Source organism: Zingiber officinale, chromosome 8B (assembly GCF_018446385.1).
Source record: "Zingiber officinale cultivar Zhangliang chromosome 8B, Zo_v1.1, whole genome shotgun sequence".
In the NCBI taxonomy this organism is placed as follows: domain Eukaryota; kingdom Viridiplantae; phylum Streptophyta; class Magnoliopsida; order Zingiberales; family Zingiberaceae; genus Zingiber; species Zingiber officinale.
The window spans coordinates 44,577,169-44,649,257 of record NC_056001.1 but is presented as its reverse complement, the minus strand read 5'-3'; the positions used below and the strand labels follow the sequence as shown (position 1 = coordinate 44,649,257).

General features: G+C 40.4%; 1 protein-coding gene across 2 annotated transcripts; it reads right to left on the bottom strand.

The window, feature by feature from the left end:
• Positions 1–34,447: 34,447 nt before the first annotated feature.
• Positions 34,448–47,666, bottom strand: LOC122015199 (alpha-1,3-mannosyl-glycoprotein 2-beta-N-acetylglucosaminyltransferase-like). Of its 2 annotated transcripts, XM_042571962.1 has the most exons (18): positions 47,402–47,664; positions 46,546–46,596; positions 46,151–46,238; positions 45,632–45,694; positions 41,607–41,641; positions 41,448–41,524; positions 41,296–41,341; positions 41,150–41,212; positions 38,088–38,154; positions 37,946–38,014; positions 37,784–37,853; positions 37,630–37,691; positions 37,400–37,490; positions 37,221–37,314; positions 35,903–35,965; positions 35,779–35,817; positions 35,452–35,622; positions 34,448–34,764 (listed from the first exon to the last, which is right to left on the bottom strand). In XM_042571962.1, the coding sequence occupies exons 1-18, from the start codon at positions 47,468–47,470 to the stop codon at positions 34,654–34,656; spliced, it is 1,329 nt and encodes a 442-aa protein (XP_042427896.1). In that variant the 5' UTR covers positions 47,471–47,664; the 3' UTR covers positions 34,448–34,653. The 2 variants fall into 2 exon arrangements, with proteins under 2 accessions (XP_042427896.1, XP_042427897.1); XM_042571963.1 differs by lacking the exon at positions 46,546–46,596 and having other exon boundaries at positions 47,402–47,666.
• Positions 47,667–72,089: the final 24,423 nt, after the last annotated feature.

The following is a 72,089-nucleotide window of genomic DNA, read 5'->3' as shown; positions in this document are numbered from 1 at the left end:
TTGAACTTGCACTAGTGGCAAGTCACTAAGAAGAACAAGACGAAGCAAGCTCATCCGAAATGAGTATCTAGAGCATCAAAGAAGGGGGAACAATATCAGAAGGAAGCAGCACTTCAGGGGGAGCATCAGAGATCGACAAGGTAAATCAGGTACGGTCTTTACCTCCTGACTAATTATTTAAATTTATTAAAATTTTATCAAAAAATTCTTGTCAATTAGAAAATAATAGTAAAAAATTATTAAAATAAAAAAATGAATTAACAGGAATTCTAGCTACATCTTGTCGATTAGAAGATTTTGACAAAATAAAATTAGAAAATGAAAAATTACAAGAACAAATAGAGAAGTTAAATACTGCATGTTTGATTTCAAATTTTAAAAATGATCAAAGACTAAATTGGTACTTTAGATATCACAATGGTCAAATCAAAAACTTATCACGAAACTATATTCTAAGAAAATTTTTGATTAATCTAGTAGGAAAGAATCTATTTTGGGTTCAAAATAATGCTTAGGTTAAATTTTTATGCATGCCTTATTTTTTGAAGTTTTTTTTGCTTACAAATTCCTTTGCATAATTTCTATTAGAAATTAATTAGAATTTAATTTTTCTAGGAAAAAAATTTTCATCACTTATCAATATAAAAAATTTCAAACTTTTTTACAGTTATATTATTTTTCTATAAATTTTTCAACAAAATTCTTATTTTTTTAATATTTCGCTAAGTTAATTTCTGCAAATATATCTTTCTGTGAAACATTATCATTTTCTCTATCGATAATTTTTTTAAAAAAAAATTTTAACCGTGGGTGAATTTTCTATGAATTATTTATCTAAATATCAATTTATAATATTAAAAATTCTTGAAAAGTTTTTTTTTTTAAATTTATTTTCTCTGCAAAGGTACCTGCTATAATACATACTTAAAAAAAATTTCAATTTTTTTTTCAAACTTAAAAACTATTTTTAAGAATTTCTTCTGAAAATTCAACTTATGTAGAAGAAAATTTATTACTGCTTAAATTTAATTTAATTTTTCTTGAAAATTTTATTTCAGTTTTGGATATTTAAGTTTAATTGTTAGAAAAATTCTCAGAATTTATGAATATTTAAAAATTATTTTAATTTTTTTAAAAATAGTTGATAAATTACAAAAAAAATCTAGATTTTTGAAATTTAAAACTTCCTGATCTTTTCTGGATGATAGTCAATGTTTTTTTAAAACCTTTAGACTCTATTTTACATTTATTTCAAGTTATTTTCATGAAACCCCCCTATTTTTAATGTGATCAAAAGGGGAGAAGTAGAGATTTAGTCCAGGGGAGAGTACATTTTTATTTTTTTGCATATTTCTCTTAAATGCAAAATATGTATTTGCTAGGTTTCTATTATTTATTTTTGGCTAACCCTAACTTAACTTGGATTACTCATATCAAAAAGAGGGAGATTGTAAGTACCCCGTGATATTTTTGATGTGATCAACCAAGTTAAGTTAGGAGCCCTATTATAGTTTGATCTTTGTGTCTAAGTGTGCAGGAGCTTAGGAGCACAGGAAGTTGAGCAAAAGACGCAGTTAGCGAGAAGGACAACACGGGAGAGAGTCGACGAGCTCATTGTGTTCGAGGGATGAGGCGCTGCGGAAGAGTATGCTGGCGGACGAGAAGGAAGTGTGTGGCGATTCCTAGGGACGAGAAGTCGAAGTGGAAGGTTGCTCAAAAAGGCTGGAAAATGAGTTCGGGTGAGCCCTCTTTCGGATAGCTGAAATCATCCAAGCGAGCAGAACCTGAGTGAGAGCCCAAACCAAAAAGTCAATAGGGAAGTTGACTTCAATCCGGGAACCCTCGGGCTGCCTCACCCAACGGGGGTCGTATCGTCACCGTTCAAGGCGCCCAGACCAGAAAGTTTATGAAACTTAACATGTGACGATTCGTTGTGACCTGGATAAAATTTTATCCATGTCCATGGGCCTGGAACCCTTCCAGGCGACCCGATCAGGGTTATAAATATAGCCCTAATCCCAGAAGCTAAGTACAACACTTGTAAACGTTCTACCTTTTGTTTAGCTATGTATTCTAGTACTTTAACTACTGTAAGAGGCTTCTCCGCCTGAAGAAAATTTGATAGTGAGCTTTACTTGCCTTGGATTAGCAATCCTCTGATTACAAACCAAGTAAACGATCTGCCTCTTCCTTCTTGATTATTAATTAGTTTCTTTTTATGCAAGTGTTTCTTAATAAAAGCTTATAAAGATCGAGAAAGGGTGTTCATTTTTTTTATGCATGGCAATTCACCCACTCTTACCGGCCTCCAAGGGACCAACACATTGATGGAGACATCAGCAGGCAAGTGGTCGCCCTCCTGTTGGATGGTGCCGGCTATACCAAGCTTGAAAAGCCACAGAATCTAATCAGAGAAGAGATGGTTGAAGCCCTCCGAACGGAGATATTTAACTCAGAAGTCCTCGAGCCAAGCAAGCTCGTCCTCTTGAAACTTAGCCATCTGAGCCTTGGACGCTTCCATTTCGGCCTTGAGAGACTTTAGTTCAGTGTCGTGATCGGCGATTTTCTATTGCTTCGTCAATCGGCTTGATTGTTCTTGCTCCAGAGCTGCCTCTGTTTCCTTGAGTTTTTTCTCCAAGCCCCGAGCCTCCAGGTTTTTCTTCTCCGGGTCCTCTATTGCTCGTAATTTTCGAGTGTTTGCTTATTTGACCTTGGAGTCAAAATCCTTGGCTTGCTTGTTGAGCCGCTCGAGCTGCTGAGTCTTCTCCTGGCTCTTTTTTTTCCTGCTGATAATGCCTGCTCGAAGCCCACCAACTGTTCAGATGATTTTTCTAACTCCTCCTTTAGCTGAGCCACCTCAACGGTGAGCGTTTCGACAGCAGCTCGGGACGCGCTCGTTCTGTCGGTCGAAGCCCCAGTACTGTAAAAAGTATGAGTAAGAGCGGCACAGCAAAGGCAAATAACAACTCTTGGGAAATGCACCATGGTGGATTTCTGAATGAAGTCGTCAGACAGCTCCCCGGGCAGAATGGTCATCACCCTACTCTGGGCGTCTGCCCAGGTTTGAGCCAAAGGACCCTGAATGTGGATCATATGCTCGAGTGATCGGGCGTGTCAACATTGGGGGAGTGTCAGGTGTTAGTGGGTAAGCAGATCAGAGCGGAGATGTGTCTACGACCGATCGAATTGGAGGGCTCTAAAGTCGCATGGCCCTTGGACTTGGACTTCGAGGGACGAATGGAGGAGATTGGGGTCTCTAGATTAGCCGACGGTGGAAAAAAGGAAATTGGTTGTGCCAAAAGTGTGTCGATCGACAGCTCGAGCACTGATGGAGTCCAATCGGATGAAGCAGGTGTGGGCAACATTGTTGCCCTCTCGAGACCGGCAGAAGACGAACTCTCACCCCACTCAGACGGAGGTCGAAAAGTATGCACTTCTACGGGCACTGATGTTGAGGCTCCTGAACGAGGGGTTCCTTCCAAGCAGAGTCTTTACCTCCGCTGGCGTTGAAGCAATGGCTCGCCAAAACCCGCCGAGTTGGTCGGCAGCGACTCAGATGGTACGACCACTGGGACTATGGTGGGCCGCTTAGAAGGAAGCTTGCCAGTGGTGGTGGCTACACTACTCCCAGACACTCAACTCGCCTAACCAGTCTTATCAGCTGAACTTTTGACCGGTATAAGCCTGTGGTTCTCCAGCTCAGCAGCTCCGCGAGCGTTGATCTCAGCGGCGGAGAGTCTGCTCTTGCCACTCAACAAGGACTTCAACATGACTTCGGCTGCAAAAATGAAAATGAAATCAGTTAGATTCTAAGGCGGCATAGGAAGAAATAGTTTACCTAATGAGCTGAGCAGCCGTGAGCGGAGGGGAATTAGTCAAAAAAATATATATAGAATGTCTTCGTGCAGCAGCTTATGTATGTGATACTTCTAATTGGCGATATGAGCGGCCACCTCGAGGTAGGTCGGCTCCCAGCGATACTTGCACAAAGCAAGAGGCTTCATCAACTCCATTTGCCAATCGGTCGAGAATGATGACCGCTCGGGAAGCGAACAAAAAAAGTAATGGCCCTTCAAGTGTTTGTTAGAAGAAGACATTTTATCAAAGAATGCAGAACTCACTCGGGCCTGTAAGAGAAAGGTTCCCGCCTTGGAGAGTTTAGGATAGTAAAAATAATGGAAAATGTGAGGGACGAGCGGGATGCCATACAGGCTGAATAAGATTACCACCCCACACAGAAGCTTAAAGGAGTTATACACTAACTGGGATAAAGGAATATAAAAGTAATTACAGACTGCCGAGAAGGGGTGGATCAAGAAGCGCAGGCCGACCAAAAATTGACCTTTAAAAAAAGTAAGGCAACCGTCCGACGGTGTATGTGGGTGTGCGTATGCAGTGGGAATGATTATTTGGTAGCCATCGGGAATATTGTAAGATATTTGCATCTGCATTATTTAATCGTCGTTAAAGTCGAACTTGGTGAATGTATACCACAAGTCCACGATAGGCAGAGGGGGAGGATAAGAGGCAGCCATGGAGAAGCAATGAAAAGTAGAGGCAGAACGTCGACGAAAATCAAGAAGCGGACGAACAAAGGGAGAGAGAGCTTATGGAGAAATACCACCTGCAACGAACAACGAAGGAGAAACTCAGCAAGGAGTGTGCGCGAGGAAGATGCGGTGAAGTAGGAGAATGATAGCGAATAAGGATTTATAAACCCTAAGGAAGCTGCTCTGGGCCCTCCGATCGAGAGGTACTAAAAACAAAGCCAAGATCTAGCCATTGAATTCAAAATGATGCTTATCACATCAATCGTGGATATTCGCCTGTCACATCAAACATGCGGCAGCGGCAGAGAGTGAGACATGTGGCGCCTGGTGACTGGGAGGCATTAATGAGATTTGATTAAGGGGAATGGGCAGCGTGCTCAGCAATAATGACTAGAGATTTACACAGTCTTCAAGAAATTAAGGTGACGTCGACAACCATTAAAAGGCACTCACTAAGTGTTGCCCACGAGCATTCCGAATGGATGGCACAGATTGAGTAATAACCGAGCGGTGACTCTAAACCCATGGCCATAAGTGATAGCCGAGCGGTGACTCTAAACCCAGGTCAATAAGTAATAGCCGAGCGGTGGCTCTAAATATTAGAGTGTATACTAAAAACCTAGCTTTTTGTAAACATTTACTTTGAAATAAAGAATCACATTGGTCAAATGTCTACATTTATATGCTAAGTGTAGTTGTTCGATTAATTTATATTGTAGACAACATGGTGTGTGGTGTCACACACAGAAGATCATGTTATCAGTTCCTTATAAATTATAAATAGTAGCTCACGACTAAGATGGATAGGAACAAATCATTGGAATAGTCGTAGTATAATTTGGTATTAGTTTATCTTGACTATAAAATTACACTAGTACACTCTGAGTGTATTGAGCAGGATCATTTAAGGTAGTTTCTTTTTATACTGACTGCATAAAAGAACAAGACCTTTGTTATTATGGAAGTGTGTGCTCTTAATCTTGATATAATAACAAGCGCATATATTTAGTATTTATTTCTTTAATTTATCAGTGGATGAGATTTAGTTCGATAAATCAATAGGTCCGATAAGTTGGGAAATAATATTATTTATAGTGTGTGTTGTTGATTATAGAAGGAAACTGTGTCCTACAATCTAGGTTGATGATGTCCCCAAGAGAAGCTCATAAGGATTGTCATGTAAACCCTGCAGGTGGACTTAGTCCGACATGACAATAAGGTTGAGTGGTACTACTCTTGGAGTTAGATATTAATTAAGTGAGTTATCAGTAACTCATTTAATTAGTGGGCATTCGATATCTTAAACACAGAGAGATTAACACACTCATGATAAGAAGGAGCCCATATAGTAATATGGGATTGGTGCGGTAGTTCAATAATAACTCTTTAGTGGTGATACGGTTAGTGATAGAGGGGCCCAAGAGGAAAGGATTAGAAAAGTCCAAGCTATGTGGCGGTCAAAAGTCACGAGGAGGTGGCGGTCAATAGTCATGGCGACTTGGCAGTCAAAAAGGCAGGCTGACAGGGCAGTTAGGGCTCAGCATAGGCAGAAGCGGGTCAGAAGCGGCAGAGCTGATCAGAAGTAGCCCGAGCTATAGACCTGCGGTTGAGGGCCAGGAAGTACAAAGTGCAGGATGCAAGTCGGGATCTGCAGAGCTAAGGCCAAGAACTGGAAGTATAGGCCAATGGGTCGGAAGCGGCAGAGCTGATCAGAAGTAGCCCGACCTACAGACCTGCGGTTGAGGGCCAGGAAGTACAAAGCGCAGGATGCAAGTCGGGATCGGCAGAGCTAAGGCCAAGAACTGGAAGTATAGGCCAATGGGTCGGAAGCGGCAGAGCTGATCAGAAGCAGCCCGAGCTACAGACCTGCGGTTGAGGGCCAGGAAGTACAAAGCGCAGGATGCAAGTCGGGATCGGCAGAGCTAAGGCCAAGAACTGGAAGTATAGGCCAATGGGTCGGAAGCGGCAGAGCTGATCAGAAGTAGCCCGAGCTACAAAGCGCAGGATGCAGGTTGAAGATCAGCGTAGCTATGTCTAGACAGTTAGGGCTGCAGGTCTGCGAGTTGGAGGCCTGGAAATGCGAACCACAGGTGCAGGCTGGTGCGGGGACACAATGGATTGGAGGAGCTAAGTAATACGGGAGCGGGGAATCTCAACGGTCCGTCAGGGGTAATCATTACATACCAACGATACGGGCGAAGGCGAAGGTTCCTGAAACGAAAAGATGCCCTCATAGCCAGTAGTAGCCTGCCAACTGTCCCTCATTACAGGACAAAACCCAAGTGCGAAGGTGGAGGTTCCTAACAGAAAGATGCTTTCACAACAAATAGCAGCGCGACAGGTGTCCAGGACTAGAGGACAAAGCCGGATGTCTAACGTTTTCTGACAGGGGGCGGGTTCTAGCAGGAGGACGCATAAAAGGGGAGAAATCCCTCGTACGCAGACACGCGCACACACTCCCTCGTCACTTTTTTCCACAACTGTTTTCCTTTTCTCCTTCTGTCTGCTTTTTTTTCTGGGGAAAAAGGACCTGACTTGAGCGTCGGAGGGCCTGATCCGGGGACTTTTTCCCTGGGTTTTGATCTCTAACGTGAGGGAGGGGATCGTCTGAGTGTGCGCAGGGTCCTGCAGCCGCATCAGCCACCCGTGGGGAACCTGCACCGCCCGCGACTTTCTGTCAACGCCCAGTCCACCGCGACCGGCCTCCGTCTGACTCAGCTTCCGGACGGGATCAAATTTGGCGTCGTCTGTGGGAACACAAGAACCTGTTCCGAAGCGTGAAGATGGAGGACTCCGGTCGAAGCTCTAGCCGGAGGATCAACGTAACTATGACTGCAGGGGAGTACGAGCTTTTCAAGGAGGTTAGGAAGCAGGCCGCCTCCGAAAGACAAGGCACAGTTTCACGACCTCGCCTAGCCCCTGAGACATCCAAAGAACTAGCTCCCGCTTCCGACAGGAGTTCAAAGAGGAAGCAGCCGGAAGAACTTCCGCGTGCTTCATTCCGAGAGCCCCGCCGCGATTATCATCGGTCCGGACCTCGCGGGCGTAGTCCAAAGAAGGAGGAGCCGCCAGCCTCAGTGGCGGAAAGCTCTCTACACCCGCCTCGGGATTCAGGAAAGGGGAAGGCCGTGATCATGGCTGAAGATCTGCCCGAAGATCCTGACGATAAGGTACCTTTCTCTGCCCAGATCTTGAAAGAAAGCCTGCCGAGGGGTTACCGAGCCCCAAACATTGGAGAATATGATGGGAGCAAGGACCCAGAAGAGCATCTGAGAAAGTTCAAGAACGCGGCTATATTGTATCAATATAGCGATGCCGTCAAATGCCGAGTCTTCCTGCACACTCTGTCTGGATCGGCGCAAAAGTGGTTCGATGGATTGCCCCCAGAATCCATCAGCCGCTTCAGGGACTTCAAAACGGCCTTCCTGCGCCGTTTCGCCAGCAGTCGTAAGTACCAAAAAACCGACCACTGTCTTTTTGCTCTCAAGCAGGAGTCAACTGAGCCCCTGCGAAGCTACATCAATCGATTCAGTCAGGTAGCCAACGACGTCCCCTCTGCCACCTCTGAGATACTGATGAGCGCCTTCTCCCACGGATTGCGAGAAGGGGAATTCTTCAGGGATCTCATCAAAAACCCCGCCCGGAGTTTTGACGATATGGTAGAGAAAGCTTCGTGCTACATCAAAGTGGAAGAAGCGCAGGCCGCCAGGCGGAAAGCCGAGAAGACGGTGGCACCAGGCAACCGACCTGAAAGAAGAGCACCACAGCCAGCCCAACCCTTCCATTCAGCCCGCTCAGGGAGCCAGACCAGGCCCGTGAGTCGCCGCCATACAGCGCCCAGGCCTGGACCAAGGGGAGCACCATATTGCACCTATCATCGGTCCAGACACACGATCTCAAAGAACCGCTTCCACCCGCCCAGATTCCGTGAGAGTCATGAGGAAGGCTTGCCCCCCGGGCGCCCAAATACAGAATGGAGGAAGAACGGCCGCACTGGACGTGTTTCAGCTGCCCGACCTAGCCGGCCCACCTAACCAAGTGGCCCCGGCGAAGACCGAAGAGACGCCGGAGAACTCGATAATCGGGGCAAGAGATTGGTATGATTTCAGGAGGGCCCACCGACGGAGACTTAGGCCGGCACGTAAGCACATAGCCGACTATATGTGGGGCCGTGGGATGCACGAGTAGGCATCCGGCCTTGTCCTCGCCGGGCCCCAAGACTTGAGGGTTTAGAGTCGCCCACGATGATGCCCTCATAATCAGTCGTTAATGCTAATAGCCGAGTGGCTCGGGTCTTTGTGGATACCGGGAGCTCGGTCAACATTTTATTCAGGGCTGCGTTTGAGGAGATGCAGATCGACGCCGCTGAGCTACAACCTGTAACCACTTCCTTGTACGGATTTACAGGTAATGAAGTCAAGCCCATGGGTCAGATCAAGCTGGCCATTTCCATGGGCACTGAGCCATTGGTGCGCACGCGGAGGAGCACTTTCATTGTGGTGGATTCGCCTTCCTCCTACAACGTTATCCTGGGAAGGCCAGCCCTGCATGAGTTCCGGGCTGCCGTTTCCACCTTTCACCAGAAGATCAAGTTCCCGGTCGGCGAGCAGGTCGGGGAGGTCAAGGGGGAGCAGAAAGCGTCTCGTAGCTGCTACATAGACATGGTCCGAGTAGAGGCGCGCAAAAGCCGGAGGACGCAAGATGGGGGAGTACACGCTATCCAAGAGGAACCGTTACCTATTACTGAAGAACCGATCTCTTGGGAGGAGGTCCAGCTACACCCCGACAGATCGGAGAGCATCACTCGCATCGCCAGTGACTTACCTCCGGGGCTTAAAGCGGAGCTGATACAGTGTCTGAGCCGCAACCGAGACGTCTTTGCTTGGTCGCCAGAGGAGTTGCCCGGGGTCAGACCAGAAGTAGCCGAACACAAATTGCATATTATACCCGAGGCTAAGCCAGTCAAGCAGAAGAAGAGAAACTTCCCTGCCGAGCAGAATAAAATTATCCGAGCTGAAGTAGAGCAGCTCCTGAAGGCTGGACACGTCCGAGAGGTGCAATTCCCGTCTTGGCTCTCTAACGTCGTGTTGGTAAAGAAGCCAAACAACAAGTGGAGGGTGTGCATAGACTTTCGCGACCTCAACAAAGCCACTCCCAAAGACTGTTATCCTCTCCCGCGTATCGATCAGGTGGTGGACTCAACGGCTGGTTGTGAAAGGATATGCATGATGGACGCTTATCAGGGGTATCATCAAATACCCTTAGCCCAGGAAGACCAGGAGAAGGTCAGCTTCATAACGGCTGACGACACTTTCTGCTATACCGTCATGCCATTCGGACTCAGGAACGCTGGAGCTACCTACCAAAGGATGATAGACAAAGTCTTTCGGGCTCAGATCGGGCGGAACGTAGAGGTTTATGTTGATGACATCCTGATCAAGTCCCCTCTGGTGTCCAGTCTGATAAAAGATGTAGAAGAAACCTGTGGGACTCTGAGGCAATATGGGGTGAAGCTGAATCCCTTGAAATTCTGTTCGGGGCCAAAGGAGGGAAGTTTCTGTTGGTTGCTACTCGAAAAACCTAGAGGTTCCACTGTACAAAAATTTTGTACAAAGGTCTGAACCTTTTCCTAGCTACCACGTGTTCTTTTAAATTAAATTTTGGATCGCCTGCGGAACTTAACACGTTTGATCCAAAACTTAATCTATTCGTTCTTTTAGGTTTTGACTTGGGTCTCCTGCGGAACTTAACACGTTCGACCCAAATCACCTTAAGTTATTAATTCCATTAAATATTAATTTCCATAATTGGTTCCCAGTACTGACGTGGCAAGGCACATGGCCTTCTTGGATATGGGAGCAACCACCACCGACTAGACAAAACCTTTTATGGAAAGCTAATATTTAATTTCCTAAAATAACTTTAGGTTAACCGAAAAGAACAATCAAATCACAAGGGAAAGAAAAACAAAAGAACACTATATCGAAAACAAATTCGAAACTCTAGAATCGTATGCCTCTTGTATTTAGTATTATTTCCAAAAATAACTAGCATGATGCGGAAAGGAAAAATTACTAGTTATACCTTCTAAAAAAAAACCTCTTGATCTTTTACCGTATTCCTCTTCTAACCTCGGACGTTGTGTGGGCAACGATCTTCCGAGATGAGAACCACCAAGCACCTTCTTCTTCCTTGCAAGTTTCGGCCACCACAATTCTCCAAGAGAAGTAGAGGTTCGGCCACCACCACCAAGCTCCAAGGGATGCAAGAAACAAAACCACCTTTCTCTCCTTCTTCTCCTAGCTAGAACCGGCCACCATCAAGAGCTCCAAGAGAGGTTGCCGCCGGCCATAAGAAGAAGAGAAGAGGAAGAAGCTAGGGCCGGCCACCAAGGAGGAAAAGAGAGGAGAAGAATAATAGAGTTGATCCCCCTTGAAGGCACCTCTACCCCCTCTTTTATAATCCTTGGTATTGACAAATAAGGAAATTTTAATAAAAAATTCCTTAATTCTTTTGTCATAAAAAAGAAAAATTATTTTAATTAAAAAACAATTTTCTTCTTTTAATAATAATGGCCGGCCACTTCTAATTCCCCAAAACAAGGAAAATTTAATTCACACAAGAATTAAAACTTCCTAATTTGTTTCTAGAAATTTATAAAAATTTCTCCAATAATTTTTATCCCTTCATGATTGGTTAATAAAAAGGAAATTTTATAAATTAAAATTCTTCTTCTAAACATGTGGATAATTTCCAAAAGAAAAGTTATCTCTAAAAATTAAAATCTCTTTTCAATCTACAAATAAGGAAAGATATCAAATCTTTTCTTAATCTTTTGTAGAAACTAATAAAAGAGAATATTTAATTTTTAAACTTCTCTTTTAAATTATTATCATGGTCAAAAAGGAAAGTTTTTCTTAAAAATAAAATCTCCTTTCAATCTACAAATAAGGAAAGATTTCAAATCTTTTCTTAATCTTTTGTAGAAAGCTTTAAAAGGAAAGATTTAATTTTTAAACTCTCTTTTAAAACTATGATATCCACATAAGAAATAATTTTAATAAAAAATCCTTTTTAATATGATGTGGCCGGCCACCTAAACTTGGGCTCCAAGCTATTGGCCGGCCACCTTAAGGCCAACCTTTAGGCTTGGCCGGCCCTAAGCTTGAGCTTCAAGCTTAGCTTGGCCGGCCCCTATTGGTTGGGTAAGAAGGTGGGTATGTGGTGGGTATAAATCTCTATATACAAGAGGCTACGATAGGGACCGAGAGGAGGAATTGGTTTTGGTCTTCCGATGAAATTAAGCTTCCCGTGTTCGCCGAACACAAATTAATTCCATCAATAATAATTCATTCCACTAAAGAACTATTATTGAACTACCGCACCAATCCCAAATTACATTTTGGGCTCCTTCTTATTATGAGTGTGTTAGTCTCCCTGTGTTTAAGATGTCAAATGTCCACTAATTAAGCGAGTTACTGACAACTCATTTAATTAATATCTTAGTCCAAGAGTAGTACCACTCAACCTTATCGTCATGTCGGACTAAGTCCACCTGCAGGGTTTAACATGACAATCCTTATGAGCTCCTCTTGAGGACATTCTCAACCTAGATCACTAGGACACAGTTTCCTTCTATAATCAACAACACACACTATAAGTGATATCATTTCCCAACTTATCGGGCTTATTGATTCATCGAACTAAATCTCACACATTGATAAATTAAAGAAATAAATATCAAATATATGTGCTTGTTATTATATTAGGATTAAGAGCACACACTTCCATAATAACTGAGGTATTTGTTTCTTTATAAAGTCAGTATAAAAGAAACGACCTCTAATGGTCCTACTCAATACACTCTAAGTGTACTAGTGTAATTATATAGTTAAGATAAACTAATACCTAATTACACTACGACCTTCCAATGGTTTGTTCCTTTCCATTATGGTCGTGAGTTACTGTTTATAATTTATAAGGTACTGATAACATGATCCTCTGTGTGTGACACCACACACCATGTTATCTACAATATAAATTAATTGAACAACTACATTTATCATAAATGTAGACATTTGACCAATGTGATTCTTATTTCTAGATAAATGTTTATACCAAAAGCTAGGCTTTTAGTATACACTCTAACAATCTCCCACTTATACTAAAAGACTAAGCTGCCATATCTGCTGCCATACATCTGATTCCCAACCCTTCAACATGTCCATCAAAAGCTCTCGCCTTAAGGACCTTAGTGAAAAGATCTATAGGTCATCATCTGATGCATTCTAGGCGGCAACAACTTCTCCTCGTTTATACGATTTCTCGTATTGGGTAGTACTTGCGCTCTATTGTGTTTACTTGCCTTATAGACTCATGGTTTCTTCGAGTTTGTTACTGCACCATTATTATTACAATAAATTGTAATAATCTTTGGACAAACTAGAAATCATATCTAAGTCTATCTTGAGGTAATTAAGTCATTCAGCTTTTATGGTTTCCTCAGAGGCTTGCCATATACTAAGCTTCTATGGTGGAGTCTAGAAAAACACCTATGCTTATCACTCTTCCATAGTTATGTCTTTACCTCCTAAAGTAAACACAAAACCCCGAGGTTGACTTATTATTGTCCCTATCTGATTGGAAGTCAAAATCCATGCAACCCACAGGGACCAAATTAACTGCCTTGTAAGCTAGCATATAATCTCTAGTTCCTCTAAGGTACTTTAATATATGCTTTACTGCAGTCCAATGTCCTTGTCTAGGGTTACTTTGATATCTGCTAACTATGCCCTTGGCAAAATAGATTTCTGATCTCGTGCATAGCATACATTAGGTTGTCTAACTGCCGAAGCATAAAGAATTGCCTACATGTCCTCAATCTCCTTTGATGTCATCGGAGACATCTCTTTAGATAAAGGCACTCCATGCTTAAAAGGTAAGAAACCTTTCTAGGAGTTTTGCATGCTTAAAATGAGCAAGGATTTTTCCGATGTATCAAGCTTGGGATAAATATATTTTTTCTTGCGATCCCTTATTACTTTGATCTCAAGAATATATACATTCTCCCAAGTCCTTTATATCGAATTATTTGGACAACCATACCCTTACTTCTGACAACATTTTGATATTGTTTCCAACTACCAAAAATGTTATCTACGTATAGTATAAGAAATACCACCACGCTTCCATCACACCTTTTGTATACACAAGACTTATCCGGTTACTAAATCCATAGATCTGGATTACTTTGATAAACCAGATGTTCCAAGACCTTGAAGCTTTGCCTCAGTCCATAGACTGATTGAGCTTGCACACAAGATGCTCTTAGCCCTTTGCAATGAACCCTTCTGGCTGCTTTATATGGATGCTTTCTTCAAGACTTCCATTAAGGAATGCTGTCTTGACATCCTCTTGCCAAATAGATAAAAGAATCCGGATAGACTTAAGCATGACTACGAGTGAAAAAGTTTCCTTTTTCATCAAGTCTTGCTTTGAAAGTTACTACCTTCCTGTCTATCCCTCTTTTCCTATTATAGACCTTTTTACACCCAACGGCTTTTACACCATTTGGTGATTCTACAAGCTTCCAGATTTTATTAGAATACATATATTCTAATTCTTTTATTCATTACTCTTTGCCAAGATGCTGCATCTTTATCTTGGAGTGCTTCATCATATGACCGGAGATCAGGTTCATGTCCTCCAGGGATCGAGTCCAAAAACTCTCCCAAAACATGAACCTATTTAGGTTGCATAACAACCCTCCCACTACAACAAGACACTTTCTGTAATTGTGTATCAATTTGTGATACGTGTTGCAGTTTTCTTGTGGTATCTCATCTTGTACAGTTGGTACTAGGTTAGACATGTCCTTTATTATTTCCTTAAGAACAAATTTACTTATGAGCACGTGGTTCATTATATAGTCCTTTTCTAAAAAATCAGTCATTGATGCTAACAATAACCTTCTGATTTTTAAGACTATAAACCTACTTTTGTTTATCTAGGATAACTTACAAACAAGTGAACTCCTTTCCAACTTATCATTGTCTCTCTTTAACATATGTGCTGGATTACCCGAATCCGAATATGCTTCAAAATAGGTTTTCACCTATTCAGCAATTCTATATGAGTAGAGAGTTCTAACTTGGAAGGTACTATGTTCACTTTCGTTTTCAGAGTTTATCCTTAAAACAAATTTGGTAATTTTCTGAATAACTCATCATCTATCTAATTATTTCATAAGAGTCCTTTACCTTCTTTCTACTACACCATTCTGTTGGGGTGTACCAGGTGCAGTTAGTTGAGATTGAATCCCTACTTTTGATAAGTGACTCCTAAATTCTCCCAAGAGGTACTTGCCACTACGATCTTACCATAGTGACATTTACTTTAACATTTCTCCGCATCAGCCTTGTACTCTTTGAACTAATCAAAGTACTTAGTCTTGCGGTACATTAAGTAAATTTATTTGTATCTTGAATAGTTGTCTATAAAATAGACGAAATATTCAATACTACCTCTTGTCTGGATAGTCATAGGATCACACAAATCAGAATGAACCGATTTCAACATATCTTTGACTCCATACCCCTTGGACTTAAAAGCTTCTTGGTTATTTTCCTTCCAAGTAAGACTCGCAGGTTGGAAAGATTTCCACTACCAATGAACCCAAAAGTTCATCAGCTACCAATGAATCCTACTTAAGTATAACCTAGCTTTAGGTGCCAAAGATATAATTGGTTCATTTCCGAAGGTTGCTTTCTCTTAAAATTAGAAGATGTGTTACTAATTTCCATTTGTTGCATCGTGAGAGTTATTGGATTATAAACTATCAACCATCATACCAGAAAAGATAACTTTCCTTTTTTTCTTGATAACAACTTTGTTATCAAAATAGACACAATATCTATAATAGTTTAGAAACTGAAATTAGGTTCTTTCTAAACTTGGTACGTAAAGACAATTACTTAAAATCCATATTTTATTCTTATCAAAGGATAAACATCTCCCACTGCAACAGCTACCACTTTTACAGTAGTGCCCATGTGGACGGTGATTTACCTTTCATTTAGTTGTTGGATTTCCTGGAACCCTGCAATGAATTGCAGACATGATTAATAGCATCTTGTATCTACACTCCAGGTTCTGGTAGATAACACCACTAGGCATGTTTCAACTAATGAATTAAATACACCTAAATTATTCTTAGTTCTAAGAAGACAGTCTACCTTAATATCCAAGTCTTATTTCCAATCATTACAATTGGGACTACTAAGTCTTTTCTATAGTATGACTACTAGGGATTGACAAACATCCTAAGAATCTCAAAAATATTTGGTCAAGATCAACTCCTTAAAATCTCCATGAATTTTGTGTATACAAAATCGAAGAGGAGATTTTATTCATTAATTTTATTTACTTTATAACGAATAAAATTAATAGTTGATCTGTCTTTGATCAAATATTTGGTCAAAACTCTTTGAATTTAAAATAACATTGATTCCTCAAACAATATTATTTAAATTTACCAACACCTCAAACACCGTGAATTTTGCATGCCACGTTAGTGTGGACGTATACAAATTCATCATTTGTAAGAGGAGGGTTTTACCCATTGACTATCTTGTCAATATAACTTTTTGACAAATAAAATTACCTCAAACACCATGAATCTTGTATGCCACGTTAGTGTGGACGTATACAAATTCAAATATTTGTAAGAGGGGTTTATTAATTTTATTATATTGCCAATCTAGTTTTATGACAAATCAATAGTTGATTTCCTTTTGGTCACACAAGTGATAGTAGTGACTCCGTTGGGGAGGATACTATTAAATGTGTCTAAGTGTATACCATTACTTGACACTAAGTCCATTAATAAGATTATGCCCCTTCCGTTGGGGAAGATCACACGCTCTTAATTAACTTCCTATAGTCATCCAAAAATGGAAGTCTATTCTAGTGATCCACAAACAAGCTCATCCGTTATGGAGGAAGGCACTCAGAGCCAACGCGCAAGCTTATTTGCATCACTTACAAACCAGTAATGGAGACCATGGGATTTACTTAAAAATCCCTCTCCCACTTAGTTATTTATAAATGAGGAATTTTAACTATGCTAGCCTACTAAATATGCATACTAACAAGCACACACAACACAGCATAAAAAGCAATAAATAGAAAAACTAATTTTCAACTATTATGGCTTTTATCTATTGTTGTCCTCCGTGTGTCACCAACCCTAGCTGCTGCCATCTTTGGCCAATGCCACCGGGTCTAGTTGTCGCATCCATCTTGCTCTTTGTTCCGCTGCGCCTCTGGTCCTTAAAAGGTTCCATGCCTTGCAAGACTCGATCCGCGACATAAATAGAATTTTACATTTTTCGATCCTATATTCCTCGAAGGAATGTACATGTATCTAGATCAAAAAATAAAATCCTAATAAAACTAAATACAGCTCCTGCTGTATTTTATAATACAATCATGCACACACAATAAAATGCCCTTGACATGTCCAAGGGTCCAACCAGCCAGGTCGCTCTGGCCCTGAGACACTGCCTCCTGGGCCCGCGAAAGCTCCGCCTGCAAAGATTGAAGGTGGGTCTGGCAAGCTTCCCACTGAGCTCGCAGGGTGGTTTCCCGACCCACAGCAGCACTGGACACGGTTTGGGCTTCAGCCAGCCCCATCTGTAGGAGCTCCCGACCTTGCTTCAGCAGAGCCAATTCCCTGGACTGGACAAGCAGCTCTGCCTCTCGGTTTTTCAGTTCAGAGGTCGCCGCTTGACGGCGTTCCACTTCAGAGGCCAGAGAGGACTCACTCGCCTTTAAGGCCGCCTCCAATGCCCGCAGTTTGTTGAATGCGGCGTCAGAAAGGGGCCGGGCGGAGGCCGCTGATTCCCCGGCGGCATGCAGACAGGAGTCCAGGCCTTCCAGGGAGGGCTCAGAAGGAGCTGTGAAAGATGAAGGGGGTTCCAGTTCCCAGAGACGGGCCTTGAGTGCCACATTCTCCCGTTCTAGCTCGGCCGCTCGTTGGACTACGCTCAGACTCGCCGAGCAGGTCTGCAAGTGCCCATAGGAGGGGAAAGGAGGTTATGGAAATACACACGCACACTCAGAAGAAGGAAAGAAGGGAAGAAGGGACTCACCGCGACCAGAGAACAAGCAACCTGATCGAGCTCTTCCAGAGGGTATTCGCTTTCCCAGAACTGCCGATGAGCCGATTGCCAGGAGTTGGCCAAGGCCCCATGGAAGTCGACCCTGCCAAAAAAAGGGGATGAGGTAGCAGCCGGCACGTTCGCCGGGTCAGTCGCCGAAGGAAGCCTCCAGAGGGCCCTCCGGGGAGGGCGGTTCAGAAACAGGCACGACCGAGCTCGTTGGTATCAGAGGGGAGGAGGCTGGAGGAGTCAACGAATCCAGGGGTTGGCCACCAGAAGGTGAAGGCGGGGCAGGTAGCACGCTCTGGAGTGGCGCCGTAGTAAGTCGGTCTGACGGCGGGCTTGCCACCTCCAGGTCATAGGCCTGTTCCTGGCCCAAACTTGTCTCCTGAGCCGAGCTCGTGCCCGAAGACTTGGAGGGGGAAGAAAGAACCACCACGCGTTGGCGCTGTGAAGGTGGAGGAGAAGTGGCGGTGACCGGGGCCGTCCGTTTGCTATTGCGCGTCACACGCAGCCGCAGAGTAGGACGGAGAGGAGGAGCCTGTCTAGTGGGCGAAGAAGCAGTCGCAGGTTGATCGGAGGTGTGGGACAATGCTGGGTCTGCAGCGCTGGGAGAAGGTAGCACTGCGAGCGGCGGGGCAATCACAACATCAGAGGTCGGGGGTACTGGAAGTCGAGGATCGAAGGCAGCAGATGGATCAGAAGGTAGGCCTGGTGTTAGCTCCTGATGTAGGGCTTCCAGGACAGCAACCGCAGGCGTCTCTTGGCAGGCGAAGGAACGGAGGATAGCAGCCGCTACAAGAATAAAAAAGAAAAGGCACCTCAGTTAGCGAAGAGCGGCGTGCAAGAATAGACAGCTTACCAAAGGGAGCTCCGATTTCTGCAGGGACGGGACTAAGACCGAAGGTGTATAAGATGCCTTCCAGCATCAACACAGACAAGCGAACAAGAACACCGGTCAACTTGTCCGCAGCTGCAAAGCAGGCAGATTCGTGAACATGTGGGGGAAAAGCCGGGAGGGGGCGCCACTGAGAAGACCCGGCTAAGGGGGAAGGCGGTTTAAGAAAGAAAAAGTGGGACCTCCAGCCCTTATTGGAAGAAGGTAGGCCGTCAAAGAACTTAAAGCCCGGCTTGGCCTGAACGTTGAATATCCCCGCCTCGGCTCGCCGGAAAGAGTAGAAGTGCTGGAATAGGTGAGGCGTCAAGGGAATTCGATAGATACGGCATAAGATGACGGTTCCATAGATAGCTCGAAATACATTGGGAGCAAACTGGGAGATGCCGATGCCGTAATACTGGCACAAGCCTGAAATAAAGGGGTGCAAAGTAAAGCGAAGACCGCCCACAATCTGATCTCTAAAAACAGTGATAAAACCTTCAGGAGGAGACGAAGGATGCTCATTGGGTGATGGGAGTCGAAGCTCATATGAGGAATCCAATTGCAGAAGGGATTGTAATACCGACAGGTCACGGTGGTCCAAATCCGAAAGATAGCATGAATACCAGGGGAGGTCCTTACCATCCATTGTCGCGAGGAAGAAGCAAGCAAGAAGGTTAGAGGCGAGAAGGATCACAGGCTAGGAACGATCAGAAGGGCAGAGGGGTCGCGAGCTCAGGCCGGAAGATGGCAAGTTGCACTAGCAAGGACGAGCACGGAGGAGGAGAGGAGGAGAACGAAGCGTTGGAAAGGAAGCGGCAGATGACCTTTAGGGTTTATAAAGCCCATTCATGCCTGAGAAGCATCAAGAATCGGGCCGAGTATCTTTTTGGGGTAACCCGCCCCGCGCCGTCTAAAGGGAAGTAAGCACGGAGGCATACGAAAAAGGTATGGAAACTGACGTCAGGAAGCGTGGACCATAAATGCAATGGACATGTGTCAGCATAAGAATAAACCTATTAGAGATAGGCACGGCGGAGTAATCATGACAAGGTGTAGCTCTAAAAAAGAGGCATCCCTCGGTAAGGTCGAGTGGGAGATTTTACAGAGCTGCAAGGGCCAGGCAATCCAGTACGGGTCGCGCAGGGAACAGGGCTGATCAGCGGAGGTTAGGAAGGCACGGGTTGGCAGTCAGGGGGGCTGCTTACTCGGAGTAGCTAGGCAAGCATCTCGGTGGAGACAGCCCCCAGGCCGGTTCGTTAACCACACCAGCATGCAAAGGCACGCGAAGCTCCCACAAGCTAGAAGAGCGTTGCATGCCCAGGGCCGAATAAGGTTCATGTTCCCTCTCTCCCGCCTACATCCTATACTATGCATGATATGCTTGCAGGAAGACGAGGGATGCGGCAGAACGAGCGCAAAACTGGCGAATAACGCCCAGCCCAGTAGAAGTAATTAAGGCGGTTCAAATGAGGCAGATGGAGGCTGAAGAGAGCATCACATCTATGTTACTGGCGAGGAGGGTCCAGCAGGTCTCGGACCAGCGCCATCGCCACTGGTCTCGGACCGGAGTATCATTACTGGTCTCGGACCAGCGCCATCGCCACCGGTCTCAGACCGGAGTATCATTACTGGTCTCGGACCAGCGCCATCGCCACCGGTCTCGGACCGGAGTATCCAGACTCGCCCCAGTGCGAGTTATAAGTGAGCTCTGTCCTCACGCCCAACGACCTTCTTAGGTCGGCTCCCATGCGAGAATTAAAAGTGAGCCCCGTGCTCACGCCCAACGACCTTTTAGGTCGGTAGTCCCAGACTCTCGCCCCAGTGCGAGTTATAAGTGGGCTCTGTCCTCACGCCCAACGACCTTTCAGGTCGGCTCCCATGCGAGAATTAAAAGTGAGCCCCGTGCTCACGCCCAACGACCTTTTAGGTCGGTAGTCCCAGACTCTCGCCCCAGTGCGAGTTATAAGTGAGCTCTGTCCTCACGCCCAACGACCTTTTTAGGTCGGCTCCCATGCGAGAATTAAAAGTGAGCCCCGTGCTCACGCCCAACGACCTTTTAGGTCGGTAGTCCCAGACTCTCGCCCCAGTGCGAGTTATAAGTGAGCTCTGCTCTCACGCCCAACGACCTTCTTAGGTCGGCTCCCATGCGAGAATTAAAAGTGAGCCCCGTGCTCACGTCCAACGATCTTTTAGGTCGGTAGTCCCAGACTCTCGCCCCAGTGCGAGTTATAAGTGAGCTTTGCTCTCACGCCCAACGACCTTCTTAGGTCGGCTCCCATGCGAGAATTAAAAGTGAGCCCCATGCTCACGGCCAACGACCTTTTAGGTCGGTAGTCCCAAACTCTCGCCCCAGTGCGAGTTATAAGTGAGCTCTGCTCTCACGCCCAACGGTCTTCTTAGGTCGGCTCCCATGCGAGCTCGGTGCCTATGCCTAACTACCTTTCTGAGAGATGTGCCTCACCTTAAGCTGAGCGTTTTCCATAATCAGGTTAGCTATATCTGGCTTTATTTTATGCAAATTGCAAATATGCAGCAAATACGCAGGGCAAGGGGTGTGAAAGGCCATCTACCCTACTCCTACAGCGCCAATATTAACTACGAAATCAGGTTTTACACGTTCATCACAGTTGCAATTTTCAAGCACTATATTGACTTTATTATCCAAAATACATGCATGAAAAGAAATCATGAAGCGACTCTAGGCTCTTACACAAGGGCCGAGCTCTAAAAAAATGTTTGCTAGATGAAAATTGAGCAGGAGAAACTAGGCCAAAAGGGGACGGATCTACAAGCGTAGCAGCGCAGTTCAGCAAGGGAGGGATACAGCCAAGGCTACAGGCAGAAACGCCTCCTGACAAAGGAGCCACCGCGACAACTATTCCCCAGGCCAGCTTTGACTCGGGGAAGAGATGGGCCCTGGGGAATGAGCACTTCCGCGTGAAGACCTGTCAGGAGATTCAGGCGCGCTCACGGCCCGGGCCAGCTCCGCGTGAAGGGAGTCGATGACTGTTTGTTGCCGGGCGAGCGTGTCTTGTTTGTCCTCAAGAACCGCACGGAGGAGAGATAACTCTGTCTCATGCTCTCGTTGCAAACGGTCTTGGCGGCTAATTTGGTGCTGCAGATCAAACTGGTATTCGTCTTTCATCGCCTTTTCTGCATGCACGCGAGATTTGGTAAGACGATACAGGGCGTCCATGTCATGCAAGGCAGCCAGCAGACGAGCTCGATCCCTGGACAGGCGCTCCAATTCGCGTTCTTTCTCGGCAAGTTGCGAGGTGAGCTGATCTATCCGCATTTGGGAAGGTAGTTGATTAACTTCGTCAAAGGAAGGAGAATGCATTTCGGGGGAAAGAAGCAGGTAAAGCGCGGGTGAGCAAGAGATAGTAGGGAAGCAGGAATGAAGAAGGATAGAGCGAAGAAGTGACCGTGAGGCTCTTTATAAAGAAGGCGGGGGGCCAAGTCAAAGCAAAGGCATGGGCGTGACACCCCAAGCGACTGGTGACATAATGAAGAAGGCATGGTATCCCAAGCAACGCGACACAAAAGCTGATACGTGACGCAGGAAGCAGGGTGCGCAGAGATATGCTAAGATCATAGAGATACGCTGAGGTAGATACACAAAGATCTGCTGAAGTCACAAAGATAGGCCGAAGTCACAGAAATGTGCAGAGGTCTAGTCAGTCAGACTGTCGTCCTCCTTCGACTAGACTTGTGGGGGAGGCTTGTGATACGGTTAGTGATGGAGGGGCCCAAGAGGAAAGGATTAGAAAAGTCCAGGCTATGTGGCGGTCAAAAGTCACGAGGATGTGGCGGTCAATAGTCATGGAGACTTGGCGGTCAAAAAGGCAGGCTGACAGGGCAGTCAGGGCTCAGCATAGGCAGAAGCGGGTCAGAAGCGGCAGAGCTGATCAGAAGTAGCCCGAGCTACAGACCTGCGGTTGAGGGCCAGGAAGTACAAAGCGCAGGATGCAAGTCGGGATCGGCAGAGCTAAGGCCAAGAACTGGAAGTATAGGCCAATGGGTCGGAAGCGGCAGAGCGGAGTCAGCCCGAGCTACAGACCTGCGGTTGAGGGCCAGGAAGTACAAAGCGCAGGATGCAAGTCGGGATCGGCAGAGCTAAGGCCAAGAACTGGAAGTATAGGCCAATGGGTCGGAAGCGGCAGAGCTGATCAGAAGTAGCCCGAGCTACAGACCTGCGGTTGAGGGCCAGGAAGTACAAAGCGCAGGATGCAAGTCGGGATCGGCAGAGCTAAGGCCAAGAACTGGAAGTATAGGCCAATGGGTCGGAAGCGGCAGAGCTGATCAGAAGCAGCCCGAGCTACAGACCTGCGGTTGAGGGCCAGGAAGTACAAAGCGCAGGATGCAGGTTGAAGATCAGCGTAGCTATGTCTAGACAGTTAGGGCTGCAGGTCTGCGAGTTGGAGGCCTGGAAATGCGAACCACAGGTGCAGGCTGGTGCGGGGACACAATGGATCGGAGGAGCTAAGTAATACGGGAGCGGGGAATCTCAACGGTCCGTCAGGGGTAATCATTACATACCAACGATACGGGCGAAGGCGAAGGTTCCTGAAACGAAAAGATGCCCTCATAGCCAGTAGTAGCCTGCCAGCTGTCCCTCATTACAGGACAAAACCCAAGTGCGAAGGCGGAGGTTCCTAACAGAAAGATGCTTTCACAACAAATAGCAGCGCGACAGGTGTCCAGGACTAGAGGACAAAGCCGGGCGTCTAACGTTTTCTGACAGGGGGCGGGTTCTAGCAGGAGGACGCATAAAAGGGGAGAAATCCCTCGTACGCAGACACGCGCACACACTCCCTCGTCACTTTTTTCCACAACTGTTTTCCTTTTCTCCTTCTGTCTGCTTTTTTTTCTGGGGAAAAAGGACCTGACTTGAGCGTCGGAGGGCCTGATCCGGGGACTTTTTCCCTGGGTTTTGGTCTCTAACGTGAGGGAGGGGATCGTCTGAGTGTGCGCAGGGTCCTGCAGCCGCATCAGCCACCCGTGGGGAACCTGCACCGCCCGCGACTTTCCGTCAACGCCCAGTCCACCGCGACCGGCCTCCGTCTGACTCAGCTTCCGGACGGGATCAAGTGGTATGAGTTATTATTGATGAACTCGAGTTGGGTGTTCGGGGCGAACACGGGAAGCTCAAGTTCATCAGGAGACTAAAACCAATTCCTCCTCTCAGTCCCTGTCGTAGACTCTTATTTATACAGTCTTATACCCACCTAAACCCAACTTCTTACCCACCTTAAGGTGGTCGGCCAAGCCTAGCTTGGAGCCCAAGCTAGGGTCGGCCAAACCAAGGAGAGATGGGTTCAAGTGGTGGTCGGCCCTAGCTTGGAGCCCAAGTAGGTGGTCGGTCACAATAAAAATAAAAGGGATTTTAATTTTAAAATCTTTCCTTATGTGGAAGCCATGATTTAAAAAAGAGTTTTAAAATTAAATTTTTCCTTTTATAGTTTCTACAAAGGATTAAGAGAAATGTTTGATATCTTTCCTTATTTGTAGTTAAAAGGAAAATTTTAATTTTGGAGAAAACTTTCCTTTTTGTAATCATCCACATGTTTTAATAGAGATATTTTAATTTATAAAAGTTTCCTTTTATAACCAACCATGAAGGAAATTTTTAAAAGAGAAATTTTTATTTTAAAAATTTTTAAAAATAAATTAGGAAGTTTTAATTTTGTGTTTAAAACTTTCCTTATTGGGAGGACTTGTAAGGGCCAGCCACAAGATGGATTAAGAGGAAATTTTAATTAAATTTTCCTTATTAGTCATTGGCAAGGAAAATAAGGAAGTTTTAATTATATCTAAAACTTTCCTTATTTTCCAAGACCAAGGAATATAAAAGAGAGGATAGAGGTGCCTCACCTCATAACATATATCTATTATTCCTCTCCTCTCTTCCTTGGTGGTGGCCGACCCTCATCCTTCCTCTCCTCCTTTTCTTCTTCTTTGGTGGCCGACGGGATCAACTCTTGGGGAGATTTTGGTGGCCGGATTTAACTTGGAGAAGAAGTAGAGAAAGGAGGCTTTGTTTCTTAGCATCCCTTGGAGCTTGGTTGGTAGTCGAAGTTCTTCATCTCAAGGAGATTGTTGGTGGCCGAAACTTGCAAGGAGAAGGAGGCTTGGGTGGATTCTCATCTCGGTAGATCGTCGCTCACACGACGCCCGAGATAAGAAGAGGAATACGACAGAAGATCATGAGGTCTATAAGCTACAAAAGGTATAACTAGTTATTAGTTTCCACATCATAACTAGTTCATTCTTTTGTTTAGATCTTGAAATACCAAACACAAGAGGCTAACGATTCTAGGCTATCGAATTTATGTTTCTATTTTGTGTTTCTTTTGTTTTTCAATCTTGTGATTTGATTGTTCTTAATGGTTAAACCTAGGGTTACTATAAGGAGATTAAATGTTGAATTTCGTTGAAAAGCTTTGTCTAGGAAGTGGTGGATGATCTCATACCCAAGAAGGCATAGTGTCTCACCTTGTTTAACCTGGAAGCCGATCTCTGAAATAAATATTTAATCGAATTTGTAACATGGGTAGATTTGGATTAATAATGTTAAACATCGTTTGCGATTCAAGTCTAAACCTCTAAGAACAGATAAGTTGAATTTGGAATCAATAATGTTAAGTTCTGTTTGCGATTCCAAAATTAATTTCTAAAGAACACAATAGGTTGTTAGGAAAGGTTCATGACTTGTACAAAATTTTCGATCGGAACCACAACACTAAACCCATAGCAGAAAGCAACCACAACATTCATCATAGCCGAGTGGCGGCTCTAAACCCATGTCAGCCGGTAATAGCCGAACGACGACTCTGAACCCATGTCAGCAAGTGATAGCCAAGTGGCTATTCTAAAACTGAGAATGTTCGATCGGCCATGTAGGTCACCGAAGACACTGCTCGTCCAGTTAGTCAGACTTATAGTCTCCTTCGACTAGACTTGAGGAGAAGGCTAGTGATGCGGTGGTAAAGGAAGCCCACCAAGTAAGAGTCAAAGGTGGGAATAGCAGCCGACGTGGAGGTCAAAGTCAAGACGGTCAACGGCAAGACACCACTGGCTCACCAAAGTTGGCCGAGCAGGTGCTAACAGGCCGAGCGGGCTTGAAGGGTCCGATCAACCCAGAGTCTTAGCTGAACAGATCGCTCGTTCGGTTGGGACGACTATAGAGGGGACATCAGATGCTCACAATTGTGACCAAATGAAAGCTAGTTCGACTGAACCGCCTGTCCGGCCGAGCGAGGAACGAACTACTGAGCTGAGCGCCCATGGAGAAGAACGACCTTGAGAGACCAGATGGGGAATCCTGGCTGAGCGGCTCCCCTACTCGGCCAAGCAATTGGACCCCTTGCATAGCTCATCATATCCTTCTAGGAGTCAATGTCGCTGATAGGAGGGTGTGGTCAACAAGTAAATCGTACAATGGAAACTTCTACTATCATGTCAAAGATTTGCACATCCTGTTAAGAAATAGTGTCAGAGACACTTTCCTAATATGTCTTTTCATAGGACAGTTGAAAAAATGTGCACGCGTCTTGAGAAACATGTATGTCCACTACTGGAGCATTGCATAAAGGGAGTCCATGCACCGACAAAGGTATGCGTTATTTATGATTGAACTCCTATCGTTGCTACAGTTCTATGCTGTCTTGCTACTATTTCGATGACTAACTTGAGCATTGGAGAGCTAATGTCAGAGACTCCTTCCCTGACCCGACACTGATGCTCTTAGTTTTGCATAGCGGAGCGAAGTCTTCACAAGGACAACTGCTGAGCCAGATTCTCAACCAGCTGTCTTTAGCGTTATATATATATATATATATAAATTCAAATAAAATATATTTTTATATTATAAATATATGATGGGCCGTCCCCGTCCATTTTTTAAAAGGTAGAAAGCTCTTAATTTTGTCACATTATTAATACTATAAATGATGTTAATTTTTTTTAAAAAAAATTACGTTGAAATATTATTTGCTAAATTAAATTCTATTACTTGCTAAATTTTAAAAATGCAATAAAATAAATCTATATTAAATACAATGTGCTAAAGTAAATATAGTTTTGACAATTTTAAGAAAATTCTCATCTCAAAAAGATAATTGACAAACTTGTATATAAATTTTTTGTTCTAAATTGTAAAATATTTGTTAATTAGAAGTTAAATGTTGCACAATTATACGTTAAACTAACAACAACAAACAAAAACACCAATTTTGCCAAGTTCATGATGGTTGAGAATCAAGCGAGCCAATTTTTATAGTGTTAATCTTATTTAATAAGGTAATTAAATCAAATCAAATCTAGAGTAAAATGAATGAAATCATTAAAATAATTATTCAAGTTTAACTTTATTTCTTTTTATGAGCTTAAATTTGATGTATACTTAGTTTAAACTTTGTTCATTTGATAACAAAACATTGTTCGTTTCAAGTTTTAATTTACGTTTATTTAATTATTTAAAATTTTTATAGTTTTAAAAATTTTATTAATAAATATAATTTACAAACTTTATTTATAAATATTATTCACGCACAATTGATCACCATCTCTATTCATAAACACTAACGAATTTAACACGTATGTATTTAAGATATCAATTAATTTAATAGATTATTCAAATTTATTCATTTAAATGACTTTATGTGTTTTAAATAAATATAAATAAATTCTTATTAAATCGAATAAAAATTCATTTAACATGCTAGTGGAGTAAAATGACAATGTTTTAAATGACATTTAATGAGAAGCCAAAAACATGTTATGGTTAAAAATCATCCGAGAGGAATCGGATTTTCGACTCGGATAAGGAAGGGGAACAAGGAGTTTCTTGTGGTGGTGTAAAACCTATTAGGGTTGATTTATGAGCTAGAGGGGCGTGAATAACTACGTTCACTTGATGATGATGCTGTAGCAACGGAATACACTCAAGCAAATGCTAACTCAAGGATTACTTGGTATCCATCTCAAGAAAAGGTGACTAATCCAAGGACCCACACACGACATGCTCTCCACTAAGAAAAATACTCCTTCTCGATAACTACCAGAGGTGGAGAAACCTCGTACACCACTCACACAAGCATACAACTCAAAACAAGAAGTAAATACAAAATAATACAGAGGAAAACCCTTCTTACTTGAACTCTTGTAGTTTGTAGATGCCTCTGGATCCTTTGGAAAGTGCAACAGCACCTCTCTTCCAAGCTCTAAGTCTAGCAATGAGTAGTAAAGAGAAATCGTGTAAGCACGGGAAGAAGGCTAGAGAAGTTATGTTGAGAGGAAAGCTCGCTACGACTTTATACTCTGCGCCTCTAGGGCTTTGAGCTCACTCCCAATCAATTGCCATGTGAGATCAGCACCATCTCAATCGTCTAAAACCTGCATCTTGCACAACGGTCATATCTCAATCGATTGGTCAATCGATTGTGGAGGATTGAATCGGTCGACTGATCGATTCAGAGTGTCTCTAGGCTCTCACTGGAAAAGGCCTGAATCGATTGACCAATCGATTTATCCTTCCTCGCATCCGCGCGAAAAATCTAGCCCTAATCGATCAGCTGATCGATTGGGAATCCCTCTGTGCTCGCGATATCGCTTCCCAATCGATTGGTCGATCGATTGGGTTATTGTTTATTGCAGCACTCTCCCAGTCGATCGGTTGATCGATTGACCACCCTTGACTTGCTTAACTCAAGCTCAAGAGTTCCCAAACCTAACATCTAGTCACTCGTGACCTGTTGGGACTCCTCATGCCTAGCATCCGATCAGTCTTGACCTGCTGAGACTTCTTCATCAAGTGTCCGATCAATCCTTTAACCCACTTGGACTATTCTCTATTGGTCCCCGTGGGTGTTTTGATGTGATCAACCAAGTTGGTTAGGTCCTGCTTTGTTTGATCCCTGTGTCTGAGTGTGCAGGAGCTTAGGAGCGCAGGAAGTCGAGCGGAAGACGCAGCTAACGAGAAGGACGACATGAGAAGGGAGCCTACGGGCTCGGTGCGTCCGAAGGACGAGAGAGCTGCGGAAGAGTACACCGGTGGGCGAGAAGAACGTGCACAGCGTTCGAGGGGCGTTAAGCCGGGGAGGAAGACTGCTCGAGGAGAAGGCCGGAAATTGGGTTCAGGTGAGCCCTATTTCGGTTGGCCGAAATCACCCAAAAGAACGGAGCGTCGGAAGCTGAAGAAAGCAAGCTGGAATTCGAGCTGCCAGCTTGGAGGCGTCTCCATCAGGCTTGGAGGCGCCTCCAGCTTGAAGGCGCCTTCAGCCTTGTTGAAGGCACCTTAAACAACTCAAGCAATCAATTGTGTAGCCATTCCTAGCAATAGTTCTAAGCTTCCAAAGTGTAAAAGGCTTCTCCGCCTTCAGTAAAGGAGATTCTTTTTAGTGCGCTTCTCATTGCCCTGGATTAACAACCTCCTTGATTGTAACCAGGTTAAATTCATGTTTCTTTTCTGTTTACTGCTTTATTACTTTACTGCTTTATTTACTATTGCACTAATTGAGTTGAAAGCACGAGGAGGGTATAGTTTATTTTTATTTTCAGCAATTCACCCCCTCTTGCCGGCCTCCGCTGCGCCTATAATTGGTATCAGAGCCTGATCGCCTCAGAAGGACTAACCGCCAACTGAAGCACTACGATCAAGACGATGGCCGGAGCGAACATCCATCCCCCCAAGTTCGACGGAGACTTCGCCACATGGAAGCGCAAAATGGAGGTATTTTTTAAAACTGAATTTGACATTCTTTTAATAATGAAATATAGCTATGCAGTTCCGAAAGATAAGGAGGAAAACACCTGGACGAAAAAGAGAGCAAACAGATTTCGTCGCCAACGGAAAGGCTGAGTTCCACCTACTCAGCGTTCTGCCGCCTCAGGAGGTAAATCGGATCGGAAGCTACGACTCCGCGAAAGATCTCTGGGAAAAATTCCTGGAGCTTCACGAAGGTACCTCCGAAGCAAAGCTAGCGAGGCGCGACATCCTCCAGACCCAGTTGACGAACCTCCGGATGAACCAAGGCGAGAAGGTAGCGCAACTCCAAGCGAGGATCAAAGAGCTGATAACTCAACTCAACAACCTTGGAGAAGAAGTAACGAACCGGAACTCGATCCGGTACGCGCTCAACACTTTTTCGAGAACTCCCGATTGGGCCTCCTTAGTAGATGCGTACTACATCTCTAAGGACTTCGAGGTAAGTACTTTAGAACAATTGTTTTCTACTTTTGAACTTCACGAATCTCGAGTTGCAGAGCCCAATGGAGTGGAGAAGACCAGTCAGAATATTGCCTTAAAGGCACAAATAAACGGTTCTGACTCAGAATCCTCGGTCGTCGAATCCGAAGCGGCACTACTAGTAAAACGCTTCAATAAATTTTTTAATACTAATAAGTTTAGATCGCAGAGGCATCAACGAAAGAAAAGAACGATTCGTTGCTACAACTGCAACGAAGAAGGGCATATCAAGGAGGACTGCCCAAAATTCAAGAGCAAACAGAAGGATAAGGAAAGTAGCAAGAATCCAGCTCGACCCAAACACAACCTAAAGGCCACGTGGGATGATTCGTCGTCCTCCGAATCAGAAGTCGAAGAATTCTCGGGGATAGCACTGATGGCCAACCATCAGCTAGAAGAAATGTCTAGCTCAGAGATGAGCATCGATGAAGGGGGAGGAAGATCAGAAGAAGAAAGCAGCAGTGAAGGGGGAGCTTCACCGAGTCAGGTAAGTCAGGTACGAAATCTAACCCCAACTCAGTCTTTTCGATTTATTAAATTGCTTTCTAAAGACTTATTCGAATTAGAAAAAGAAAATAAAGAATTGAAAATGAAATTAGCAAAAGTATGTCCACTTGAGATGTACGATAGTATAAAATCAGAAAGTGATAAATTAAAATTAGAAATTGAAAAATTAAAATCTGATGCATGTTTAAATACAAATAAATTTCCAAAATTAAAATTAAGAATTTATGGAAAATTAAATTGGTACATTAGAAAACACCAGAGTCAACTTAGAAAAGTGCCCAAAAATCATGTACCCCCTAAGTTTTTGACCAACCTTATAGGAAGGAACCTTTATTGGGTTCCAAAATCTTTGCTAGTTTAAGGGGGGTGTATTCAATCAAGAAATTGAATTATTTTCATTGACTTTTTTTTAATGATAGACTTTTGCGGAGTTGATTGATTTTTATTAACTTATATAGAATCTCGCGTAGTTGTGAAAAGAATTCTATGGAGTTCTATAGATTTTTTTGCAAGACTTTTACAGACATTTATAAACGTTTTCATGGAAACTTGTGGATTTATGAGAAAGAAAAATTTGTTTCGTTATTGCCAATATGATAAACATCGCTCCAAATTCGATTCGCTATTGTATCTCTCATGCATTAACATTTGCTCGTTGTTGTTCTTGAGTATCAGATAATTGATCAAAGCAATCGATACCATGAACTTGTTCTGGTAACGATGATGAAACTTCATTATCTGGTTCAACTAAAAATTTATCAGAACGACACTCCTTGCGAAGAAAATTATGCAATTCGGCACAAGCCAAACTTTTTATAATAAAAATTTTATTTTAAAAAAGACCGTAAACTTTAAAAAAAATTAAAGAAAAATTAAAAAAGGGTAATTAAAAAAACATAAACTAAAAAAAGGTAAATAAAAAAATCGTAAACTTTAAAAAAATGTAAAGAAAAAAATATAAACTTTAAAAAAAACTTAAAGTAGAAAACGTAAAAAAAAAAAAAACATAAACTAAAAAAAATGTAAATTTAAAAAAAACCGTAAATCTTAAAAACAAAAAAACATAAAGAAAAGAATAAAATTAAAATAAATAAATAATAATAATGTTAAAAAAAACACATGTATAGTTAATTTTATAACAGAGGTTAACACACCCCTAAAGTAATCTCTATGGTAGACCGTCGACGTGATCAAGGTGGTGAAGGAATAACATCGAGAACAGTGTTAAATTTGATCAAAGTAGTGAAGATTCTTGGTTGAATATGCATCAAGTTGGACTGTGTACTATTGTATTGGTAGGCTCTGGACGGGGCTCAAAGAAATAATCAAAATCGAGGAGCGGCAAGAGAAAGGACTTATTCGTAAAAAATTAAAATGATTTGAAGTCTATAGAAATCTCAAGGGTGAGGAGAAGACTTTTTATTTTATATTTAAATTTATACCAAGTATTTTGGAGAGCTCTCATTGGTTAAAATTTATATCAAAGGAATTCTAAAAGAATCCATGAAAATCTATTAAAATTTTGGATACCAAAAGATTTTCATAGAGTTTTAAAAAGTCGAGTTTGAATACCACATGACTTTTTAAAACTCTATAAAAATCTAATTTGGATACCATTAGATTTCTATAGAGTTTATAAAAGTCTAGATTGAATACACCTAGATTTTTAAAATCCACAAAAGTCATTCAAAGTAATTAAAAGTTCAACACTGAATACACCCCCCTAAATTTCTCTTTTAGTTAAAAGCTTACAGTAAGAAAATTAAACATTGAAATTCTTTATGAAAGCTTTGTCTAAAAAAGTGGTTGTTGCTCCAATAACCAAGAAGGCCTAGTGCCTCGCCACGACCTGGAAGCTAAAATATTGAAAGAAAATGTTTAATTAACTTTCTGAAAAAGTATTAAACAAGAATTAAATAATAATTTGAAAGTTTTTCAAACATTTTTAAAAAATTCTAAAAAAAATCGATTTTGACTTAGAAATTATTGTGAAAAAGTCATAGATTTTTTTCTCTCTCAGTTATTTTTACTAAGAATTATTTTTAAAAAATTAATTTTTCCTTGAAAAATTTTTGAAAAATTCAAAAATTCATTTGACTTGAAATTTTGTTGACTTAGAAAAATTTTTCAAAAACCTTCTTCTAGAAATTTTTTTAAGAGAAATTTTATCTAAAGTTAAAATTTTTTTCTAAAATATTTTGTGAGTTATCTTAGAATTTTTTTTATGCTAAAAATTTTTTTTACCCCGTTTTTGCTATGATCAAAGGGGAAGAGAAAGGTACAAGCTTAGAGAAGTATATATTTAGGGGGAGAAATTTTTTTTAAAATTAAAAATATTTTTTTTTGTAGTTGCAATTTTATTTATTGCAAACTAATGTTTAATATGTAAGTTTAGTAATTTTTTCTTTTAAAATTACTTTTCTATCTATTTTTTTCCTAACTTGAACTTGGGTTGATGCACATCAAAAAGGGGGAGATTGTTGGTCCCCGTGGGTGTTTTGATGTGATCAACCAAGTTGGTTAGGTCCTGCTTTGTTTGATCTCTGTGTCTGAGTGTGCAGGAGCTTAGGAGCGCAGGAAGTCGAGCGGAAGACGCAGCTAGCAAGAAGAACGGCACGGGAAGGGAGCCTACGGGCTCGGTGCGTCCGAAGGACGAGAGAGCTACGGAAGAGTACTCCGGTGGCCGAGAAGAACGTGCGCAGCGTTCGAGGGACGTTAAGTCGGGGAGGAAGACTGCTCGAGGAGAAGGCCGAAAATTGGGTTCGGGTGAGCCCTATTTCGGTTGGCCGAAATCACCCAAAAGAACGGAGCGTCGGAAGCTGAAGAAAGCAAGCTGGAATTCGAGCTGCCAGCTTGGAGGCGCCTCCATCAGGCTTGGAGGCGCCTCCAGCTTGAAGGCGCCTTCAGCCTTGTTGAAGGCGCCTTCAACGGGTCAAACTGACTGTTTCGAGCTGCGGATAAAGTTTTATCCGCTCACCCCTTGGAGGCGCCTTGGACCCCTATTAGAGGCGCCTTGGACCCTCGAGATCAGATTTCCAGAGGCTATTTAAAGACCCCTTGAGTTAGGAATTCAAAATAACTCAAACAATCAATTGTATAGTCATTCCTAACAATAGTTCTAAACTTCCAAAGTGTAAAAGACTTCTCCGCCTTCAGTAAAGGAGATTCTTTTTAGTGCGATTCTCATTGCCCTAGATTAACAACCTCCTTGGTTGTAACCAGGTTAAATTCCTGTTTTTTTTCTGTTTACTGCTTTATTTACTATTGCACTAATTGAATTGAAAGCACGAGGAGGGTATAGTTTATTTTTGTTTTCAGCAATTCACCCCCCTCTTGCCGGCCTCCGCTGCACCTACATTCTCCTCGTGTCAAGTGACTGATCAACCTTAACCCACTTGGACTTACGGTCTTGTGCCAAGTGTCCGATCGTTCATGACCTGCTTGGACTTTTCTCCTTGTGTCAAGTATCTAGTCAATCTTTTGACCTACTTGGACTTCCCAACATCATGTGTCCGGTCAACCTTGACCCACCTAAATTTCTACGTGTCTAGCTTCACTCACCAGGTCTTTCCATCTATTTAGCTTCACTCACTAGGACTTTTCAACTGTCTAACTTCACTCAATAGGACTTTCCATCTGCACGACTTCACTCATCGAGACTTTCATCTACTTCACTCACCAGGACTTTCACCTACCTTCACTCACTAAGATTTTCATCTGTCTTCACTTACCAAGATTTCCACCACCAAGTGTCCGATCAACACTGACCCACTTGAGTTTTCCACTTCTACCAACTTTCCTGTTGAACTTGCTTTGCCTAACCTCCAGTTAGGACTTTTCCAATCAAATATTCGATCAAGGTTGACCTACTTGACTCTTCATCACATCAAACTGGTCAAACATTGACCAGAGATGAATTACACCAACAATCTCCCCAATTAGACAATTGCACCTACAATCTCCATTTATTGTTAAACATTAAGACTCAAACTTGATCAATCTGATCAACCTTGACCTAAAAATATTACACCAACAAAACCTTCGAGTGATACAGCCAATTTAGCCAAAACTCATTCTATCCCACATATTTAAGACGGACAAATTCACCAAGCACCTTCTTGAAATAGGAATAGAACTTATGTTTTATGACAAAAAAAAATTGGAGCCAGACAAGTTAAATGACAAGGTAAACTACTTTTTGTACACATCCGAGCCACTTGAAAACTTTCCCTTCGGATCCTTTCAAGTTTCAACAAAAGATCTCCGTGAGCGCCATGGAAGAAACAATGCCAAATTGGAAATCTCGATTTACTCTATTCCTAGCAGACTTAGAGAGTCTGGAGCGACGAGGAATACACGCCTTTCACTTCTGTGACGAAAAACTACAACTCCTTTATAAGCTGTCCTAGGAATGCCGTCCTGAAATTTAGAACAAAACAAAAACATTAGATGACATCCAGACTTTTTCAGCGTAGGAAATAGGAAACCAACAGGCTGTCGATAGATCAACCAGAGAATGTTCAGAATTGAGATGTGCTATCTAAAGTGCTGACCTAACGGTCCGTGAAGTTATGAAATTGAAGTTAATTCAAAAAGAAAATATCTAATATGAGATATCATTCCAATAGAATTGTCATAAATGAGAAAGTAAATGCACCATGCAGTTGTTGCTTCAATGAGTTGGATGAGATATAACATTACAGTTGAAAACAAAAAAATGTTGATGATGAAATAAATAAAATACGATTAAGAGAAAATAACTTGGTTTGGATGAGTTAATTACTCTTAAAATGTTGATTATTAGTAACTCCAGTGTTACCTGATGTAATAATAAAAAAAAAAGTAAATGTTCAACGATTAATCTTCTATCTTCTATTTTATGCATCTGACACCATTATCGATGTCAACGGCAAGATGTGCAAAAAGGGTTTACCTCCTTAATAGTTGGATTATAATCACTAAGTCAATAATGATATAATAAGGCAAATATTTCAACTATTTGGGATTGGACATTAGATGTGAACTGATACTGATATGTTGCAAAAAAATGTAATCAAATTTCAGGTGTCGAACAGCCAAGTGAATTGCAAGGGGAAAAGAAATTACCTTCCATTCATCAAAAATTCCAAATTTGCGGGCTATCTGTTCAAAGTGTGCCTGGTCACGATATTGGATTTTTACATCACTGTTAAAAGTGTGTGGCTTTAGAATGGCTTCGGGTTCCCAAATAGGTGTGGCATCAGAGACCATTTTAGCAAAATGACTCAAAAATTTATCCTGCAATTAACAGAAAGATTTTCTTAGTTGCATAAAAATTGACAGACAATATAGACAGGCCTTGGAGATGGTTTAGAAATCACAAACATGACCACGTCCCTTTGCATTCATGTTATAGATGGTGAAGCACATAACATACATTAGAAATTGTATTACCTCCATCAGGAAGCTCAAGTTAGCTGACTTCCAATCAACCTACAAAATAACAAGAAGAAAGAAAGACAAGATTAGAAGACTAGGAATAAATTTAAAACCAATATAAAAACCACCTTTAACCTACTTGGACATCGTTTAGTTTAATAGGCTCCAGATATTGTCTAAAGAATTGTCCCATGCTAGAACCCTGTAAAATAGAACTAACATGTGAACAAGCATCCATATGAAGAACAAATAAAAGAAGTCAAACAAACAGGTGAGATTTCCCATTGCATCATTATTGAGAATTTATACTGTACAGGTGATTATTCTTTGTTTCCAAGATATATACGTCTAGTATCTAACCATAGGATTCAGAAATAAAAATTCATCTTCTCAAGTTTCTCATACGTAAGGAACTGACAACAGCATTACATCAGTTCCTTTGCAAATGAAGTTATCAAAGACTGATTACATCAGGTCTTTAGTGGTAATTAAAGACCTCAAAGTTGTTGGAAGAATGTAATCTCAAATATAGAAATTCTATAATCAGCAAACCTAACCTTTGAGGTTCAAGCATAAATCACCAACCATGTAGTAAGGGAAGAGTGATTAATCAAAGACTGATTTTTAGATAGATGTTGTAATCATTACATAAAGAATGTTTCACAGCTTAAATTTTATTAAAAAAAACTTCATGAGCTTCCTATCAACTCATAGTATAAAATAACAAGCATCCATGAGAAATTAAAAGCCTAGAAACCTTTTAGAGAAATAAAAGAAAAAGATAAAGAACATTAAGCTGTGTGCGAGAAGTTAAATTAATTCAGGACTCAGTTTGTTGCTTAGGCACTTAGGCAACTTCTAAGTTTAAGCTGCTGAGTAAATGGAGGTCATGGTAATTCTATGAGAACCTCTTACAGACCTTGGACCCGCATAGGCACCACATCATGAATTTGTTTTTTTCTTAAGAATTACATGATAAGGTTGAAACAAAAAATTGACGGCGTAAAAATGATTATGGTAGAGGACCTAAAATAATTAAACTGGCACACATTCTGAGATATGCAGATAGGTGTGACTTAACTTCTTAAATCTCTCATTTTGGTCAGTACACTTTGTTTTCACTATTCAACAAATGAAACAAAATCAAGAGGCAATTCAGCTTACACAGACAATAAGCGATACCAAATTGATAGGATTTGTTCTATGGAGGAACCTTGTTTTTCCAAGGGGAAAAGTAATGTAATGATTTGCATTATATTAATTCAATTAGGAGAAAGAATAAATAAGAAATTAACCAATTATAGTAATATAAAAATGTATTGCTAGGAAAGCTACTCCATTAGAACTGCACCCAAAAATTTCACACAGTCTGACAATCATTCTCAAACTCATTGAAGTATATAGAGTCAACTTTCATATGGTTAAAATCAAGTAATGCTAATAATGATATAACTTACATGCTCACCAAAGTTGTACGTTCTGCAAATTTCTGGACGGATAAACTGACGATCTTTGTGCACCTCCTTTAATCTCACCCAGTCATCCCAATAAGTAATATAATGTCAAGGAAACATAACAAGTAACAAACTTTTAGCTAGAAATTTGAAAATAAATCATTTTTAACACACAAGGATATGCTTTAGGCCACTTGGGTGATAGCTCATCCCATGTAGATTTTGTTAACATCCACCCAAGACCAGGAAAAAAATCTGATCGGTAGAGAGCTCCTGTGAAGTATGAACTAGAATGCTAAACAGTAATTTTTTAAATTAACCTTTCAACACCTTCCTCTTGCTAGAGAAAGTCGAGAAGGCATCTTGTAAAGTGACACGCTCAGTGTCAAATTTAAAGGAAAAGGGGGCTCACGAGGATCATGGACAAACTGCTTTTGTCCATTGTCATTCCATGAGGAAACAGCCATTATGGTTCTTCAAATCAAACAAATCAATATGTTGCAAATATCTGGAAGAGAAGTTAATGAAAAGTAAGAACAGAATTAACAAACGAAGAAGGAACATACTTGTCCTTGTCAAGTAGAGTAGCTGTTGCTTCAAAATAGTCAAAAAAGTCTGGAGCAATCTCCATGTCATCTGTTTAATGAGCAAAAACCTTCTAAAAATGAAGAAACAAAAAATAATGAGAACAAAAATGTTTGAAACAATAAATATTAAGTAGATGAAACCTTCTAATATGATGACTCGATTGAACTTGTGGCTGACAAATAATTCATCCAAAGCCCATTTGTAGTGCCCTGAAAAATTTCCATGTTCCAGAATTAGAGCACATAATATTCCATGATAAGACTAGAAAAATATGAAGCTTACTAGCAATCTTGTAATATGCGATTATTTCTCCAGGTCTTTCTGTTGCCACTGGTTTTAAATCTACGTGCTGCAATATAGTCAACAATCAAACCCAGCTTTACAAATTTTGACACTGATCATGCAATATGAAATGTATATATTTTGTAACAGTTTGCACATAAAAAATAGTTTTCTTATTATAAGCTATGCTAGGGAGTAAGGACTGGCTGCATGGACTGTTAACAAGAATAAAAGAAATACATAACCGCATACATGACCAACACTACTACTGATGTTCCAAGTTAAATTTCCTGTGATTTGTGATCTCTCAATGTGATAGCTATTGAATAAAAATGTAAACTGTTTGAAAAAGGATACTTGTAAATTGTAATTATTGTCGTTCAAGCCATTATGAATTATATAGTCCCAAGTAGAACCAAAATTCCAAGTAGATTCAACTATTTAGACCATGGTCCGAAATTTCATGACACTAACATGGCCAAAAAGTATTGTTCCAGTATTACAAGGGCAATCTATCCTATACAACAATTGATGTTGATGTGTATCTTTTCATGATGACCCTCAACAGACCTTGGTACACTTTAGCATGCGTGAAGATGAATTTAAATAATGTTTTATTTTATCTTGTTTCTCTAAAATTCTAATTTAACTATTTGGATAAAAAAGGCCTGAATGGGGGTGAATAGACAATGGAAAATTTTGACAATTAGCAACTCAAAATAAACATTAGATTCGAGTGTTTGTGTGTGATATGCACTTGATGTGTGAAATATGCAGTGGAAAGCAAGTAAAAAACACATAATAAAAATTTTAATGTGATTTGGAAGTATCTCCTACTCCGTGGCCCATTTTGTGTCTCGTGCGACATACTCCTAAAGAAAAATTTACTAAAAAGGACTGAGCAAAAGTTCTCTTACAAGTTTAGCAAATCTAAAACATAGATCGCTTGAATATAATGATTCCTCTAGATCAACCGTAGAGGATTATAATCTCTTTTGAAAGATTTAAAATAAGTGCAAAAGAGACAAAGATACCAATCTCACTATAGAGAAATATAGATGGACTAGGTGAGGAGAGGGGTTACCAACATAAGGGTTCTATGTGTGATTGAAGCATTGATCACAAAGAAACCCTTAGGAGAGGGATCTTGCTCAACATAGATGAAAGGACACTAATGGAAGATGATTCTATTAGCAAAGCCCTCCCAAAAGAACATCTAAATAAAGTATCAAACGGAGAGTTTCATACCATAGCTGAACTATTTTGGTCCGCCAAAAAAGTTGATCAACAACAAATAGTAACTACTGGAGATAAAATATTCAAAAATCACGAAACCCCTTGGAAATTGATTGAGCAAATCTCCACTATTAGTCAACCAACTTTCACAGTTGGTGTGTTTTTAGATTTTTTTTTATTTTTTACTTTTATCAACCCTCCACAGCTCGACAATTAACCCAAATCCTAAATCAGCCCTTCAAACAACTTAAGAGCTCTTAAAATTTTCTATGCTACTTCATCAGCCCAAATCATCAATCCAGATCTTCCTATCTAAATGTGTGTAGTCCTCAATACCAGGAATTTAGGACTTGACTCAAAACCAATGCCAAGTGTCGCATGACTTTATACAATGTTCTCTAAGTACACTACTACTAGATACAACATTTACATTCCATACAACCTTCATGACATAAATAAAACATAACATTGTATCTTTGGGTCTTTATGTCCACATTCCAAGTTTGCTAGCATTTCTTTGAGGTTGAGTTTCCCATAACTACATACTTGATCCAATTAGTCCATCAATCAATTTTGAATAGTATCATCTTGCACGCTCAATTCCAAAATTTGAAATCTCATACTATGTCGGATGGCAAAGTTGAAAGGTAATATTTTGATAATTACCAAAACTCAACACAACCATGCCAATATTACACTTGTTAGCATGTTACAACATATATGAAGATAATGTTGTTATTTTTTTTAACTTGTGTGCATGCAAAATAATGCTAAAACCGTAGCATTTCAGATGGAGCACAAAGTACGAACTTAAGTATATAGATGTCTTATATTCTTCTTTATCTCTTTCCTCTTAGCACCTCCAATTCACTAATAGTACTATACATAGAAACATCAACATGACACCAACACAATATTGTTCTAGTAAAAAACTGAAATTCTGGTACAGCTTGAGATTTTGAGCCTTATCGTGATTAAAAATATAATTCCATGCTAAACGGCACAATCAAAATGTATAGTTCCAATACATTATCGAAACTTGATAGTACTTGGCACTCAATTCTATTTGGCAGTGGTAATCTCTCCTATGTTGTTGTATTAATCGTGTCAATGAGTATCGTATCATGTTGACACTCAATACCCCTTGGCATGCTACAAAACACACCAAGATGAATTATAATTTGTAGCTTGTTTGTGTACAACATAATATCAAAACTGAACCATTTCAAATGAAAAAAAAAAGAGTCTAAACTTAGACATATAGTTGCCTTCTCTTTTTTTTCCTTCATTTCCTTTCTCTTTCTTCTAATTCACCACTGGCACCATAAGTCAGGAATGTGGATGCAACATTGATACTCTACCGTTCCAATCAAAGGTTGAAACTCCAACACAGCTCAAAATTTTGAATCTTGTTTTAAATCTCACTCCTAGGTATGTAGAAGTGTCCTCTTCGTTTTATATTCATCTCATTCCTCTCTCCATATCCACTTTGCCACTAATACTATGTGTCAACAACACCAACACAAAATCAAAACTATCTCATTCCATTCGGCCACCAAGACTTGCTCAAAATGAGATTTTGAAGTTTTCTTTAGAGTATTACAAAAAAAGATTAGAGTCGCCATTTGACATGAATTTCAACCAGCTCAACAGAGAAAGATAACCATTGAAGAATAAGGAAAATGACAAAAAGAACAAGTTTATACTAGGTGAAACTCTAAAATTATCTTTTTCATCAAAGAATGTAGCTTTTAAAACAGAACTTGATAAATTCCTAATATTTTATAATGATTAGATGACAAAGTAGGAAGGTTTGCAATTTAAACCTGCAGATATATTATCTCATTATAGCTCATAGCTTTATTTTTAACATCTGGATTTGTTCCATCCTGAAAAACAATTACATTTGTCAGATATAAACCAGCTTTAGAATAATTTCTAACAGAAAGAATAAGAGATTGCACATACAAACCTGAGAAATAAAAAGAGGAAATTTAGAAGAAACTGACCTCTGATACCTGAGAACAAAAATAAAATCCATCATGAGTTGTCTAATCTTATGAAATGAATATTTTATTATGGAAATTGCAAATAACTACACAAAAATAAAGTCCTTTAGCATACTTTAAAACAGATTTGACAGTCCTCTCGAGATAGTCAGGTCGACTGCATGCCATAATTACTACAGCTGCTACAGGCTCCTGCAGCAAGGATACACAAGTAAGAAAAATGCAAAGGCTCATCAGTTGAAAATGAGTCAAGCAGTATACGGAGTAAGCATACCTCATTTTTCCCTATCAAGTTTTGTAAACTCTTTTCTGCATCCAAGGTTAATTAGATTAGAAAATTACTTCCACATTCATGTACTAGCATGCAAATATTCACTTACCCAAAAATACCAAATTAATCAAGGCTGTTAGTGTCAAATCAATACATTCAAACACAAACAACCACCAAACTAAATGGTCGGCATCATGCATCTCTTTAAAGTCATCATATGGCAATGATTCCAACCAAAGTATCCACCCTCCTTTCTTCTTACAAGTGGCACTTGTGTTACCTCCTCATGCTTTCTCGCTCATAATTCAAATTGTTCGTGTTCCTAACCATTTTTGTACCAAAGCAAATTATGAGCGAAACCATCATCCAATGATTAGGAGACCCCGTGAGAAAATGAGGATCAAACATGTAATCTAGTCGCCAGGAAGAAATCACTGGTCGAACTCAACCACTGCTTAGTCCTACTGATTCACAAATTTGAAGCATCTTTCAGCTCTTTCAGATCATCAAATGGAGATCATTAAAACCAAAGCATCCCCATCTTTTCTTATTACAAGTGGCTCTTATGTTTATTTCCCTTCTTGAAACCACTTGTTCAACTAAAAAATAATTGTTCTTTCTTTCTGTTACCCTCTACTGCACCCACACAGAAGAAGAATCTACCCTTTTCTTGCCTCTACTCCCTACTTCGTGAATTATTCAAAGGGAGAAGAGGGGGTGGAGGTCAAAAAAAACCCCAAAAAACTTATTTGATCAAAACACATCATCTTAAAAGTTCTTCCACAGTCTCACCCATAGAAAATAATGCATCAAACCCAAGCCCTTTCCACAATCCTGAGACATTGTGGGTCTTAAAAGAGAAGAAACAAAGCAAGTCTTGGACCCTACATTCTACCCCCTTGACTTCCCTAATTCCACGTGCCCCATGGAATCCATCCTTAGTCATGACTATCCCCACTATTCCCCCCTTTCTCTTCTACTGACAAATCAGTCCACCTCTTGCTTTCTATGTGATTGCATTTCTCTTCCCCATGTTCCCCATCTTGGAGTCTGTCATTCATTGTGCCGAACCTCTCATGACCAAATCTATTCTCCTCTCTCTTAAAAAAAAAAAGGTTTGCTTGCCTTCTTTAATCTCCAACCTATTATTTCCATCATGGGCAATCTCTTACGTGGATGCAGGTTCATCATCACAGTGAAGGCTAGGATAAACCTTGCAGTGCTTATGATAAGCATTTTCCCTCAACTTAGAGGGCTTTAGTCTAGAAATTTAATGGTTGTATAAATTGATGGTATTATTGTATTAACTTGGAGTGGAATGTGTAGGATTCGTCATTGCAAATGGCATTTGAGACAAATTGAAGACGCCCTCAAATTCACATCTTTATAAGGTGGGTACAATCAGAAGGTGGGTACAATCGGAAGGTGGGGAATTTCATGCACTTGTTTGTAATATATGTATATAAGGATGTCAGCCTAAATACAAACTACACGCGTAGACCCTAATTACATGAAGGCGTCAATCTAAACTTAATTATGGCTTTGACCCTTCATTATGGTTGGTGTTGGCCTATCACCATTGATGGCATTGGCTAAACATTACTGATGGTATCAGTCTATACTTTTGATGTCCTCAACCATATTATTTTGACAATATCTGCCAAACATGCACGTTATTATTAAGGTGTTTGCCCATTGTTGTTTATTATCACTATTGCTTTACGCTATATTGTTACTACCAATTTGTTGGTTCTCTAGTCATGTAGGTGAAACAAACATGGCGATTGACCAAATGAAATTTACTTAAAGTTGTTTGTGCTACATTTTGTTACTACTTGGCTTGTAGAAGTTATCTTCTTTTATTGTAGTAATTTGTATTGTATACATGTATAAGTTATTATACAATTGTTAATTGATATGGTTGTTTAGATTACTTTATAGCATTGTTAATACCAAACTAATACCCTTATTGTTGTCATTGTTGTTGCTTCCACATCCATAGGTGGGAGGAAGCACGAGACCATAGGAGGTTTAGAGATGGAGATAAAGTTAAGCCAATGGTTTGAACTCGTGGAAGTTATCAAAATTACTAGTAGGTTTGTCAAGGAAATGTAGCAACTTTTATTCCCTATTGTTGAACCGGTTTTGTTTTGAGTTGAGACACTTGATGGTTGAGCAACACCGAGCAATTGGGGTTGGTTATTGCTCGGTGGAACAATAAGACCTTTTGTTCTCCTAGTTATTTAGTATGGCGTGGTTGTCATTACCCTATACATTTGATTTGGGTTGGTTACTAGAACTTTTTAAGTTGTTAGCATTTTTTCATTTTTTTTTTTTGTTTTGGTTGGATAGATCTGTATGTCGAATTGTTGGGTCAACCATTTGGTGCTTCCTAGATCAAACAAACCCTATTCTTCAGCCTATCACTTCTAGGGTCGTGTGTAAACCGAAGGAATTACATGTATGACAAATAATTATATGTAGTCTTAGTTATATTTTGAAATTTATAATTAGTTTTTAGTATGGAGTAAGTCCACCATTGAAAAAGGATTTTGGAACAATTTATTAAATAATGGGTTTAGTTTTACTAGATAGATCAAATTAAATTATCTTCAAGACAAAGTTAGGAAGGAGAGTTTTGGCGCAACGATAAAGTTGTTGCCATGTGAACCAGAGGTCACACGGGTTCGAGTCGCGGAAATAACTTCTTGCAATGTAGGGTAAGGCTACGTACTAGACCCAATGTGGTTTAACTCTTCCCTCGGACCCCACATTGGTGGGACCATTGTGCACCAAGCTACCCTTTTTTTCTAAACCAAATTATAAGAATAACAATATGCATGTAATGTATACTTTAATATAAGTCAAATATACAATCTGAAAAATAGTCACCTCTCTTTTGTTTCCTCTTTCTCATTAGTCCCTTTGCTAAGCAGATCAGTGTTCTCTTAAAGAATACTATATATCCTAGAATGTGATTCTGCTCTTTAGTGTTCCAAATAATTGGTATAACTTAGCCAACACCCCCACAAGGGAGAAGAGAATGTTCTTTCATTACGCTTTATGAAAACAATGAGTGGAGTCTCTTCTATAAGTCTCACAATAACCTAGTCCCATATGAATAAACCACGTAGCAATAGAATAGAAATGAAAACAATCCCATCAGACAGTATTTAATTCAAACCAATTTATTTTCATAAGGGTCAGCATAGAAAACAAAACAGGGAGATAGGTGACAAGGGAAAGAAAGATAAGTGGAGCTGAAAAAAAAATTAAAAAATAGCTTCTGTCTTGTTTACTTGGGAAAATAAGATGCAGAGAAATTTTTTTGGCATTTTCTTTAGTCTTCCATGGTACCCTTTTCTCTAATCTTCATAGCCTCTTTCTGTCTTGTTACACATATATACACAATTGTTGTGCCAATATATTGAAGCTTCTGTAGGTTTAGATTTTTTTTTAATTTAGGTGCAATACTCTTCTTTTTTTCAGCTTTGTGTTTCTTTTTCTAATTTTAAATATGGTTCATTTGCAGTAATGGTAGAATCTCATTTCCAGCTTTTGACCAGTTTGACTGTTTTTGTGTTATTAGACCAGCCAATAAGATCCATTTTCAAAAATAACAATCAAACTTGACTATTTCTAGTCAATATTTAGTAGATAATTGAAATAATTCAGCAAATAATCTTAAAGTTTAATAACTTGTTTGACCACATATTGCATTAGTGGTCATGCAATCTGACCCTCTACCCCTCTCTCTCTCTCTCACTTTGTCACTACACACACTAGGAAGCTTTAAACAAAGACACGAGTCTTGGGCTGATCATACTTAAACAGTAAACAATTGAGGACGTGCAGTTTATGCTAAGATATCTGACCAGCCATATTAACTATTGTTCAAACTTCTGGTTCATGGTTCATGCAGATTCTAAACACAAAACAATAGTGTAGCATTATCAAATACACTGCACATAAATTAATAGAAACTCCTCTTAGATGATAACAAACAAAAAAATTAATGAAAAACATACTTTTAAGATCTTGAAGTAGGGTCTTCAGTTGAGCAGATTCTTCATCTTTATATTTGTTTGCTTCTGATACATCAGGAAGAAATCAAAATTAAAGATGAAAACTCTCTCAAAATTGTTTCTGTGATATCAACTAAAACTGTATAGCAACTCATAATTATATGGTAATCCATGCATTTCTTATGGTTAACCAAACAAAAAATTCATAGCATGATAACATCATAAAAGCGGTATATGCTGAAAGTGTTGCCACACCCGTCATGTAGTTGCACAAGGTGTATGCAGTGACATCCTAAAATTTGAAAGTACAAATGATAATATAGACCAAAACGGTAAGTCCTTGCGTAATCAAAGTACAGAGAATATAAATCTAAATGAAAGTAAAGGTGCATGTTTCCATCTTGAGTAAAGTATATTGCATGTTAATACACTATCGCCTTTTATGTGCTCCCATTGGTACCATCAAAGCAAATTGAATTGAAATAAAGAGAAATCCATTTTAATTTGAAGCTCAATTTACACCTTCTAACGCTACGATTTTCCCTTGTTGTGTGCTTATCTGATCAATCAACAAACGCATTTGACTTGTGCACCGATTTTCAGATTCCACCTGTATACAATTGAAGCACGATCCATATCATGGAACAAGCAAAAAACTATAAAAATTTAAGCCACTGAGATTATCAATTGGACATCATAAAAAATATCTTGAGGCCAAATCATTGGTTTAAGTAACAAGACGCCTGGGAATGGTATAAACTGGTGTCTATGACATATATTAACTACAGCAAAACAATATATAACACCATATAGAAGACATAAAATACCAAATAAAATGGGACTACAATGTAACTAACAGAGATAATAAAGCATTTAATTACTACTGAAGTATCAATATGTAGGGTAGTGTATCTTACAACAGCAGCCAAGCGCTCTGCATACTCAGATTGTGCAGTGAAAAGACGCACCTAAAGTCATTAAGTGTGAATAAATTACATCAAGGAAATATTTGCAGTTCTCTGTTGAAGCATACTTGGTTACTGGCATGTAAAATGTAAAAGCATTAATCTCACAGCATGAGAATGAATTTTCCATTGCATAAAAAAATCATCAAGAAGAGATGCACAATAACATTTATTTTCAAGGCAGACAGGAGGAAGTGGAATGAAAAAATAATAGACACTTTCTTCTTACAATTTCCATGAAGTAAACAAGATGAGTGGATGAATGAATAAAATAAATTTCTTTTCTTTTCCACTCACCTAAACTACTCCCTTTCTCTACTAAGTCATTCCCTAAGAAAAAAAAACACATCAAAAAAATACTGAAGGTGTGTATATGATCATATGATGCAGTCAATTATAGCAAAAGTTCTAGTGACAATATTAGGGGGGAAAAGACTTATTTTCATTCTCCTAAAACCTCATACTACTATTAATCACCTTCTGGTCAAATGCCACGCTTCTATTCTTTCCACATATATTTAGTGGATATTTAATCTGTCTACTTAATTTCAACGACCCCAATGCATAGGTTTCCAGAGATGTAACAGCGACGAAACTATTTATCATCCAGTGAGCTGGTTATTCAGAAAACTCAACCCTCGGAAAGACATTTTATCACCCTAAAGTCTAAAAAAATATCATTGTTTGACGAATCGAAAATTCAAAATTCCGTTTGCAGAGTACAAAAATATTTATCCAGTCTAACACAGTTGAAAGAGCAACAGAAGCAACCAGATCAGCACGACGAGAAGGAGTAGATTCAGAAAACCTGGATGTAGATGAAGGCCACGATTGCTATGACGAGAAGGATTCGGATGTCGCAGAAATGTCTCGCCATGTGGGCGCTGCAATCTCACGGAAAATTTGCCAGCATGCGATTCCGATGCTTGGATCGGCGGCAGGTCTTCGATCTCGCGAGTCTGTTTTCCTGCTCGACTTCAGCGAAGAAAAAGAATCGATCGTCAAAGTCGACGAGGGTATTCGTGGCACAAACTGAACCCGGCCCGATTACTCGCCATCGTAGCCTGTTGGAAATTTACTCGTCAGCAAAATAGACCCATCCCGTTAACACTGCGGGAACCTGTGTTAAAGGCCGAGGGGTATTTATGATATTAAATTATGAATATATTATTATTTTCATAATTTAAAAAAAGGAGATACACAATATAAATAAATAAAATACTAGTTTTTTTGGCCAAATGAAATTCTTTTTTCCTTCTAAATTAATATTCTTGCTCATTACATGTTTTCCCTTTTATTCTCTTTTAAAACACTAATCAATTATAATTCGTACATACGATAGTTGAATACAACTAAAATTCAAATTCTATTAATATTTTAAACATCAGTCTCTAAATATACAGCAAGAAAGCATGTGAGAATCAAAATTCAGGTCCCATTTTTTTTTTTAATCTTTCAATTTTGGCAATCCTTTCGATATAGATTCCGTAGTAGAAGAAAGTTGGAAAGATTAAGAAATAGAATCATTGATTTGTTCTCACTGATCCGGTGATAAGGACTCGTGGAGGTCAAAGATCAGGAGGGTCAACTTTAAAATCCTGTTGAGCAGATAGGTCATCCGATCGCCCGACCGGAAATCCCCCAAGCCGGACGGAAGACAGCTCGACCATGGGTCAGGTTTCCGACGCTCAAGGTAAAAGAACTATCGGTCCGAGTGGCCAGGCCGCTCGGAAGAATCGCAGACCAAGAAGGCGCAATCTCATCCGAGCATGTGACCATGGACTTTCCCGGTCAGTCCGATACACTCACATCCCAGTACGCCAGGAGAACCGAGTGGTCGTCTCGACCGGACCACTTGACCCTGGAACCGACAAGAGACAGCTGGTAATATCATCCTCGAGATGTCTGTCGCCGACAAACAGCATGGTCGGTGGCTAGACTGGACAGAGTATCGTACAGTGGAAGTTTCCACCGTCACATCGGGGATATGCTCGGACGATTGTGGAATGGGGTCAGGCGTACTTTTCTGACACACTCATTTGGAGGTATGTTTGGGAAAACGGGCACGCATCGAGAGGCGTGCCCGCGCCTCCCGGGTCCTATATAAGGACCCCAGACTTCGACGGAGGTATGCAGAATTCTCATCACTGTAGCCACAGTCACTCTGCCTTTTTTCTTCTTCGCCTGACTTGAGCGTCGGAGGGTCGTTGCCGGGAACCCCTTCCCGCCTCGGCTTCTTTGCAGGTTCATCGGAGATCCACATCACCAGTCGAAGACAGTGGAGAGCGCCACGCCCCCAACGTCTATCGACTCAGCGCTCGGACAGGATCAAATTGGCGCCGTCTGTGGGAACGCACCTGAATCCGAGCCGAGAAGATGGAAGAAGCTGGACGCCAACTCATGGTAACGCTCTCTCCCGAGGAGCTTGAAGCACTCATTCAAGCGCGAGCCGCAAAGATGGTTGAGCAACAGCAAAAGGCCCAAACAGAAAGGATGGCGCAACAGGCCGTCTCGGTCTCTGGAGGCCGAGCGGCCATGGAGGACCGACCGGAACAATATTCTACGTGGGCTCAGAATAAAGGGCAGACCGGTACACCGGGATTCGTACCGCCCGCCGGCCACATACGGGAGGTGCAATTCCCGAGCTGGCTCGCCAATATGGTGCTGGTCTCCAAGTCAGGCAACAAATGGAGAGTCTGCATCGATTTCCGGGATCTAAATAAGGCATGCCCTAAGGATTTTTATCCTCTACCCCGAATCGACCAACTGGTAGATTCTACTACTGGATGCGAGCTGATATGCATGCTGGATGCATATCAGGGCTACCACCAAGTGCCACTCGCCCGGGAAGATCAGGACAAAGTGAGCTTCGTTACTGCGGACGGCACTTACTGCTACAACGTAATGTCGTTCGGACTAAAAAACGTCGGACCCACATATCAGCGGCTAATGAACAAAGTATTCCGGGAGCAGATCGGGCGCAACCTGGAAGTCTACGTGGATGATATACTAATCAAGTCACTCCGAGTGGCAGATCATTGTACAGACATAGAGGAAACCTTTCGAACACTAAGGAGGTATGGAGTCAAGCTGAACCCCCAAAAATGTTTGTTCAAAGCAAAAGGCGGGCGCTTCTTGGGATACATCGTGACCGAGCGGGGCATAGAGGCGAACCCTAGCAAGGTGAAAGCACTGCAAGACATGCCACCTCCCAAAAATCTAAGGAAAGTGCAACGCCTCATCGGCCGGATAATGCCATTGTCGAGATTCATCTCTAAGGCAGCCGACCGGAGCTTGCCATTTTTCAAGATCTTGCGCGGAGCCACCAAATTCCAATGGGATCAGGAGTGCGACCGGGCGTTCGAGGAGCTGAAAGCCTATCTGAATTCATTGCCCGTACTGGCTAAACCGAATGTAGGCGAGCCACTCCATATATACCTGTCATCAACCGAGCATGCTGTCGGCTCGGCGCTGGTGAGGGAAGGCGGAGAAAAGCAGCCAGTGTATTTCTTGAGCCACATCTTAAAAGATGTTGAGTCCCGCTATACTGGTCTCGAGAAGTTCGCGTTCGCCCTAGTCATGGTCGCACGGAGACTCCGTCCTTATTTCTTGGCGCATACTATCATCGTTATGACGAATAGCCCGCTGGGAAGAGTACTCCTAAACCCCGAAGCGTCCGAGCGGCTCATTAAGTGGACGACGGAGCTCAGTGAATTCAACATCCAGTATCAACCCCGATCGGCGATCAAGCCGTAGTCCTTGGCCGATTTCATAACAGAGGTACAAAATCCTGAACCCGAAGCTTTGTGGAAGGTATTTATGGACAGGTCGTCCACTCGGCTCGGGAGTGGGATCGACATCTTGCTGCTCTCTCCTCAAGAAAAACGGATGCTTCTGTCCGTCCGGCTGGATTACCGGGCAACAAATAACGAGGCGGAATATGAGGCCCTCATAGCCGGCCTACAGACCCCGCGGCATGTGGGAGCCCACCGGGTGATACTGTACTCTGACTCCCAATTGGCCGCTCAGCAACTCTTGGGGTCCTTCGAGATAAATAGCGCAAGGCTCCGGCTCTACGCGGAGGCCTTTGAAAAGCTCAGAATTAACTTCATCGAGGTTGTCATACAGAAGATCCCCCGGGCCGAGAACCAGTCAGCGGATGAATTAGCCAAGCTCGCCAGTTCAATATCATCGATCGTCATCCAACAGCCAATTGAGCAGGTGTCCTTGGTGGTGCACATCGACCAGATGGAAGGCCTCACATTCCCGAGCGATTGGAGAACAGCCATAATAGAATTTTTACGTTCAGAGGTCACGCCGTCCGATCGGGAGGAAGCCCAGCTACTGAGGAGGAGAGCCGACCGGTTCACGCTCATTGGGGACCAGCTTTACAAAAAGGCGTTCTCTCGCCCGATGTTGAAGTGTGTCAGCTCGGAAGACGCAGAATATATTCTCCAGGAATTACATCAAGGATCTTGTGGAGGTCATCCGGGCGGCCGATCGTTGGCTAGGAAGATCTTGCTGGCCGGATACTTCTGGCCAACTCTACAGGAAGACGCCGCTCGGACCGTCGCTACCTGTCTTTCCTGTCAGAAGTTCCACAGCTTCTCCCATAGGCCAACGGAGAAGATGAAGGCGTCTACTGTGTCTTGCCCGTTCGACCAGTGGGGTATGGATATAGTGGGACCTTTCCCTATGGCGACCGGGCAACGAAAGTTTTTATTAGTGGCGGTCAACTATTTCTCCAAGTGGGTCGAAGCCGAACCACTGGCCAAGATAACTGAGCAGATGGTCAAGAAGTTCATCTGACAGCATATAATCTATCGGTTTGGCATTCCTCGACGGCTCATTTCGGATAGCGGGCGGCAGTTCGTCGGTCAGCAGCTCGGTGAATGGTGCAAGGGGTACGACATCGAACAACACTTCACTTTTGTGGCGTATCCTCAAAGCAATGGTCAAGCCGAAGTAGCCAACCGGGAGATCCTACGAATACTTCGGGTTCGGCTCGATCGCATGGGAGGAAGCTGGGTGGACGAGCTGCCCGGCGTACTATGGGTCATTCGCACAACCCCAAAGGAGGGGACGGGGGTAACACCGTTCCACTTGGTATATGGGGGAGAAGCGGTCGTCCCAATCGAGATCGGAGTCGAGTCCGATCGGATCCAGAACTACGATGGGGACAACGCCCAGCGGAGACAGCTGGAGTTGGACCTAGTTGACGAAGCACGACCTAAAGCAGCCGTTCGGCTGATGACCTACCGGCAAAGAATGAAGCAGAATTACAACAGGCGTGTAATTCCCAGAGCATTCCAGGTCGGCGACCTAGTATGGAAGAAGGTGAAGTCGGTCGGCGATGTGAGTAAGATGGCAGCTCCCTGGGCGGGGCCCTTCAGAGTCGTCGAGAAGCTCCGATCGGGTGCATACTATCTGGAAGATGAGGACGGACGGCGGCTAGAATGATCATGGAGCGCAAACCATCTCCAGCCATATCGAGCGGGGTAAAAGGTGCGCCAGTGTAATCTATTTCATGTATGCCTCATTCGTTTGTATCCTTTGGCTGCAGGAGTAAAAATTAAAAAAGACAAAAGATATGAGCATTTGTTGCCGAATGACAAAACTCCTTGAAAACCGTCGAGCGGCGACGTTAAACTCTATAGTCGGACTGGCGACTATATACCCCCCAGCTTGAAGACCGTCGAGCGGCGACGTTAAACTCTAGAGTCAAACCGGCAACTATAAAAACCCCGGCCTGAAGACCGTCGAGCGGCGACGTTAAACTCTAGAGTCGAACCGGCGACTATAAACCCCCCGGCCTGAAGACCGTCGAGCAGCGACATTAAACTCTAGAGTAAAACAGGCGACTATAAAAACCCCGGCCTGAAGACCGTTGAGCGGCGACGTTAAACTCTAGAGTTGGACAGGCGACTATAAACCCCTCGGCCGGAAGATCGTCGAGTGGCGACGTTAAACTCTAGGGTCGAAGTGGCGACCATGAATACTCCACTCGGAAGGTCGTCGTGTGACCGCATCAAAGCCCGACACTTAAGGGCAGGCGAGTGGCTATCCTAAAACCCAAAAGGGACCAACGAATAAAAGCATTTTGGGCATAGATTCCGCTCGGGCCATAAGGTTACTAATGACAAATAAGGGAAAACAAGCTAACAAAACAAAAGCTGCATTCAAAAGTAGCAGTTAAAACAAAGGTTGGCCGACCGAGCAGTAGAAATATAAAAATACAAAACATCAACTTCATTCAAGATAATTAAAGATATGCTTGGGGATGGTAGTAAGAAGTGTCGCGTGCTCCCGGACAGGAATGCCCATAGATGCTGGAAGGTGTCCCTTGACCTTCAGATAATCCGCCGTGGCGGTGATGGCCAGCTCAAAGGCCTCAGCCAGCCGGCTGCAGACCTTCTCAGCGAACTCGTTTGAGCGAATGTATTTTTGCCTTAGCGCAAGGAATCGGCTCGGCTCAGCCTCCTGGTACTCCTTGAAGACAGCGCGTGAGGCCTCAAGGGCCTCCTGAAGGTTTTTCATCTCGTCCTTAAGGGCCACCACTTCAGCCGAGCAACCCTTTTTCTCAACGTCGAGCAGGTCGACGAACTCCTTCACGCGCTGTTCTAGGGCACGGGCCTCCACATTCTTCGCTTCCAAATCGGAGATAGCAGTATTCTTCCGAGTGGTTGCGAGTTCTATCTTGCGGTCATAAGTTTTGACTTGCTTTTCAAGCTGGTCAAGCATGTATGCTTGGTCAGACATCTTCTTCCGCTCGGCCTCTAGCTGCTCCTTGGTCTTGGCCAGCTCCTTTTGCAGCTCAACATAAGAAGGGCCCTGAGAAGAGGACGACGCGCTGGAAATCTTGAGATGCTTCAGCTTATCTTCCAACAACGCCAGACGAGCGGCAACCGCTACGTCTTCCACCCATCGCTGACAAAAAAAGAGCTTTTTACTGCCGAACGGGGGGGCAATATAAAGAAGTTTGAGGGGACAGAAGACTTACGCCGGTGGCATGCTTCATGTGATTGTTAGCCAGCAGGCCGGGAGGCATTGTGGCGACGCGGGCTCGGGCGTCCGCCCATACCTCGGCGAGTGGCCCCTGGATGGCGATCATGTGCTCAGGGGCCTTGGGCCGATCCGACTCCGCAAGGTAGTCCTCGGTAGGAAGATGCAGAGTGGCCTTAATGGTGCGGCGCCCGCCCGGCGTCGTGTGAGTAGATGCTGAGGGTTCAGATGCAGGGGCGGATGGCTTGGATAGTATGGTCGAGCGGCGAGGCCTCCGAGACATCGGAGGCAGGGAGCTAACTGGCTACGCGACGATGGGGTCCTGAGAGGGCTCTAGTTGTGACGGAGTCCGATCGGAGGACAAGGACTCGACGGAAGGAGCCTTGCCTCGGGGAGACAGAGGACCCGTCAGCTTGGACACTTGCACCGCGGAGGTAGCCGAACGAAGTGGCATCTCAACGCGTCGCCTTTTCCTGTTGAGTGGGAGCTCGTCCTCCGGAACGGAGTCTTCCTCCCAAACGGTCGGTTCCCTGCTGGAGGTTGCGCCACTCGTCACCTCCACTGGAGAAGTCTGAGCGGCCGACTCCCCCACATTGGTCTCACTCTCACCCTCGTGAGAGCCAACCGGAGCAATACCCATCTGCTCCATTTCCTTGGTCGCTGCCACCTCAATCGCCTCCGCCTTTTTCTTCAGAATCCCGAACAGCACAGATTCCATGACGATGTTCGCTGCAAAGAAAAGAGAAGGAAATCAGTTAGAACTCAAGGCAAATGCACAAGTAAATTTCTTACCAAAGCTGCTCGGGAGTTTGGTTTGGCTCGGACTCAAACCGAACATGTACATCACTCCTTCAGGGAGAAGCTTGTTGATGTCAAGCTTCAGACCGGCTAGCATGTTTACCGCTTGAAGGTAGTCTGGTCGGGTCTTATACCTCTTCAGTTCGGGAGAGGTAGGCAGTCCGACCTGCCACTTGGTTAAGAAGGGGAGCCGTTCGGGAAAGCGGAGGAAGAAAATGTATTCTTTCCAATGTTTGTTGGAGGTAGACATTTTATCGAAGAAGACCAAGCCGATCCGAGACTGGAACAGATAAGTGCCCAGCTCGGATTGCTTGGGGTAATAGAAGTAGTAAAAAACCTCCGGACGAAGGGGAATATTGTGGATTTTGAACAACACAACAACTTCACACAGAAGGCGGAAGGAATTTGGCACTAATTGGCCGAGCGGAATACCGAAGAAATTACAAACTTCGACGATAAAAGGATGAAGAGGAAATCGCAGACCGGCTGTGAACTGATCGCGGAAAAAACAAACAGTGTCGCGCGACGGTTTGTGTGGCCAAGCGGAAGGCGAGGGCAAAATAAGTTTGAAATCAGAAGGAAGATCGAAGGCGTTAATTAAGCTCTCTGCGTCGCGCCGATCGAACTGTGACTCCATGGTTGTATACCTTGGGTCGGGAGTGAGATCAGCGGGCTGGGAAGAGCTAGCCATTGCCGGAATAGGGGAAAGACCAAAGGCAGAAGGAAGAGCAAGGGGCTCGACGGAAAGGCGATAAGAACAATAACCACGGAGCACAAACACAGCAAAGAATGCGGGAAGAAACACAAGAACAGAGGAGCAAGAGGCAAGAGATCCTTACGGAAAAGAAGGCGATTGAAAGAAGAGGGCGAAGGGTCGCCGGAATACCGAGGAACAAAGTCGCCGGAGCACTGAGCGCAAGAGAAGGCTTCTGGAGACGCGAAGGCGAAAGTACGGCGGAGGAGAACGACAAGAGCTTTATAAGGTTAAGCTCAGTCTCGCCGAACCGTTGGATTCAGGTCACGGGACCCGAGGCCCATATCTGACCGTTCGTTTCAAACCGCCGAAGGTCCCATCGGACGCGACGCCGCCGCCATACAATGACGGCAGCAGCGCCACGTGGCATCTGGTCACAGGAGCGCATTTAATCAGCCCCATTACGGCGCAGGGGCAGCGTGCTCCGCCATAATAGCAAGGATTTGCAGCATTCCAAGGAGATCCGAGAGGCATCAGGGTTGACCGCCAGCGGGTCGGCAGGAAAATCATCAGTAGCCGGTCGAACGACAGTACGTGGCTCCATTTAGGCCGGACGGAAGGGCATTATCGAAAGTGGCAGATCGGCTGTCACTCGGATAGACTCACAGTCCAGTCAGTCGGACTTAGCTCCTCCTTCGACTAGACTTGAGAGGGAGGCACGTGATCCGGTGGTAAGGACGCGTGGAGGTCAAAGGTCAGGAGGGTCAACCCTAAAGTCCTACCGAGCGGATAGGTCATCCGATCGCCTGGCCAGAAATCCCCCAGGCCGGATGGAAGACAGCTCGACCATGGGTCGGGTTTCCGACGCTCAAGGTAAAAGAACTATCAGTCCGAGTGGCCAGGCAGCTCGGAAGAATCGTAAACCAAGAAGGCGCAATCTCATCCGAGCATGCGACCGTGGACTTTCCCGGTCGGTCCGATACACTCACATCCCAGTACGCCAGGAGAATCGAGTGGTTGTCCCGACCGAATCACTTGACCTTGGAACCGACAAGAGGCGCAAAAAGACGAAAGGGATAGCTGGTAATATCATCCTCGAGACGTCTGCTGCCGACAAACAGCATGGTCGGCGGCCGGACCGGACAGAGTATCGTACGGTGGAAGTTTCCATCGTCACATCAGGGATAATGTCGGACGATTGCGTAATAGCTTCAGACGTGCTTTTCTGACACACTCATTTGAATGTATGTTTGGGGAAGCGGGCACACATCAAGAGGCGTGCTCGCGCCTCCCCGGGTCCTATATAAGGACCCCAGACTTCAACGGAGGTATGCAGAATTCTCATCACTGTAGCCACAGTCACCGTGTCTTTTTTCTTCTTCGCCTAACTTGAGCGTCGGAGGGTCGTTGCCGGGAACCCCTTCCCGGCTCAGCTTCTTTGCAGGTTCGCCGGAGATCTACATCACCAGTCGAAGACAGCGTAGAGCGCCATGCCCACAGCGTCTATCGACTCAGCGCTCGGACAGGATCAATAGCCAAAGTGAATGTTCTATTAGAATCAATGTAGTATCTCCATTGAAAATTCAAATATTATATTTATGGTTGTAGAAAATATCAATAATAACGAATTTGTAAAATAAATTATTTAGCATAAAAAGATTAGTTGTTTTTAATGCTTCACTTAATTATTATTTGAATTTTTCTTAAATTTATTATTCCATTAAACTGAATATATTGAAAAAAAAACTAACTTTCTAACTAAACTAAATTTATATATCCTTTATTTTTTAGATTGAAACATAATTTTATTAAACAAAATCAATTTTTTAAATATAATTAGAAAAAAATCAGTTAATTTAATTTTTAATTAAATTAATCGATATTTTATTGATTCAATTTATTCGATCTTTTTTAAAAAAATCTATCAGTTTAATTAGATTATCGGAAATTATTAAGTTCATTTTAAATATTGATTATACTTCACATTTAACTTAAAATTCTCATAAAGAAATACTGAAAACATTTTTGCATAACAACCTAGATGAGCAAAAATTTAATTAAATCAAATAAATGAATCAAAAATGGATAAATTTTAAAATTCGGTTTGTTTTATTTAAAAATTTAATATTTTTCTTAAAATATCGATTAATTCAGTTTAAATTTGATTTTAAACATTCTTTTTCAATTAAATTGAATAAACTAAAATTTTAGACCAAACTAAATTTTTAAATACTATTTTATAGTTCAAAATTGAAGTTTATTAAATAAAATGTAAATTTTAGATCATAATTGGAAAATGTTAGTTAATTCATTTTTTCACTAAATTAATTGATATTTTATTAGTTTAATTTATTATATTTTTTTTTAAAAAATAATTTAATTAGTTTTTTAAAAAAATCATTGAATTAGATTAATTTTGTTCAATTTTAACGAATAGCCACATTGATTTTGTTGTAAGATAAACTGAGAAAAAATAAAATTACGCAGATAGCATATTAAAATTTACAATTTTTTTAACATATTTATTTATTTTTATACAACTACATGACAAATGTAACAGTAAAAAATAAAGTCAGCATTCATGAGATTTGAAGTTCTGTGAAATTGAGAACTAAACAAGTTCTTGACAGTATACATATTCCAACATCCACTAAGTTTGACAAAGTTGAGTCCCCAAAGTATCATCTTCTGTATCAACTGAGCTAAAGAACAAGTTACACAGAAGGATAATTTTAATAAAAAAATAAAAATAAAAAGGAATAAATGTATTTAGCAATGAGGTAATCAATCTCTAGAATAATAATTAATTTTACTATGGAAAGGAAGAGAGTAGATAATGAATGAAACCTTGAAACAAGAATTAAGTAATTAGAAATCTATAATTACCTTCCAATCCAAATATTACATGAAAAAAAAAAACATCATATGCAAACTGTTGGCATCGTGAAGTAGATAGGAATGAGTAAAAATTTAATTAAACCAAATAAATTGATTAAAATTGATAAATTTTAAAATTTGATTATATCCGATTGATTAAGAAATTTAATATTTTAAAATATCAATTAATTAAATTTAAATATAATTTTAAAATTCCTTATTCAGGTAACTGAATTGAAATAAATTAAATTTTAAGTCAAACTAAATTTTTAAATTTTATTTATAGATCAAAATTGAAATTTATTAAATAAAATCTAATTTTTAGATCTTAATTAGAAATTTTTAGTTAATTTATTATTTTTACTACATTAATTGATATTTTTTTAGTTTAATTAATTTATTTTTTTCAATTTTAACGAATAGTTACCGTATCTGGTTCATTGATTTTGTTGCAAGATAAATTAAGAAAAAATAAAAGAAATAAAAATAAAAGTGGCATTCAACATATTAAAAATTATATCTTTTACCAATTTATTTTTTATAAAGCTAGGTGACAAATGGAACACAGTGGAAAGTAAAGCCATACGTAATATTTAGATTTATATAAAATTAAAAACTATACATGTGGCAAAAGGCGATTCGCTCGCCCCTAGCATCCCCGCCGTCAACTCGTTTCTAGGCTAACACAGAGGAGGTAAATCACGGGTGACTACTAGCCATTAGTGCAAATGACCAAGACATGGAGAGGTTATGCTCGGTCACGTCGAGTTTCGACCCCAAGACCTCATGTGACAACACTCCATATTTTAACCATCGCACCATCCCGAGAGGACAAATTAAAAACTATACAAGTTCTTCAAAGTATACATCTTCGAGGATAATTGATTAAGCTTGGAGCGCAGGGTCTCTGGTCCACATTTTTACGAATAAGAAGAGGGTCATTTGTATATGTTAGTGGGGAGTAATGATCTACTTATTTTACAAGTAGGGGTCTATTCTTCATCAATACATGCAAATGGTCCTTCTCTGATCCGCAAAAAGTAAACCAATCAAAGGATCTAGATTTTTAGATTTGACAATGCTAAAGCATGTCTGAGTCCCCAGAGTATTCATCTTTTCCATCAACTGAGCTATACATAAATTTGGAAGAAAAAAAAATAAATGCATTTAGCAATGAGCTAATCAATATAAAGAATAATGATTAATTTTCTTTGGAAATTAAGAGAGTAGATAAAGAATGAAACCTTTGAAGAAACAAAGTAATCTTTTAATGATCTTCCAAACCAAATATTGCATGAAAAAGAAGAAATACATTATATGAAAACTTTTTAAATAGTGACTTAGATAGGGATGAGGAAAATTTTAATTAAATCAAATAAATTGATAACTTTTAAAATTTTGTTTGATTTATTTAAAAATTTAATATTTTTTAAATCAATTAATTTAATTTGAATTTAATTTTAAAATTTTTTATTCGATTAAATCAAATACACCAAATAAACTAAATTTTCTAACCAAACCAAATTTTTAGATTTTATTTTATAGATCGAGTTTATTAAACAAAATCTAAATTTTAGACCTTAATTAGAAAATTTTAATTAATTTATTTTTTATTAAATTAATCGGTATTTTATTAGTTCAATTTGTTCTTTTTTTAAAAAAAAAATCAATAAATTTGATTAGTTTTAAAAAATCAATTCAATTTGTTTGATTAATTCAATTCAATTTTAGCAAAAAGTCACCCGTATCTACCGTACGAAAGCTTAGCCAGTTCTGGGTGCATTAATTTTGTTGCGAGATAAATTGAAAAAAATGAAAAGAAATAAAAATAAAAGTGGCAACAGCATATTAAAAATTACGGGTGTGTTTAATTTACGCATATATATTTTCATTTTTTTTTTAAAACACGTATTTTCTAAAAAATAAAAAATGATTTTTCATCATTCTTTATTTTTCCAGAAAATATTATCCATTTTTTTAGAAAATAGACATAAAAAATACAAACCAAACATAATTTTTTAGAAACATACGATTTTCAAAAAATAAAAATGGAAAACGTACAAACCAAACACACCTTATATTTTTTACCTATTTGCATTTTTATAAAGCTACCTGATAAATGGAACACAGTAAAAAGTAAACTCATATGTAGAATTATGTGAAATTGAAAACTATTTAAGTTCTTGAAAGTATACATCTTCCAAGATGATCCACTAAGTTTGACAAAGCTAATAAAAAAACATGTTTGAGTCAGCAGAGTATCCATCTACTCCATCAAGTCATCAACTGAGCTACACCTAAATTTAGAAGAACAAGTTACACGGAAGATAATTTTAATCAGAAAATTCAAAATCCAAATAAAAAAAAGAATAAATGCATTTAGCAATGAGTAATCAATCTCTAGAATAATGATTAATTTTCCTTTGGAAAGGAAGAGAGTGGATAATAAATGAAACCTTTGAAACAAGAATCAAGTAATCTTTAATTATCCTCCAACCCAAATATTGTATGAAAAAAAGGAATATTTATGGAATACCTTTGGTTAAAGAATAATCATTCTTCTATCTCTAAGATTTCCAGCACACAGTACTTATAAAAAGTGATACAAAAATAAATCCTGAATGAGAATTCCCATTGAATTGTGATTCCAAAGAATAGTTATTGTTTATTCTATTCAACCTATTAAAAAATAGCATTTTTACAAGGCAAACATAACAATTCAAATAAAGTATCTAATTTCATTCCAAAGTAAAAAAATATTCAATTGTTATTCTATTTCTTGCCAATTATTCTCCTAATCAAATGCGCCAGCAAGGAAGGAGAAAAAAAGTCGAAATTTTAAAAAACTAGGATTATAAAAGTTGGCAGTAGATTATCACATTCACACACCAAGACATAAACCCTATTTTATGATCCAACAAAACAATTTTGAAAAAGAATTAGCAAAAACATATTCAAAAAAGACTATTTCAATAAAAAAATACAACATTTTTTTAAAGAAGATTAAAAAAATTTACAAAAAAAAAAAAAATTGTCAACCACTAAGGCTATGTTTACTCTAGAGGGTGGATGAGGAAAGAAAAGGAATCAACGATAGAAAGTTGTCTTTGGAGGAAGAGAAAAGAAAGGGTGAAGAAATCTTTTCCTTTGCACACTTGTTTATCTTGATAGAGGAAGGTGAATACTTATGATGTAATTTTGTAAATAAAAAAGGGTGCATGCGTCATTTTTTTTTTTTACATAGTGTAATTTTGTGATTTAAAAAGGGTACATGCGTCATTTTTTTTTTGTATATGGTGTAATTTTGTGAATGCAAAAGGGGTACATGCGTCATTTTTTTTTCCATCCGTTGCTTTCCGTCCGATTTTGAGGTGATTTATTTTGGCTCCAAAATTATCCGTGGATGGATTACATTAATTTTCCTTCGGAAAATTTTAATGAAGTAAACGACGGAAACTTTTCCACCGTGGAAACTTTTCCTTAATTTTACTTTCCACTCTCCCAAGTAAACAGAGCCTAAGAGATCGGTTCAACAATGATTGCCCATGCACAGTCGTGCGCCCCTTGGCCAACTCAACTCGACATGCATGCGTGCCCGAGCCAAGTCACACCCATGCCTACATCTATGTGTTGAATAAGTGTGAATGGAGAAGAGGTGGAAGAGAAGAAGCTCTATTGTGCATAGGACTTTAATCCCACATTGAGAGTTTTTTGGTATCTTTTTTTATTTATATTGAGTCACATACATTAAGGATGTGAACAAATGTATGAAGAGAGGTTATCTTTCACACGTGAGTGCGCAGGAGGGATGCAAATCCAAGGCTTGAATTGCACTGAACTAAGTTGACGTGACCTGCGTATGCTGGATTGGTTGGGGCAAAAATTTGTCCAAGTGGAACAACCAACATTTTGCAACGTAGATCTTTTTGCTGCTGTGAAACGGATGCATTAAATTCGAGTTTAATGCAGAATAAAAACCGGGCGAGTAATAATGAGTGAAACAGTGGTCGTTTCTCGGCTAATAATGGTCTTAATGGACATTAACTCTGGCTCCCATGCATATAAGGAGGCTCCGATTATAGACAGAGATATAGCACAGCAAGCAGAAACTCTCCACCTCATTTCCCTCCTCTGTCATGCAACTCTTGCTCGGCAGAGTGTCCGTGATAGTGATCAGGGACTACTCAGTTCGCCGTGACCACCAGTGCTTGGTGGAGTTCACGATCAGATCGTTGTATCCTGGGAAATAGACGACCCGAGTAAGCCTCGAAGCACCGCCGGAGGTGGAGGCGAATCTGTTTCAAGGAAACTGCGACTCGCAGGCCTCGGTCATTCCGCTCCGCTCGCCCGACCCGCCCTCCGCTCGGCCGATCCGCCCTATGCTCGGTCGATCCGCCCACTCGACCGATCCAACCGCTCGTCCGATCCGACCGGCTCTTCTCTACTCGGTCTGTCATCCCGACCGGCCAGTCTACTCGTCCGACCAGCCTTCTGCGACTAATTCGTTCGACCGGCTCTTCTCTGCTCGGTCTGTCATCCCGACCGGCCAGTCTGCTCGTCCGACCGACCTTCTGCTCGGCTAGCCTGCCAGTCTCACTGTTCGTCCGACCAGCCTTCTACTCGGCCTGTCTCGTTGCTCGTCAGATCGACCCCAGCTCGGTTCGGTCGACCTTTAGTCCGCTCGGACTCTGTTGCTCGGACGCTCTGCTCACTCAGTCACTCTAAGGTCAGAAATCAACCGCTGCTGACAGTCTGAGATTATCTGCTCAGGTCTTTTCAATAGATAAGTGAATTTAAATTCGGTATATTTAAATTCAGTTAATACCCCGTAAAATCTCCGACAATAGATTGTTTGTACTCCAACACTGTGTACCACATGTGAAAGGGACTTCTAAATAGTTCATTGTAAATTGTTTATTTTCTTTATTTATGTAAAATAAGAAATCCAAAACACTGAAAAATCCTTTGAAATCCAAAACAAGAATCAACTTACCAACTCTCATTTGACTGATACATGCATTGAGCTTGATTCCACTCTGGTCTCGGTAAAAGCAATTCACTTGGTACATTGGAGTCGTTATCCATTATGGCAAGCTCTTCATCAGGACTTGTTTCTGCCTTGGGTTTCCCTTCTATAGAGGATTCGCAATCTTCCCAAGTTTCAGATACCTGACCATGCTCATGATGGTTCAAGAGAAATCGCTTTTATCTTCTGCTTGCTTGGAGTCTCGTTCCCTCGACTGCAAATATTTTCAAGCATCTGTAGCTGCTTGGTTGCGGGAGGCCAACGCTGTCTTGGAATAACTCTGTATCCTGTTGCTGCCATGGAAAATAAAGTAAATGGAATTGCAAAAGAAGCTTCTCAGAGTTATACCTTAGCTTAGGGTATTATCCACTATTATCCACTCCAACAAAAGGCAATATATAAGATAGCATGGAACTAGGTATCCAGCTCGATTGCATGCCATAATTGATTGAATTAACATAGGAACGTTGAAATCGCCTGTCAAGATTTTATTTTCGTTCCAAGTTCTGAGCCACAGTCATTTGAGACTAAAAAAAACAAAAAAATAGGATCAAAGAACAATGTGCTATGATGTGCAAGTCGATTGCATTTATCAGACTTTTTTTTCATACCATAAGAGTCTATGGCATTTAAGTATAACTTTACTTGCGTCAGTTTTGTATTTATAGATCAAACCCTAAATCTATTACCTTCAACCACAACATCTCATTACTCGCCTCACATGAATGACCCAAAGGAACTCAACCTCAACAACTAGATTGGTTTCTCAGTAATGTCAATCCGGAAAAAGTTCATATGCTTTTGCTAGAAATTTTACTATCAATTGTATGGCATGCTTACACAAGATACTTATTCTTGTATGATCATGATCATTAACGCGCACCATAGCATTAATGATAATTAACGCGCACCATAGTGTCACATTTTATAATATTGTAAATGCTTTAGTGGATGTTGAGTTTGAAAGAAAAATAGTTGGAAACCTGAATCACTCGACACCCTTCAACGGAAGCTATTATACTAAGTAAAGCTTTAGATTTTGAAAAGTTCCTTAGTGACGAGACAGTATATTAAGTCTAAGTGGAAAAATTAGTTTATTCCTTTTCATTTGAATTTTATGAGGTTTGTTAGAACGGTAAATTAGAGAAAAATCTCCAATTACAATGTTAACTTTGCATGCAATTCTCATATCCAAAAAATTTTGTTTCCACTCCCCGCATGTAAAGTATTACTTGTTTCAACTCCCTCATGGAAATATTGATACCTAAATTGCCTTTCAAATTTTTTAGATACAAAAATTTCAAAATTGAGTACAAAATGTCCAAAAATGAGCATAATTTTTCTTAAAGTCAGTACTTTATATTAAAAATCGAGTATATTTTCTATCAAAATTGTTCCTCTTATTTTTTAGGTATAAAAAGTCTAAAAATAAGTATAATTCATGTTAAATTCAGCACTTTACATTATAATCTAGTACTCTATATTATGATCGAGTATATTTTTCATCAAAATTAACGCTCATATTTTTCGGTACAAATAGTCTAAAAATGAGTATAATTCCTATTAAATTCAGCACATTAAACTAAAATCTAGTATATTTTGAGGTGAAAAAAGAATCGTACTCAATTTGATAGAAAATATACTAGATTCTAAGTTAATATACTCAATTTAAGAGGATTTATACTGATTTTTAGACTTTTTGTACCTAAAAATATCATGGGCAATTAGGTAAAGATATTTGACTAGGGAGTGAAAACAAAGATTTTCATGGATAGGGACTGCATGCAAAGATTTGTTTGCCAACAGAGACTGCATGCAAAATTACGTTAGAATTTTTAGAAAATTCAAAAATATATTTTCTATTCTTATTGAGACACTATTTTCAAATTATTTTGTTGTTTCATTATTCATTTAATTAATTCAGATATTAGATAAACCTTAGGTAAAGCGAGCTCTTCCTATTAGTCAAGCTGATTGTATCATGGGTAGAAATCCAGATCACCCTGTGCAACAGGCGAGAACCTAAATTAAGGATAGAGACATTTTGCCTCCATATTGTATTTATTTTAGTTCGTTTTATTTCTTATCTAATTTTGCCCTTCTTTATTTTATTGTATGATGTTTACTTTTCTAGAACTGAATTTTTTTTGTTTGATTTATTGCATTGGTTCTATCATGATGCACATACTAAAATAGGTTAACAATACGAGACAGAGTAAATGCATGGCTCTTACATACAATGGAACTTTGAAACTGAACTAATAGCATCTTCCAAATTAGTCTTTTAACATACTGATTGTTAGGAAAAGTAACAAGACATCTTTCCGTATGACTAACAAGAAAATATTGTCACAGAATAGATGCATAACAAATAAACTCTACTTTGCATAGAAACCAAAATGATGATAATACAATCATGTCTTTGTTGAAATTAGCAGGTTCTCAAAGCTCAAAAAAAAAAATGAAGAAATGTGGGTGCTAGACTAGGTCCTTGTCATATTGCAAAACCATAAATTGAAATTGAAAAGGTTTATTTGAATATTCCAAGCCTAGTTTTCTACGAGCTATTACATCCCAAAAATTTGTTCAAGCGACATCTCCCTAAAATTTCTCATCAAATCCTTCATATGCATTAGCAGCAAATGAAATCAATTTTTTTAAATGTATTCTATATTAAGTTGTTCCCAGTTGACAGGCGAACTGTACCATGTCATAGAATCTTGTTCAGAAGTTAGTTAAGCCATCAATGCAATTGCGTGTTTTCAACAACACTGTAAATATAGAAAAAAAATGCATGTATGGTATCATGCTGTATTAATTATGTAAAGTAGGAATCAATTAATTTGATATTAATTTAATTTAATTTTTTTAAAAATAAATTCAGTTAATTCGGTGTTAACAAAATAATTAATTTTTAATTTGATTCGATTAATTTAATTTTAATAAAACTTTGATTTAATTCAATTAGTCAATATTAAATTAGTTTTTAGTTAATTCGGTTAATTTATAGATCGAATTAATCGAATGTTCACCCCTAGTCTAAAGTATTGTGGAGAGGCCAAAAAATAACCTAACGATTATGGATAAACCAAGCAAATAAGGAAACAGTAATTCATTTAGCCAAGCGTAAGTTAAGAATGAAAACTCTTGAGAAAAATGAAACTATACTAAATTAAATAGAATCAAACTCCTATTAGCCAAAGCATTCAAATCTAAAACCAAGAAATTGAAAGGAAAGCAATCAACAATCATAAAACCAAGACAAGGGTTTACCTAAGATGTTGTCACTTCCAACTACGAAACCCGTCATTTCCTACTAATGTAAATATTATTAGGCAAAGACACTCCTGCGAGGGCATTCTGGCGAGCGGAGAATACCCTATATGTTGGACCCCTAGCGACCGACTATGAGAGGTAAATAACTCTACAAATAAAAACAAACCTTCCTCAAACTTTACAGCTTTATTAAGATTGACACTTGCATAAAAAGAAATAGTAAGTAAACTAAAAACAGAGGCACAAAAGGAATTATTTGGTTTGCAATCAGAGAATTGTTAATTAAGGCAATTAAAGCTTACTATCAAAGTCTCCTTCAGGCGGAGAAATCTCTTACAACGTTGACAGCTCAAACAATAATAAAACAGATAAAGAATTTTTTTACAAGTATTGTTTTTCTACTACTAGGATTAGGATTGTATTTATAACCCTGATCGAAGCACCTGGAAAGATTCCAAGCGCCTGGAGGGGGATAAAATTTTATCCCCGTCGTAACAGATCACGCCACATCGTGTTTCAATAAAATTTCTGGTCCGAGCGCCCAGAAGGGTTTCGGGCGCCCGGACCGAGTGTTCCAGCTCGACCAGAATGCCCGCCTGGGGCACCCTGGGTCTGGGTGGTCCAGGCCCCCGGAGCATAGTCAACCTCTGGTTGACTTTTCCTCTGGGTTTTTCGCTCCAGCTCCGCTTGCTTCGGTGATTTCGGCCATTCGGAATAGAGCTCACCTAAATCCATTTTTCATCCTTTTCGAGCAACCTTCCCCTACGGCTTCCCGTCCTTTGGAAACGTCATGTGCCTCCTTCTCATCCGCCAGTGTACTCTTCCACAACACTTCTTCCCTCGGACTCACCGAGCCCGTTGACTCTCTCCCATGTCATCATTCTCGCTAGCTACGTCTTCCGCTCGACTTCTTGTGCTCTTAAGTTTCTGCACACTTAGACACAATGTTAAAATACAATAGGAACTAACTTGACTTGGTTGATCACATCAAAACTACCACGGGGTACTTACAGTATATATCTTTGTGAGTTGCTCGTAGATGGTGGCCTATGCAGCGATCTGACGACGGAGAACCTCCACCTGCTTGTTGGTAATCACCCTCACACACCCAAAAGCTTCCTTATCTCCTTCGAAGGTGCCGGAGGCGGCCTTTTCTCACTCCATTTTTTGGCTCTGTCATGAATCAAAAACTTAACCTTTATCTGTCCGATCGCATCCGTAGCAGCAAGACTGAAGAGCACGAAAACATGAACAACATCACAAAAAATGCGAAGTCGAGCATATGCTCTGTGTACCTTGTGCTTTTTGCGAACTTTGTGAACTTCACCCAAATTATAAACCAACAATGTGATTGAAGATCCAGTGCAACCCAACACCATAGCACCTTGGCAATAGCGTAAACAAGGGAGAAGAAATGCCTTGTCGGTAAAATATGAAGTCTAATTTTAACCAATGGATGGATTGGGCTGGTCCGAGCCAAACCAAACCCAGAACCGAGTTGATATGTTAAACCTTCCACGCTGAGTCGACGACGCTGGCGTGGTGCACGACTCACTCCGGAAGAAACCTGGATGCGTTGTACTCCGTCGTGCAGGTGCACATGGACTTTCGGCCTCATCGACCAACCTCGGAGTTACTCGTGGGGCGATAACTAGCCACCTTGGGGATTGGTGCCGCCTCTGATTCGATGGATAGGGAGACTTGGAGTGGGCCAAGCACCGATGACAGCTTAGAGACGGGTGTGTGAGGACAGCGGACGACCTCTTGGGCAAAGGAGATGGACAAGGTCTTCGGAACTGCAGGGCTGCTAGGGGCGACAGAGAAGATAGTTTAAATTCATACACTAATAATTAACCAAAATTGTTATAGTTGAAATTACAAAACCCTAAAACGCAAAACGAATAAGGAAAATTTGCATTTCATTTAATCATATTTCAGGTAAAATTCAACTCGATTTAGTCGAAAACTTTATCAAACGTAACTTTAGTAAAAAAAAAAAAGAAAACACAAAAATAAATTTAATTGGCAAAGTACTTAATCATCGTAGTGAAAAACCCTAAATTAGGGTTGTCATCCAATTATATCAAATTATTAGTTGCCCTGAAAGAGTTTAGAAATTCCAAAAAGAGAAAAGGAATATTTACAGAGATCATGCCAATAATCTCTTGAAAATCCAAAACTTTTTGTTCATTTTTTACCACCAATTTTGATGTAACTTCTATTTAATCATGGTGATGCCTATTACTTAGCTGTTACATGTTAGATATAATTATCTTTATTAAGTGGATTTATTTTGTAAGATGGGTTTATTTTGTAAGTTATACATGTGAATATGATTCGAACCTTTTAAAGTGATCTAACTTATGTTAAGTGTATTTCAGGTAATTGAATGTGAGTTGAATATGTAGAACCCTTTAGTATGATTCGTTATCATCTATGGGCTGATAACAGATTGGTTGCCTATGTAAGAGGGGTCTCCAAGAGTTTAGAGAAGAATCTTGACCTAATTTCTTGTTCCCCATTGACAAGAAACTTTTCGGCGTCGTTATCCCCTAAGCTCTTTGGAAGATCCTCCTCATTTGCTTTCGCTTCTTTTTCTTCCATAGGGATCAAGCCGACAACGCTAAAGACAAGAACATGATTCTTCAATCAGGTTCTTAGTCTATTATGTTTTCTTATGTTATATGTCATATTTTCGATGAAATAAATATCTATGCTCATATATTCTTGTATTTCCTATATACGAATTTTTATACGGTTCTTAGAATCCATGTGGCTTAGGTTTTGCAAGAAATTATCAATTGGTATCAGAGCCAATGTTCAGTTTTATCATTTTCATTAGCAATAAAATTTGAATTTTTCATCGATTTATTATTTGTATGCTAGATCAAGTTTTCCTAGTCGATACAAATTTTTTATCATCGAAAATCATATAAGAGAAAACTAGGATAGACTTGTTTTTCAAATTTTTTATGTTTCTGTGAAGAATACAAAGAATGACGAAAATTGTCACTGTTTAACCTAATTTTAACCTAATTGCTTTGGTCGAACAATCAATTGCCGAGTCTAAAATTTTGAACAGAAATAATTGAAATTCATTCAATTAATAGCCTTAAACTCACGACTACTTTAATTTTAATCGATTAAATTTGATTTTAATCGATTAAGATTATTTTTTAATTAATTAAGTTTTTTAACATTCTTGGTGAAATCTTAAACTGTTTTAAGATAGTATTCCATTGAAACAGTAAAAGAGAAAAACAAGTAATTATTTGATGCATTAAAAAAATATTAAATATTTTTTTACATGAATAATTAAGAAATTAAATAGTATTAAATAATACTATTTAATTATAGAACTTAAAGAAGTTTTAGTTTCTTAAAGGAGGATTCTATATATAATTATGTAGTCACATATAGTAGGCTTTCGAATCGATTGGGATAATCGATTGGATCATACCAATTGACTACCATAAGGTATCAATTGATTAATAAGTCTAATTTTATGTTTTTGAGGCGGATTAAGTAATTTTTGTTCGAATTAAATTCATATAGTTTTCTTAGGTCTATCTACACAACGTGCTACTGAGTTGAACTAATGTGTCGGCCCAAAGGAAGACATCTTATGTAGGTTTAGTGTATTTTATGTTGGTAGACGTATATCTATACTAAAAGGAATCAGCCCAAAGGAAGATTACTTTTGTGCCAGATATATGCATAAGGTAGCTTACAACTATGGAACAAATTAAAATATTATTTTATTTAGATCATGCATAAAATATGTCGGCTCAAAGAAAGTTATATTATGTGGTTGATTAAGATTGTTGTGAGCTATGAATCAAAATATAACTCAAATAAAGTATAATATTATGTGCACAATGGGTTGGCTCAAAGGAAGGCACATTGTGTGGTCAATTAAAGTTTAAGTTTTATTAGAGAGTATAGCTAATAAATAATGTGTTGGCCCAAAGGAAAATACATTATGTTATACTTGATATCTCATAAAGAGTTCATTTATATGCATTTAAAATTTTATTTTATTTACATAATTTTATATTACTTATATGTTCTTGGCTTTAATTAAATCTTAAGTTTAAATAAATTTCTCTCTTTAAATTTCAGTGCAATCTGTAACTGCCAACATTAATAACATTCCAACATTAACTGGTTCAAATTTTGTTGAATGGAAAGAATACGCGACCGTAGTCTTAGGCTACATGTACTTAGACTATGCATTAAGGAATGATTATCCCGCACCTCTGACCAGTGTTAGCACTATAGAGCAGAGGGCTGAATTTCAACTGTGAAAAAAAATCAAATCGCATGTGTCTGAGTATCATGAAGTCTTCCATACCAGCACCAATAAAGGGCTCAATAATAGAGGGAGGAGATGCTAGGAGTTTCCTGGACCAATTAGCAGACCGATTCACCTCAAATGAAAAGGTCGAGACTACCACACTTCTTACGAAGTTGGTAACAATGCGGTACAATGGAAAAGGAAACATAAGAGAGTACATTATGGAGATGTTCAATAAAACGACAAGTCTGAAAGCACTAAAACTCGATATGTCTGAGGGTATGTTAGTGCATTTCATCTTAATGTCTCTGCCTGCACGGTTCACTCCTTTTAAGATATCGTATAATACTCAAAAGGAAAAAATGGGCATTGAATGAGCTTATTGCTCAATGCGTGTAAGAGAAAGGGAGACTAAAGATTAAGACATTTGAGAGTGTTCACTTAGCATCTGATTCTCAAAGTGTGAGCAAGAAATGAAAAAGGATCAATAAAAAAGGAAAAGAAAAACAAAATGCAGATTCTAGAGGCAATGGTCATAAGGAGCACAAAAAGCGGGATAAGGAATCCACTTGTTTCTTTTGCAAGAAGAAAAGTTATATGAAAAAAGACTGCCTCAAGTACGCCAACTGGCGTGTAGAGAAAGGTAAACTTCTCAACTTTGTTAGTTCGGAAGTCAATCTAGCTATTATACCCACTGACACTTGATGGATAAATACTGATACTACTACTCACATAAGTGTCACTATGCCGGGTTGTCTTAGGAGATGACTTCCGCTTGACGGTGAAAGATATATCTATACAGGAAATGGATAGAATGCTAAAGTCGAGTCGATTGGTAATTTTAGGCTCTGTTTAGGAACCAATATTTTTCTAAATTTAGAAAATACATTTATTGTACCATCTTTTCGACGGAATTTAATTTTAATTTCTTTTTAGACAAATCAGGTTATTCTTGTTCATTTAGAAATAATTTTTTTAGTATTTTCTTTAATTCAGTGTTGGTTGGCAATAGTTTCTTGTTTGATAAGCTTTATAAATTGAATGCCTTTACTCCTACGGTTGACAATATAATAATGCATAGTATAGGTATGAAACACAAATTGACTGATGAAAATTCTTCCATGTTGTGGCATAGGCATTTAGGACATATATCCAAACAATACCTAGAAAGATTAATATCACATGAAATTCTCGATCCCCTTAACATGCCAGACTTTGATATCTGCATAGAGTGTGTTAAGGGGAAGACCGCTAACAAAAAGAACAAGGGGGCTAGCCGTTATAGTGACGTTTTGGAACTAATACATACAGACATTTGTGGACCATTTTCTAAGACATCTTGGAATGGACACACATATTTTATTAGCTTCATAGACGACTATTCTATATTTGGCTATCTGTACCTTATTCATGAGAAATCGTAATCTTTGGACATGTTTAAAATTTTCAAAGCTGAAGTTGGACTTCAACTAGGTAAGAAAATTAAAGTCGTTCGATCCGACCGTGGAAGTGAATATTATGGTTGA

Bases quoted from the DNA above. Each gene is read 5' to 3' on its own strand.
- LOC122015199 (XM_042571962.1), bottom strand. From the start codon at position 47,470: ATGGCGAGACATTTCTGCGACATCCGAATCCTTCTCGTCATAGCAATC. The intron at 41,213-41,295 runs GTTTGTATGTGC...ATTGTTTTTCAG, and splicing joins TTCCTCTTTTTATTTCTCAG to GATGGAACAAATCCAGATGT. The intron at 38,015-38,087 runs GTAAGCTTCATA...GAAATTTTTCAG, and splicing joins CGCATATTACAAGATTGCTA to GGCACTACAAATGGGCTTTG.